General features: G+C 39.9%; 2 protein-coding genes across 3 annotated transcripts; both read left to right on the top strand.

The window, feature by feature from the left end:
- Positions 1-5,586: 5,586 nt before the first annotated feature.
- On the top strand, positions 5,587-24,227 carry LOC307140919 (uncharacterized protein). The gene is made up of 7 exons (XM_079840722.1): positions 5,587-5,720; positions 19,110-21,099; positions 21,177-21,340; positions 21,497-21,717; positions 22,913-23,042; positions 23,608-23,708; positions 23,805-24,227. Exons 2-7 carry the CDS (start codon positions 19,134-19,136, stop codon positions 23,941-23,943), a joined length of 2,721 nt encoding a protein of 906 aa, XP_079696848.1. The 5' UTR covers positions 5,587-5,720; positions 19,110-19,133; the 3' UTR covers positions 23,944-24,227.
- Positions 24,228-58,153: 33,926 nt separating this feature from the next.
- On the top strand, positions 58,154-66,443 carry LOC307122762 (serine/threonine-protein kinase/endoribonuclease IRE1-like). 2 transcript variants are annotated; one of them, XM_079810949.1, is made up of 7 exons: positions 58,154-58,273; positions 60,184-62,181; positions 62,295-62,458; positions 62,878-63,098; positions 63,282-63,411; positions 65,093-65,193; positions 65,286-66,443. In XM_079810949.1, the coding sequence occupies exons 2-7, from the start codon at positions 60,216-60,218 to the stop codon at positions 65,413-65,415; spliced, it is 2,712 nt and encodes a 903-aa protein (XP_079667075.1). In that variant the 5' UTR covers positions 58,154-58,273; positions 60,184-60,215; the 3' UTR covers positions 65,416-66,443. The 2 variants fall into 2 exon arrangements, with proteins under 2 accessions (XP_079667075.1, XP_079667076.1); XM_079810950.1 differs by having other exon boundaries at positions 58,180-58,273; positions 60,376-62,181.
- The last annotated feature ends 5,646 nt before the right edge of the window (positions 66,444-72,089 follow it).

Here is a 72,089-nt window from a genome sequence, read left to right as displayed (position 1 = left end):
GTCAGAGGAAGAGCGATCTGGCTGAAACCCCGAATGAACCGCCTGTAAAAATTGGCGAACCCCAGAAATCGCTGGACCGCTCTGCAACTATCTGGGGTAGGCCAATCAGCAACTGCTTTTACCTTGGTGGGGTCCATTCGGATTCCCTCGGGTGACAGAATAAATCCCAGGAACGGAACCGACCGTGCGTGAAACTCGCACTTTTCCACCTTGGCGAAAAGCCGATTCTCAAGTAGCCGCTGAAGCACTCGCCTGACGTGCTGGACATGGTCGCGCTCGTTTTGGGAGAAGATCAGGATGTCATCGAGGTAAACAAATACAAACCGGTCAACCATGTCTCGGAGCACGTCATTAACGAGTGCTTGGAAGACCGCCGGGGAGTTAGAGAGGCCAAAAGGCATAACCAAACACTCAAAGTGCCCCGTGTGGGTGTTAAAGGCGGTCTTCCACTCATCCCCCTCCCTAATCCGAATTAGGTGATAAGCATTGCGAAGATCCAACTTCGTAAAGATGGTCGCCCCCTGCAAGAGTTCGAAGGCTGATGACATCAACGGCAAAGGATAGCGATTCTTTACCGTGATGTCATTCAAGCCCCGATAATCAATACAGGGACGGAGCGACCCATCTTTCTTCCCCACGAAGAAGAATCCCGCCCCAGCCGGAGAGGAAGAGGGTCGGATGATGCCAGCTACCCGAGAATCATTAATGTACTTCTCCATGGCCTCCCTCTCAGGCCCGGAAAGAGAGTAAAGGCGCCCTCTAGGTGGAGAAGTACCAGGCAAAAGGTCTATCGCACAGTCGTACGGGCGGTGCGGAGGAAGAGATGAAGCTCGGGACTTACTAAACACCGCTCTCAAATCATGGTAAGCCTCCGGTACATTCGCCAGGTTCACCGGCTCCTCCTGTAACACAGAACAAGACGTAACAGGAGAAAAATGCAGAACCCAAACACTGAGATAAACAAAAAGGGCTCCATGCCAGAACAGAATTAAGGGCCCAGTCAATGTGCGGGTTATGTTTGACCAACCATGTGTGTCCCAGAACAAGTGGAGCGGAGGGAGAGTGAATGAGGAGAAAACGAATCTCCTCAGAATGATTACCCGAGATAGTAAGTTTAATAAATCTGGTGATGTGGGTAATTTTAGTGAGGTGAGTACCACAGAGAGTCCTGGCTGAAATGGGCTCTGCCAGTGGAACAGATGGAACACCTAATCGGGCAGCCAGCTCAGTGTCCAGGAAATCACCCTCCGCTCCAGAATCAATCAAAGCTGACACCTGGTGGACAGCCCTATTAATCTGTAAGGAAGCCTGAAGGACGGAACGACCACCAGAGGGAAACAATGTATTAGTCACGCTCACCGTGCGCCCCTCCTTAGGTGAGAAACGTCGTCCCTTAACCGGGCACGAGGCCGCCACATGCCCCGCCCCCCCACAGTAAAGACACAGGTTGTGTGTGAGTCGATGACGTCGTTCGGTAACCGTCAACCGGGCTCTCCCGATCTGCATAGGCTCCTCCTCAGGCAGAACGAGACGCTGAGAAGTGGCGTCACCCGGCGACCAGGTTGGAAAAAGGCTCGTGAGAAGCCACGCCCCTCCGATGCCGGGAACGGAGAGCTATCCGGTTGTCAACCCGAACGGCGAGGTCGATCAATCCGTCGAGATTGGGCGGCAGTTTGAGAGAATAGATCTCGTCCTTGATGTAATCCGCCAGCCCGTGAAGAAAATGATCCCACTGTGCTTTGGCATTCCATCCGCATGACGCGGCGAGAGTGCGGAACTCAATGGAGTAGTCAGAAACGGATCGACCCTCCTGTTGCAGCAATGATAAAGCCCGTGCCGCCTCCGTCCCAAGCGCGGAGCGATCGAACACCTTGCGGAGCTCCTTAGAAAACTCCTGAAACGAGCTGCAACATGCATGTTCATTGTCCCACATGGCCGTTCCCCACTCTCTCGCCCGTCCGATCAGCAGCGTGATGGTGAATGCCACTTTAGCTTGTTCCGTGGGAAAACAGGAGGGCTGGAGAGAAAAAGTCAGAGAACATTGAGACAAAAAGGAGCCGCATGAGTTGGGCTCACCGGAGTATGGAGCAGGTGGATTCAGGCGAGGTTCGGCTCGACGGGATACAGCTGCCTCAGGTTCTGCTGGAAGCTCTAACACAGGGGCTGCGGCTGGAATGATCTGAGCCTGATCAAGCCGCTCCGTCAGTTGAGTTAGCTGAAGCGACAGTTCCGTAAAAGCCTGACGAGAGGCAGCAATCTCCTCCTGTTGTTGACCCAGCAGTGTGCCTTGCTGCCTTAGGACTCTGAGAACGTCGACTTCCTCTGCTGCGTCCATGATGGTCAGTAGATTCTGTCACGGCGTGAAGGGAGGACACAAACACAGAGGATGCGTATAACAGTTTATAGGACAAACAGAAAGTCAAATAAACATCCGACGTGTGCAAGGATTCACACGTAACAAAATAAACTGTAGAACAGATTCCAGAGCCGTCCGTAAAGCGAACTGCAGACACAGGCTGTGGAAAACACCCCCGGTGCCAGCCCAAGCGGGACGCAGAAAAAAGAACGAGGAAGGCGGGCACACGGCCAGCCGAAAACCTCCTCGTCTAGGCGTCCTGAGCACAACAGCGGGAAACAGGTAAGACACGAGACACAGATACCACCGTACAGGACAACAACACAAATCTACTGACAACCACGGAACAACACAGCTGGGAATATAAGGGAGGAAGGGAATAAGCGACAGGTGAGGGAAAACAGCTCTTGATCAGAACACACCTGCGCTGAATCTCAGCGCTGATTGCCCTGGCCATGAGCTGCCGAAATTGACAGGACAAACACAGACAACAGGAAGGCCGATGACACACCCTGAAACCGTGACATTATGTGCACTGCTGGCAGCAAACAATGAACTCTTGCTTATACTCTTGTGTATTTGTTCTTCCTTGTCGTTTGTTCATCCACTTGCCACTTGCATTGCGTGCTTGTGTATTTTGGGAGTGGAGCATTGAAGGTAGGGGTGTGTGTTTATTTGGGTTGATTTCAAATATCAAGAGTGTTTCGCAGAAATTGCTTACGGCACCTTTAAGTACTAGTGACATAAATGTTGAATGTAGAACTTATTTTGAGAACAAGTGTGTTAAAATAAGTACCATACTGTTTTGATGGGATACAGAGATGGGATACAGAGCAAAAAACACAACCCCTAATAATTATTGCAGCCTACAAAAGTATGATATTCATCAATTAATATTCAATACCTTTAAAGGGTTAGTTCACCTAAAATTGAAAATTACTCATTAATTACTCACCCTCATGTCGTGATTCACCTTACCCTGGTTCACAAAAAGTATTCTCGTCGCTTCATAACATTAAGGTTGAACCACTGGAGTCACATGGACTATTTTAACAATGTCTTTAAGCTACACTATGTAACTTTTCCATCCACTAGAGGTCGCCTGTTCAAAACAAAGGCGTAGTTTGATGACGGCACGTTTGAGCGCAGAATCTTGGGACATGTGGTTTTCACCTCACAGCCGGTGGGAAACAGTCAGGATAGGACTCGGGCAGAAATCATGTTCATGGATGCGATTATTAACATTACTGTAGTCTGAAGCAGAGCAGGAGCGAGTGTTGTGGAGCTGAGCAAGGCCGCAGGAGCGATTGAAGAGCGGGACTGTTATTATGGCATAGTCGCTGGCGGGACTTTTATTATGACACGGTTGCCGGCGGCACTTCCTCTTCTCCAGTGCTGAGTGTGAGGTAACGCAGCTCTGTTTATCGTAATAGATATATCTGAGTGTGTTGAAAAGGAAGTTATGACGTTCGCTCGGCGGCTGCTATGACACTTGTTCACAATGCAGTGAGAGTAAAGTGTTTCACTGAATAAAACCGGAGACCGAGGGTGACGCAGATATGACGCAATCGACAGGCGACTCCCTCACACGCATAGCTCACACGTCCCGGCTCCTTGGTTAAAATAGCAATTTTCTCACGATTTACAAATAGTTGAAAACATTTGGGATATTCTAAGTACTCAACTGAACAAAATATATAACACTGGCCTAGTGGTTTCTGGATGTTTTACTGCAAAAATCCTACATAGTTCACCTTTACTACCTTTCTGGGCCTTGAAAGTTGCAATAACGTTGCAGTCTATCGGGGTCAGAAAGCTCTCAGATTTAATCAAAATATCTTAATTTGTGTTTTGAAAATGAACGAAGGTCTTACGGGTTTGGAACAACATGAGGGTGAGTAATTAATGACAGAAATTTTTTTTTGGGTGAACTAACCATTTAAGTCTAAAAACTCAAAGAACAATTCTTACTTGATAATGTCCTTACATCAGTTTCAGCTTAATCTGGTATGCAAAAATAAAATGTTATTCTTGTAAATCATTACTTGTTTTTATTCTGGTTTGTTGAATAGGTATACTATGTTTTGAATACTGTTGTAAATAAATGCTTATGAACACTGATTATCATTTGATTATTGATTCAAGTACATTTTAAATGTGTGCTGTTTTTAAAACTACATCACTCTTGGTTTCTGACAAAATGTAAAGTTTTGAAAGAATGAAGATGGTTAGCTTTCAGAAAGGCAGTGATGTTTCATCACTGATGAAGGTGATATTATATTTAAAAAAAAATTAAATTATGCCATAATAAACATTAGACAAATGGATTGAATTGGCTGTTGGCATTCATTTTCATTATGTTCAAAAGCTTGTTGTTGTTTTTTGTTTGTTTGTTTTTTTACCATACTGTAGCATCGACAGTGTATTATACAGGAAGCTGTTTTTTTTACATTGCAATATAAAGAATTCCTCCATAAAGTTTAACAAAATTTAATTATTTAAATTTTGTATTAACTTTAATGAATTCTTCAGCGATTCCATGTCTTTTAAGAATAAATTGGATCTAGGTATGCATTTTGCACATTTCTGTTTATGGATGTAATATTTACCATACAGGGATTTTTTTTATTATTATTGAAGAAGGAACAGGTAACAAACAAAGCATAACATAACATACAGTAGTGCACAACAATGTGTGGCATTAATTGGTAGCAAGGGATCTGAAAATTCTATCATAATATTTTAAACATGTTAATGACTTATTGCTTAACAATTTCAAAGAAGACATAAAAGAGTCAAATTCCAGTATAAACACCTTAAAGTTTGGGGATGAATTTACATACTTTTGTTTATGCATATAAAATTTTGCCAGCAATATAAATAGATTTACAATGTGTCCAAGATCTTTGTTAACATTGTTTTCATAATAAACAATAATATCCTTTAATGTAAAATAATAATTAATCTTCACTAAATTAAAGATAAAATCTGCCAAATCCCTCCAAAAACTTTGGATAATTGGATAAAGTGTCAACAGCTCTTTCTCACTTTTACAGGAACAAGTGATCAATATTAAAGTATCTTGAAATGAATGATTTAACAAGGTATAGATGGTATGCAACATTTTTATAAATGTGTTTCTTTAGTTTTATTATTAATACAATATTTAACAGGAAGCTGGTTAGACAACCCTTTCGTGGTGTGGTTGACGTATACAATGTGTAAAAACCAGGAAGATCTCTAGCGCTTTTTTGATCGGATATATCTGACGGATACCAGCCTACTATCAGTTATCAACGATTGATGCCAATACCGCTAGATCTGTCTCTTTTGAAGTTTTTTGCGATTTCTCGGAATAAAACAGGTAATTATAGTAACATGATATTTGAAAGCTGTAATTTTAACATTTCACATCTGTAGCCTATGATTGACGCAGGAGGCATTGTAGCCTACAAGGTATTGTACAAACAATAACTTTATAACAAAAGGTTAATTTATAATTTAAATGAGGATCTTTCGTTAGGCTAAGACCCGTCACCGAATGTATGTAGCCATTCTTCGAGATCGGTCCGCTCATGAAAACATGCAAACTGTGGGGGATGCATGAATAGCTACATAGGTAAAGTATGAGCTAGTCAAAATGTGTTACTAAAGTTTTTAATATATAGGCCACGGGCGTAATTTCCTATGGGGACAGGGGGGACATGTCCCCCCCACTTTTCAACCCCCCCCCCCCCCCCCCCCCCCCACACACACACACACACACACACACACACACACACACACACACACACACTTTCAAATTAGTTTGTCATTATTTTTTTTAACCGCGCGCCGTCATCGTCACGGAGGAGCAGGACCGAGCAGAACAGACATCCTGTCTGTCTGTGTTGATGCGCGCGTACGCGTACAGGCAGGGACGTCTCGTGCACACTCTAAATAGTGTAAGCGCACTGAAAGTTCTACTGAGCAGCCGGTATCGCAGATTCGCAGTCATGAAACGCCAGCAACAGATGACTTTAATGTCTTCATGGATGAAAAAAAAAGAAAGGAGATGTGAGTTGGTTGATTCAGTAAATTAGCTCAGGTCAGGGTAATCAAAATGTCTGTCTACTTATTTTTGTACAGTCTATGGTCTACACCTGTTGATGAGCTAACGTTAACATACTGTTGCTAGGTACTTCAGACCGTTAACGTTAGCTAGCTAACCTAAACATTTAATGTTGCCTAGAACATTCTGTGTCCACTTTAAACAGCAGCGTTTTCTGTCAGAAATGTATGACAAGCAGACTCTGCTGTTATAGGCTACTCAACTCATTATACTCAGATGCAGAAATAAAATAAGTCTTAATAATAAATGTTTTTCTAAACTTGAGCTATTGTTGTTCACTTACAATATTTGTTCATTTAAAATGGAAGTTAATTTGTAAAAATGGATTTACTTGTTCAAAGAAAAGGCTTAAAGGGTTAGTTCACCCAAAAATGAAAATTCTGTCATTAATTACTCACCCTCATGTCGTTGGACACCCGTAAGACCTCCGTTCATATTCGGAACACAAATGAAGATATTTTAGTTGAAAGCTGATGGCTGAGAAAGGCTTCACACAGGCCTCCATTGGCATTCAGTACATTGACACTTCCAAGATCCATGAAAGGCACTTAAAACGTCGTTACAAAGTCTATCTCACCACAGTGGCTCTACAATAATCATACAATGCGACGACAATAGTTTTTGTGCGCAAAAAAAAATCAAAATAACACCTTTATCCAACTTGTTCTTGTCTTCCGTGTGCGCCTCCACGACGCATGCGCGAGAATATGACGTAGCGCCGGTGTTCGGGAATCGATTAAATACACACTTAAGCCCCATTTTGAGCACTACGCCGAGACCTAAAGCACGATCAATGTAGAATCCAACAGCTTAGACACGCGCGTCTTCCTCTGCTCGTAAACAAATCGCTTCTGGGTCATATGTCCGAACGCCGGATCTGCGTCATATTCTCGCGCATGCGTCGTGGAGGCATACACGGAAGTCGAGAACAAGTTGGATAAAGGTGTTATTTTGATTTTTTTTTGCGCACAAAAACTATTGTCGTCGCATTGTATGATTATTGTAGAGCCACTGTGGTGAGATAGACTTTGTAACGACGTTTTAAGTGCCTTTCATGGATCTTGGAAGTGTCAATGTACTGAATGCCAATGGAGGCCTGTCTGAAGCCGTTCTCAGCCATCAGCTTTCAACTAAAATATCTTCATTTGTGTTCCGAATATGAACGGAGGTCTTACGGGTGTCCAACGACATGAGGGTGAGTAATTAATGACAGAATTTTCATTTTTGGGTGAACTAACCCTTTAATGTTGAGCTAGCCTGAGTTAGCCTATATTTTATATAGTGTTATGGTTATGTGGTGAGCCTGAGTATAGTTTTACACATCAGCCCAGTCTAGTCTGTAAAGTTATTGATATGCAGTCAGGGTTTTTTTTACACATTAATCTGAAAATTTACTGTGATTAAAGGTGGGGTTAGGTAAGTATGATCTAAAACACTTTTGTCCAAATTAGTTTAAACTGTCTTTATATGTCAATACATAATTAAAATTTAAGTACTCTGAAAAAGAGAGTATAAAAATCGAGTGACTCTAGACTTTTTAATCTGCAATAAACACCGCTCATTATTTTCGTTCGGGCCGAATCAAGTGATTGGCTTGGGCGCCTGTCACTCTCTCTCGCTACCATGGCTACCACCACTTTTGCTCAGGATCTGCCCACATGCGCGCACCCCACTGTTGCCAAGTCGGGCTACTTCAACACTGTTGCCGCGGGCTGTTTTTCATGTCCGCGGGTTGAAGCGACCCCAATTATGTGATGTTTTGCCCCGGGATTTGCGAATTTTAGCAGGCAGCCCTGCCAAAAAGACACATATTTTACCCCCCAAACGCGATTTTTACCGGAGAAACACGATTGGGCTTGTTTTGGGCTTGTTTTGAGGGCAGATTTTGTTGTGAAAACCTGGCAACCCTGGCGCACCCGTTTGAGTTCAAGAGGCTGTATTTCTGCTGGACAGGTAATCTTTCATTTTGATTATAAATTTTTTTGGTTTATGTTTTCATGAAGCATGTCTCACTAGCACACGTAGCTGCCTAATATAGCTAACATAACATTACTTAGCATAAAGTTACAATGTTATACACCTAGCGAGCCATTAGTAGAGATGATAAATACTCAATATGCTTAGCTCAAGTTGATCGCTGTCGTGTTGAATTTCGCAAAATGTAACTTTAGATAACAAAATGCATGTGTAAAAGCTAGTACACCGCATCCAGGAACTTTTTTTAGAACTAAGTTAGCTTTAGCTACTACCCTCTGTCTAAACTCTTTTACCATGTTCACCTGGAACTTTACCTGCACGTTTATTTCGGCCCTTGGTTTGTTTTTATATACTATACCAATGTTTTTTTCTTGTATCTGTGTGTGTCGTAGACACTGTGTTGTGTGTGTATTTTGAACTTTACCAGTATCGTTATTCTAGCTTGAGAGTGAGTACTAAAAGACATCTTATTTGTTTATATTCATAATGATAAAGTTAGATTATGATTCATATTTAATGCGTCAGCTGAGCTGTGCGTGGTCGGCGTGCCGCGTTCATGTGTTTTGGGGGCGTGGCTTTGGAAAGAGCCCAGAAGGGAGAAGGTGGAGTGAATGGAAATAATGAGCTGTCTTTAAAACAGTCGTGAGAGGTCTACAGACACTCAATTTTCATACTTTCTTTTTCAGAGTACTTACATTTTAATTATGTATTGATATATAAAGAAAGTTTAAACAAATTTGGAAAAAAAGTTTTTTAACCAAATCCTACCTACCCTACCTTTAATGCATATGACACGACAACATATTGACGGAATTTAAAGATTTTCCTCTAAACACAAAAACCATGACTAAAAAAACTTTGTAAAGATGAACACTGTCATCAATGTAAAGAAATAAGAAAATAACCCAGATTTCATTGAAACAATGTTGAGTCAGTGATGAGTCAACACTAATTCCAATGAATGAATGTTAGTTCCCATTCAGTCGGTCACTCTCGACGCCACGTCGGAGTACCGACGAATAGGAATCTCGCTCACGAGAGCCAATCTACTTCGAGTGTAACTAAACGAGCCAATGCACATTGGCATGCAATGATTGCACCAGGTGCACATGCCACGCTATGCGGGTATAAATGAGACACAGGTGATTGCATCAAATCAACCTTTTGCTTCGGAGCCGGGTGGTAGATGGTAACGCCAGATATCACTCACTACTTCGCAGTCCTGACTGAAGACGGAAGCCGCCTTTCGGAAGCGATCTCTTCAGTCGGTGTTGGTGTGACGGCACAACAGCGGTCGCGTGGTTTTCGGATCATCTCTCTGTGTTGTTTGTTAGAGCAATCACAAAGGCTGTTCTCACAGCTGGTTCGGTGCGCTAGGTGGAGAGCGCTGAAAAGCCGTTCTTACGGCTGGTAAGAGAGCGCCTTCGTGTGAGAGAGCGCGCACGTCAGGCTGCACCCACCCCCTGACTGTGTCGCCGCGACCCCGCCCCCTGCGTGCTTCAGCACCAAGGAGAGCGTCCTTCTGAAAGAGCAAACACAGATAGAGCTTGCGTCTTTTTCAAGATGACATTCTATCTGTGTGTTTCTGGATGCGGTGGTTACCTGTCACCAAGGGATGGTCACCAGCGCTGTATCTCGTGTTTGGGCGTTCAGCACGCTGAGGCAGCGCTGGTGGATGACTCATGTTCTCACTGCGGGAACATGACCATCTCGGAGTTGCGGTCTAGACTCCATCTCGCAAGGGGTGGAGTCCCCGTGCCTCTGCCTTGATCTAACCCTCCACAGAGGGTTACTTCAGGCAGTAGCACGGGTGATTTTAGGGTTACGGTGAGCGCGCTTCCCCCAGGGAACCAACCCCCGGGGAACCCTCATCCCTCTCGCGCTCCGCAGCCAGTAGAGCTGTCATTGGAACGTGGTGGGCCGTCCTCGAGATGTGCACCATTCGTATTCTTCGGGGCTCCCCCTGATGATCAGATGTCCATCGCTGCATCGGAGGGAGGGTCAGACTTCTCTAGAGATGACGTGTCGGCGCAGGGGGCTCCTTCGGGAAGATCCGCTGTGCCCGATACAGATCCAGAGATGATGGCCATGCTTTCCCGGGCCGCCGAGAAGATCAGGCTCGTGTGGAACCCTCCACCGTGTCCCGAACTTTCAAGGTTGGATGATTGGTTTCTCGGGGTGGCCCGTGCTGGTTCTCAGCGCCTCACCCCGGTTCCTTTCTTCCCGGAGGTGCACAAGGAGCTCACTAGGTCATGGACGGCACCTTTTACTGCCCGAAACCGGCCCAGTGGATCCTCCTCCCTCACCACCCTCGATGGCGGACCTGCAAAGGGTTACACGCAGGTTCCTCCCGTGGAACGGGCCATTGCTATGCAACTGTGCCCTAACTCCACATCCAGGGGGAACCCGTGTCTCCCCTCCCGAGCCTGTTGGTACTCGTCCGATCTGATCGGAAAGGCCTACCAGGCTTGTGGAGAGGCAGGCTCCGCCTTACACGCTATGGCGTTGTTGCAGGTTCATCAGGCCCAGGCACTGAAGAACCTGCACGAGGGTGGTCACGATCCCGCAGTTCTCCAAGAACTGAGAACCGCAACGGACCTCGCGCTTCGTGCGACGAAGGTTATGGCGCGGGCCGTGGGTCGTGCAATGTCCACTATGGTGCTCCAGGAACGCCATCTCTGGCTGTGTCTGGCAGACATGAGGGAGACCGACAAGATCAGGTTCCTTAACTCCCCCGTCTCCCAGACCGGCCTCTTCGGCGACGCGGTCCAGAACTTCGCCCAGCAGTTCTCGGCCGCACAGAAACAAACTGAGGCCATCAGTCACATCCTGCCACGGCGGTCAGCTGCTGTCTCCACCCCGCCGCCGGCAGCACCTCAGTCTGCTCGTCGCCGAGGGCGGCCGCCTGCGTCTGCCTCCGGTCCCGCGTCGCAGCAGCAGCCTCCACCCAAGCGACGTCGTGGAGCCGGGCGCAAGCAGGCCGAGAGAGGTGGCAAAGGCAGGGGCAAGGGCAAGGGCAAGCGGCCCTGAGACGGGCGACCCGGAGATGGGGAGGACTGCTCTTCTGGAGACGGTGACCGCACCGCTCCATCCCCCGGAGGAGGGCCGGGAGGAGAATCTTGTGTTCCGTTTTGTTTCTGTTCCGCCACTGGGCTCAGCCCCAGCGGTACCCACATTTTTAATAAAAGAGCAGTTTCCTCCATCTCTGGGCCGTACTGGCCCAACCGGACCTGGTTTCCAGAACTTATGCTCCTCGCGACAGCCCCTCCTTGGCCGATTCCTCTGAGGAAGGACCTTCTGACTCAGAGACGGGGCACCCTTTGGCACCCGCGTCCAGACCTGTGGAAGCTTCATGTCTGGCCCCTGGACGGGACATGGAGGTTCTAGGTAACTTACCCCAAGAGGTAGTTAACACCATCACTTCGGCACGAGCGCCGTCTACAAGACAGGCTTACGCCTTGAAGTGGAACCTGTTCGTCGCGTGGTGTTCTTCTCGCCGAGAAGACCCCCGAAGATGTTCGATCGCGTCTGTGCTTTCCTTCCTGCAACAGGGGTTGGAGCGTAGGCTGTCGCCCTCCACCCTCAAGGTTTATGTTGCTGCAATATCCGCCTATCACGTCCATGTAGAAGGTAAGACGGTTGGGAAGCACGACCTGGTCGTCAGGTTCCTTAGGGGGGCAAGACAGTTAAATCCTCCTCGCCTTCCCTCCATACCCTCTTGGGATCTTGCTCTGGTGCTCCGAGCACTTCAGAATGCCCCATTTGAGCCTTTGCAGTCAGCAGAGCTAAAGATTCTTTCTATGAAGACTTTGCTGTTGGCTGCATTGGCCTCCATCAAGAGGGTAGGGGACCTGCAGGCATTTTCGGTCGACGAATCGTGCCTAGAGTTCGGGCTGGGTGATACCCACGTGGTGTTGAGACCCCGTCCTGGCTATGTGCCCAAGGTTCCTACCACTCCCTTCAGGGACCAGGTGGTGAACCTGCAAGCGATGCCCCCGGAGGAGGCAGACCCAGCCCTAGCTTTGCTCTGTCCCGTCCGCGCTCTGCGGGTTTACGTGGATAGAACTCAAAGCTTCAGAACCTCAGATCAGCTCTTTGTCTGTCACGGAGGCCAGCAGAAGGGAAAGGCTGTCTCCAAGCAGAGGATGGCCCACTGGATAGTGGATGCCATCACCTTGGCTTACCAAGCACAAGGTGTGCCCTGTCCGCTCAGGGTGCGAGCACACTCTACCAGAAGTGTTGCATCCTCCTGGGCGCTGGCACGTGGCGCCTCGCTGTCAGACATCTGTAGAGCTGCGGGCTGGGCGACACCCAACACGTTCGCTAGATTCTATAGCCTACGTGTAGAGCCGGTCTCCTCCTGTGTTCTCACCTCAAACGGGTAGAAGCACTGAGAGGCCCCGTCTCTTGTCGGCTTGCTGCGCTACGGTGCTTATATTCTCCAGAAGCAAACTCTGTGAGTCCTCCACCGCCCTCGGTGCCGGACGTGGCGGAACGTCTGGCATCAGGCCCCTTGCCGCTGAATCCTTGAGAACCGGTATTGGGCTCGGGTTATATGAGTGACCCTACGGGGATCCCATATATCTTTCCACGGTCGCTCCTACGGGAAGCCCGTGTCTTTCCCTTGGGAGAGCCTTCCCGTCAATGGGACTGAGCCCCCTCTCTCTGTTGCGGGCTACGGCTCAGCATTGTACTCCACATAACTCCTTCGGGGTACGATGTGGGCTCCGCAGCGTCCCCTTCACTAGGGCACGCTTCCCAGTGTTATCCAATAAATCACTGAGCGGGTCTTGCGGAACGGCAGTGATGGACTTCCCAGTGTGAGCCCCGTCTCATCAGGTAAGAGAGCTCAGGTGGCTCACACAGGGCACTGGAAGGGGGCAAAGGCCATGGTGCTTTGGTAGGGATTCCTATTCGTCGGTACTCCGACGTGGCGTCGAGAGTGACCGACTGAATGGGAACGTCTCGGTTACGTATGTAACCCTCGTTCCCTGAAGGAGGGAACGGAGACGCCACGTCCCGTCGCCATGTCCTCTGTACCCTGCTGGGGTGCCTGTCTACCTACTCGGCTCCTCAGCAAAAGGCTGATTTGATGCAATCACCTGTGTCTCATTTATACCCGCACGGCGTGGCATGAGCACCTGGTGCAATCATTGCATGCCAATGTGCATTGGCTCGTTTAGTTACACTCGAAGTAGATTGGCTCTCGCGAGCGAGATTCCTATTCGTCGGTACTCCGACGTGGCGTCTCCGTTCCCTCCTTCAGGGAACGAGGGTTACAGACGTAACCGAGACGTTCTTCCTCAGTTCCGCACAGCAGAATAAAAGTCCTGCGCTGCCACAGCTGTGCGGATTCTTAATGTTTTTATTGCAACTACATTTCATATATTTTTCTCATCAAACAACCAGACTAACGAATGGCTCGACACAACCCGTACCGGGGCAGAGCCTAGGCAGGGTTTTCTTCTGTGTAGACCAGCGGCTTTAGACCAGCAAAGTGTCAGGGGGTCCGCGAAATAATTTGCTAGGCTATCCTACCGTATTTTCCTGACTGTAAAGTTATGTTTTTTATCACGAAACATGCTCTGATTTATTCCAAAGTGACTTATATAACGTATTGAACGTCAAATAATCGAAATGTTAACTTTTTAAAGCAGGCGCGTCTATTCGCTGTATTTTAGTTCATGTTTCTGGTGTGCGTCAGAGAGATGTTCATATGAGACCAAGACGCGCTAAAGCAGCGCATCCTGTTTTCTTTATTTTACAAAGGCATAACATTTTGTAGTAATTTTAAATGTACACAAATAAAATAAATATTTTACTGCTTCCAATGAGGAAAAAATGAAGTGATGGCGCCGGAGACTCGCGCGTTCACATAACAGTTCTGGCATTGCTGACTGGACATCGCAGCCTGTTCATTATCAAAATAAAACCAAACATATAAAAAGTTATTCTGCTTAGCCTTAATATTGTACAACAGACAAATTAATTTGTGCCAGTCAGTACTTGCTGTTATTCCAAACTCATACCTATCTCTGCATGTAAAGATACCGATTTAGCCTATGCGCGTATGAGACTGGACGAAGCCTTCTTTACATAAATAGGCCAAGTAAATAAACACATGTTACATTGCAAATATGGAAACTTTGGACCGAATGAAAGATGTCCGACGATACATGAACATTTTTTTTTGAAAGATACAGTCCAACGTCGATACAGTTTCTATTCAAATAATTTCATTTAGGCTTGGTATTTAAACTAAATGTTGTTTGTAATAAATGGCACAATATATAGGCTAGACTATTTTTATATAGGCTTCTATGTATATTTTTTTATTATATGGCTACTTATATTTTTCATTCTTGTTGTTTTCTTAATAACATTAATTTAAGGATTTGTCATACAGCGAGGGGAAGTAAAATACGCATAGCCATGTTAATAGTGTTTATTAGGCCTATGTTAATGTTGTATTTTATTTACCGGTATTTTAAACTAGGCTACTTCTGAATGTAGACTAATAATAAAATGCAGATTTTACTACAATGCAACGTTCGCGTGTTTCTCTCTCAACATGACCCGGCGTGTGAATTAGGCTACACTCGGTGCGACTTTTCTGGCAAATAGGCTACGGTCAATTATAAAATATGCTGTATTATTACAAAATGCATAGGATGCATTATAGGCTATACATTGTGTTAATTATCCTCACCCACATTAACTTTGTCACTGCCTAATTATATGGGGGTCATTGGACATTTATTTACTCAATATGAAATAAACTCAAAGTATAACTGCTGCGTATTTCCTGAACATGTCCCCGCCTGACTGGTGCGTTTATCTGCAGTTTATTACGTTTATTTAACCCATCAAAATTTATTGGAACTGTGTGAAATAGGGTACCTACAAAATTATGTTATGCTTATTACTTTCTTTTTTTCGGAACACACACAGACACAAAAAAATGTCCTGCTCGCATTTGCCCCTTTTTTTAAAAAGCAGATGCAAATATCTCGTAACATAATCCATATATGCAACTCGTGCCATAGGCTATATATTCCAAGCGCTCTGAAGGTAAACTGGGTTTGAGAAACAAACTGAAATGGCAAGATATTACCATTTGTAGCAGTAGCCTACACAAGCACCCTTTTGAAATATCAATTATAATCCATTTGAATAAAACAGGCATATATCATAAAATAAAAGAGTATGTCTTTTAATATCTGTTTTTCTCCGGTTGTATGGTTGCAACGCATTATTCTTTCCTTTTTGTATTAGTGTTTAAAATATTCATTTTTAATTATTTATTTAACCAAGGTAGGCTATGACAGCCGTCATATATCCTGCCAGCTGATGCAAAGAGGTGAATTTATATCTACACGAAAAAACCCTGCCTAGGCTCTGCCCCGGTACGGGTTGTGTTGAGCCATTCGTTAGCCTGGTTGTTTGATGAGAAAAATATATGAAATGTAGTTGCAATAAAAGCATTAAGAATCCGCACAGCTGTGGCAGCGCAGGACTTTTATTCTGCTGTGCGAACTGAGGAAGAACCGATGACGGAATAGTTTGATCTTCGGCTGACCAATCAGCAGAAAGGGGCGTATAATTCCCGCCCACGTGTAGAAATCGAATATTCAAACTGTTTATACATTTTTCTACCTCTGAATGAAAAACGAAAAATCAAGCAGAAATCTTGTTTTTCGTTTTTCTGAAAATAATGAAAAAAAGAAAAACGATTTGTTTTTTCGTTTTCTGTTTTTTAATTGAAAACGGATTTGGAATGGACGCAAGATACCCTGATTACTCACCCTCAAGTTGTTTCAAACCTGTATGAGTGTCTTTCTTCTGCTGAACACAAAAGAAGATATTTTAATGAATGTTGGTTACCAGACAGTTGACCGTAGCCATTGATTTATATAGTAGGAAAAAGTACTATGGATGTCAATGGCTGCCATTAACTGTCTGGTTACCAACATTCTTCACTCTTCTTCTTCAATCTTCTTTTGTGTTCAGCAGAAGAAAGACATTCATACAGGCTCGGAACAACTTGAGGGTGAGTAAATTATGACAATTTTCATTTTGGGGAGAACTATCCATTTAAAGCTGCAGATTCACCTTATGTAGACCTTAATCTCTTTAAATATCACAAAATAGCCATGTCAGTCGCTTTCTCAGTAAACACAATATGTGGAAACAGGCTAAACTGAATGGAGATCAGTTACATTCCCCAAATGTATTAGTGATTCAGGATACTGAGAAGTAGCTCATCAACTACAAATCACTGTTAGTTCAATGTCACTGTCTCCACCAGGGACGTCACTAGGATTGGAAGACAGGGGGGGCTTAGCCCCTAGGGTATTTGTAACTTGCGTTTGCAAAATCTTTGCACTCACATCTAGAGCTACACTTATGTCAACAACCAGTCAAGAAACCAAAATGTTAACAAGTAAAACGTGACAGACATATCCCAGAGCCGGACCAAGGCATAAGCGAACTAAGCGGCTGCTTAGGGCCCCCTTGGCCACCAGGGGCCCCCCAAGAGCACAATAAATTACCATCCTGCAATGTTATTTTATGATGATTTAAATCACGAAATGGCCTTAAACAATTACTAAATAAACAGCTAAATGTTAAGTTTTCTAATATATGAATGGATTGATTTAGCGCTGCACGAGCTCGTGGCGCCATCAGCTGGACACTATTCGCTTGTTAGCCAGGGTTCAAAGTAGCCTGGTTTTACCAGACTCTCGTACATTTGTACATAGAGTCTGGCCACTCTCCATTGACAAGCGTTTACTTCCTTGAAGGTGGGTACTCTGTTGAAGTTTAAAACTATTGGATCTGCCAAGAGTCACTCTAGATCTGCCTAAACAATCACTAACGTTTGGTCGTGACGTATGTCACGCGCCGTTCGCCTTTGATTCTCACATTAACTGAGCACACCACACCACCTCAGTGTCAGTGATAAAATGTCCTGCATTCGGATTGTTATTTATTCACGGTGGAGAGGAGAGTTTTGTGATCGGAACGCGCTGCTCTCGTGGTGCATATCACGTGCAATCATAACATGATTGTATGCTGTCAATAAAATGTCATATGCTTGGTATGATAAGAATAAATGCTGCCGTGAATAACAGCCCAATTCAAATGTTTACGTGCTTTTCTTCTTTTATTTTTTGAGCGGTGATGAAATATTTTGCTCTTGTAAACACTTCTTGTAAACCAGTATTTAAAGAAATACAAGTCTAGAAATGCAAATTACAGCTCACGCAACCGCAGGGTGCTCTGAAAGGGTCTATAAAGGATATAAACAGTGAGTTTTGAAGTGATATATTCTTGAAAACTCAGAGATGTGGATTCGGACAGCAATTACATTACCACACGACCTTGGTGTTTGTCAAAAGCAGTCGATAATTCAGCCTGGGGTTTTTTTTCGCGGGTGGTGGGAGACAGATGGCTTCAGCAACTCCTTCACCACTAACGGAGCGAGCTGAAAAATACTTTTCCCGGACCATAACATCAGCAGTACAGCAGTGATTGTTCTTGCTCCGTGTAACGGGAGTTCGTTTGTTCAGGGAAGAAGGAGGCGGGAACCGGCGAACGTTTAACAACTTTTAATCAAATAATAAACACAAAATGAAAGTAAAAGCGGCAGCCCCTCACGGACGACTGCCGCGCACAAACATAACAAAACACAACTTAAAATCCAGGCCTGGTCCTCTCTCGTCCTTCACCGGTGTCGCTCGTCCTTATATGCCTCCGTGCTCCCTCGTGAGAGGACTCGAGACCGGTGTGTCTCAATCACGCACACAGATCTCGCTCGCTCGTCCACCTCGCCACAGTCCGGTTTTAACTTCTGGACATTCGTCAGCGCTGCCACACACTCGCATCTTTCACTGTCGCCATTACTGAACTACAACTCAAACTAGCGCACGACATCAACGTCATCGCTCTCAGCCACTCCCTCTGTTCGCTGATTGGACCGGTAAAAAATTGTTCGGGGGAAAACCTAAGCATACACCGCAGTCCCAGACGTAGTACTGAAGGAAAATGAAAATTGAGCGGAAGTACGTAGGAGGGCGGAGCCAGGCTAGGTTCAAAGTCCAAGTGCGAGAAAATATGCTAAAACGTACTCGTCAGTTGCCCGGTAACCTTTTTATGAATGGATGGATCTTATAATGGATCTTGTCACGAGATGAATCCTTCAGGCAGTTATTTGCAGTAGCGCTCCGGTCTGCAACGCTCTGAAAGCCGCGGAGCATCATCTTGATAGCACAACGACTCTTTGTACTTCTGTCCAACTTCCGACTTTTTTGTAGCTGGACATATATCATTTGTTGCTGTGAAAAAATATGAATGAGGATATGGTTATTGATAAATCAAATTGTTATTGTTGTTCTTATTATCATTTAGGGGGGTTTAGGAACATTTTGGGGTAGCTTCAGCCCCCCTAAAATAGGCCTAACGACGTCCCTGGTCTCCACCCATGTGTGCTGTTGACTTTCATCACAATTTCAATGCTGACCCAACACACTTTAAACATTGAAATGTCAATCACAACCAAAATTATGGTTTGTATCAAAACTCAACATTGTATCAATGTCACCATGCTATCTGGGAAGTAACTACTCAGTGCCTTAATTTAATTTTTTTAACATCTTTCAACAGATTGTAAAGAGTATTTGAAGATCCATGGCATTCCAGATCCAAGTAGCAGTTCCAGTTCCAGTTCCAGTTCCAGCAGTACCTAGAAAAACAGACCCTATAATACAATGCATCATAGACAACAAGGCAGAGAGACTTCGGAAATTATTAAAAGGCAGAGATATTAATGGTTTGTACTCTTCTGAAGTCTGGAATGATGATGTTACACCATTGACAGCATCAGTTCTATGCAGAAATGAACAAATCTGCTCTTATCTACTTGAAGAGTCGGCTGATCCTAACAAACACTCAACAAATGGACAAACCCCTCTACATTATGCTGGTTTAACACCTGGAGTTCCATTGAGTATTGTGAAAAGATTACTTGCAGCAAAAGCTAACCCAAATGGACTTGAAATACAAATGTATACTCCACTGCAATATGCTGTTGTTAATGGCAGTGAAGACATTGTGAAAGCACTTATAGAGGCTGGAGCTTCACCCGGAAGGAACTATGGGGGGAATCCAGAGCTTGATAAACAGGTGGAGAGAATGATTTGTCGACTATCTTCACAGGGTGAAGTGTTTGAGAAAGTATATATATCTTTCTCTTTTTTTTGTGCAGTACAAACAAAAAATTTGAAAGAAGTTATTAAAATCTTTGAGGAACATTTCTTTCAAGAGGATCCTTTTGTTAATTTGATTTATTTTGAGCTCTACTTTGGTGTTGTTGGTCGTGGTGCAGAGCAGTACCGTGAGAGCGCCATCAAGTGGTTAAAAGATACAAAGAGTGCAGACAGATACATTGAGGGACTCATCAAGCGCTACCCAAAAATCCCTCGGGAACACTGGCCGATTGCACTGAACTGCTTAAAAATTGCTTTGTGTGTCAGTGAAAGCGTCTCTCCTCAGGTATTCAGTGAGCTTGTGCCAATTCTAACAAACAGTCTCCAGCAATCTGGAAATCCAAATGGTGAAACTGTCATTCTTTTAATACTCAAAATACTCAATGTCATGATGCAGAAGACGTCTGAACAGAAACTGAGATTGAACCATTCAGTTTATGAGAAGTTATGCAAAAGTCTAGTGCCTCTCACACATTCTGATTATTCACGTCTAATTGGAATGTGGACATATAGTTTTTTTGCCTACATAAATGACTTAAATCCTGAACTCGTGGCAGTGTATGGATTGTCTTCAGTCCCAGAGAGGATACTTACCACTGCAGAGATAGAAGATGAAGCCATAAACAAAAAGCTACAAAACCTGAACATATCACTCAAACATCCATCAGGTGCGAGGGATAGTTTACATGAGGAGACTGCTTCGAAGAGTAGGAAAAAGAAGAAGAAGAAGAAGAAGAAGAAGAAGAAAATCCAGCAAGAAGTGGGGTCACAAGAAGCTGAGCTGCAAGATAAAGAGGAACTGTATCCAGACACTGTAGTGAAATCCATTGAGGAATCAAACTCAAGCGTGCTGCCTTTCACACCGGCTGCTATGAACCCAAATATCTCAGAACGGTGGGTTCAGACCAGCCATCGTTGGCGGCCCAAGCTTGAGAAGCTAGCTAACATGGATATTAGCAATAATACGCTGAGAAAGTTTACTCTTGTACCTAGTGATGAATTTCGGATCGCTAAAGGAAGTGATGGAACAGAAGTTTTTCTAGGTTTGAGGGATGACGGCACAGAGGTGGCTGTGAAACGAATGAATCTGTCTTATTACGAAGTCCTCAGAAATGAGAAGGAATTTCTACTACTTCCACAACTTGATAGTCCCTCCATTGTGCGATATGTGGACTTTGCTAAAGATGAACATTTTGGATATCTTGCTCTTCAGCTTTGTGAGTACACATTGGAGGAATATATCCAAGAGCATTTACCAGATGATAGCACTGAGAGAAGTTTGGTTCTGAAGAAGCTGGTGAAGGAAGTTCTCTGCAGCTTAAAGGTTTTACACCATCCACAGACCAAAATACTCCATCGGGACATCAAACCCCAGAATGTTCTGATTGGTAGGAGCTAAACCTGAGTAATTAAAATGATTAAAAAAAATTCTCTCCCATCTATTGATAACTTCTGTTTGTTATAGACATAAATGGAAAAGCTAGATTGGCGGATTTTGGCATAAGTCGTCGACTGAACCTAAGCCAAACGACTTTACGAACAAGCATTGCTGGAACTAGATGCTGGAAGGCAAAGGAGACCATAGATGAGGAGGCCAACACTGGGTACAAGCGGAGCTCCAACATTCAGGTGGTCTCTCCTTTCCTTATAAGTTAAAAATATTGTAATTATATAATTCAAAAGATATTATTAGAAATGCAATTATTGTCTTACACACACAATTACAAATACAGTTAATTTAAATTGTGAAAATTCTAAACTTGTATCACTGTAACCTGTTTGAAGGTTGCTGGGATGTTAGTGTACTACATTCTCTCTAGAGGACACCATCCATTTGGTAAAGGTCCACATTGTGAAGTCAACATTCTAGAAGGAAAATTCTCACTGGAACATCTGGATGATGATGTAGCGAAGGATCTTGTTGAGTGGATGATCAATAAAACTCCAAACAACCGACCAACTGTGGAGCAAACCCTTGCACACCCCTTCTTCTGGACTGATGAAAGGTAGAATACTCCATTGATTTGGCAATGACATTGATCAGTCTAAACAAGACAGAGGTGTACAGCACTGCTTATAGTACTAAGGCAATATGATTTTATATTAAATGAAGAAGAAATTGCATCTACTGCAGTGGTGGAGGAAGTACTGAATCTCAGTACTTAAGTAAAAATACAAATACCCAGAGATATATTTACTTTAGGAAAAGTAGAAGTACAACAATGACAACCCTACTTAAAGGGTTAGTTCACCCAAAAATGAAAATTCTGTCATTAATTACTCACCCTCATGTTGTTGGACACCCGTAAGACCTCCGTTCATATTCGGAACACAAATGAAGATATTTTAGTTGAAAGCTGATGGCTGAGAAAGGCTTCAGACAGGCCTCCATTTGCATTCAGTACATTGACACTTCCAAGATCCATGAAAGGCACTTAAAACGTCGTTACAAAGTCCATTTCACCACAGTGGCTCTACAATAATTTTACGATGCGACGACAATAGTTTTTGTGCGCAAAAAAAAATCAAAATAACACCTTTATCCAACTTGTTCTCGACTTCCGTGTGTGCCTCCACGACGCATGCGCGAGAATATGACGCAGATCCGGCGTTCGGACATATGACCCAGAAGCGATTTGTTTACGAGCAGAGGAAGACGCGCGTGTCTAAGCTGTTGGATTCTACATTGATCGTGCTTTAGGTCTCGGCGTAGTGCTCAAAATGGGGCTTAAGTGTGTATTTCATGGATTCCCGAACGCCGGCGCTACGTCATATTCTCGTGCATGCGTCGTGGAGGCATACACGGAAGTCGAGAACAAGTTGTCAACAGCGCAACCAGCCATGAACCGTCAGTTCATTACAAGAGGACAAGCGTTAATGTCGAGCCCTGAAACTAATCAGAAAATTTTACGAAAATTTAATGGAACGTTGTAGCAATTTAGTAGAGTAGAAAGTATAATAATTGCTGCAAAATGTATCAAAGTAAAAATTATGCACTATTGATTCTACTTAAGTAAAGTACAGATAGGTGAAAAATGTACTTTAAGTCCCTGTAAAGTAAAAATTAAATGTTTTCTGAGTTTGTCACACCACACAGTAAGTAACAAAGTATATGTACTTTGTTACATTCCACCACTGATCTACTGTAGATACTTGTTTTAATAATCTGAAGAGATTTGACTGTTTTTGAAATCTTGTCAGGAGAGTGGAGTATTTGAAAAAAATGGGGAACCAGAAAGAGACCGAGAACTGTCGTGATGTTGATGAGGAGCTCATTCAAGCAATTGAAAAATACACTGAGGGGAAAAGCTTTTCTGAATGGAAAACTAAAGTGAGTCTAACTTCAGTGCAGAAATATTAAAACATATTTATACAAATATGTAAATATAAATATAAATGAAAATAGTAACATCTTAAAGGTGCAGTGTGTAGTATTTATGAGGATCTATTGACAGAAATGCAATATAATAACTATGCTTTCAGTGGTTTATAAAGACCTTACATAAAGAACTGGTGTGTGTTTATTACCTTAGAATGAGCCATTTCTATCTACATACACCACAGTTCCCCTTACAGTGAAGTCACCATTTTGCGCCGTAATGCTTCTACAGTAGCCCTACTGGAACAAACTGCTCTTCAGAGCGCTAGCTACTCTGGCTGTCTCAGACGACGATATCTTTGTCCTGTGGCAGCCAACTTAGCTTCTCAATGTGCTTCAAAAGGGAGGGGTGAGCGGTGGGTGATTGCAATTCACAACCTCACCGCTAGATGCCGCTAAAATTTACACAGTGCACCTTAAAGAATTTGATTTGTCTTCAGAATGTTCTTTTTTCCTGCTTTAATCTTAGTTTGAAAAATCATTTTACTTTTGTAAATAAATATATTTCTTTTATCAGCTGCCATCTGAGCTTGTCCAGAAACTGGATGGTAAGAAGAAAGGCTATCCTGAGAACACACTGGGCCTGCTGAGATTTATACGCAACCTACACGAGCATTAGTGAGTTACATCTAACTTGATGCACAGTATTTGTTCAATAATTTAGAAGTATTGTGTGTCAGACCATGTTTTTTGGTGTCTATTTTCTCTACATAGTCCAGAGGATGCAGAGAGCATCAACCTGATGGATTCATTCCCTGATCTCTTTGGGAGTGTGTTCAGGTTCGCAAAGGAGAGAGGATGGAACTCCAGGGCGAGTCTGAAAAAGTTCTTCAGCTTAGTTCCACAGATTTGATGTAATTTTTCAGTTGGTACATTGATTTTGCATCATGAATGTATTTCATGAATGAGTTTAAATAAAGACAGATGTAAGATGAGCTAAGATCCATTGTTGTTTGAGAAATGAGGCCCTGACAACTGAAAAACTGTTACAACTGACAGTTACAATATAAAAAATGTCTGTAGTCCATTTTTAAACTGGGTCATTTCAGTTCTTGCTTTTTCTTGTGTAACCATTATGGCAGAAATGTATGTGTGAATGAGTTTATTAATATAGATGTTAATAAAACTGAAGTAATGAAAAACTCTGACCTTCTCATTATATCATAAAAACCTGTGACTGTCACACAAAGCCAAGGAAGCAGGAGACAACAACAGGTCTAAATGCAGCTATTTAAATGGAAGAACTAAAAACACCCCTGTGGCCGTGACAAAACAGGAAATTTGTCTCAATTACAAATACTTTATTGAGGTAATATTCACTGGGGCAATATTTTGTCCTAATGCACCATTCTACCCAGAATGGTCGAGCGAATCTCAATGGCAATTGCTTGGATAGCACAGCAAACCCTAAAATTAAATGTATTTATTTTTTTGGAAAAGTTTGAATTTGATTATGAAAAAAAAAATTCAACAAGGCTGCATTTATCAGTTATCAGTCTGGCTTGTTGAGCATTTCTTACAGATCTTACAATTAAACAGTTCACACAAACCACCTCAAACTTTGTCCTTCTCTAATCATACTGTAAAATATAATCGTAATGTTGTTCTGTCCATTTTTTTTTCTTCATTTCATCTTTGGGTAACACTTTCGATAGTCCACTTTAGACATTCTACTAACTATAAGTAACTTTGCAACTACATGTCAACTACCAGTCATTAAAGTATTCGTTAACTACACAGATCAGGCATAACATTATGACCACTTACAGGTGAAGTGAATTACACTGATTATCTCTTCATCACGGCACCTGTTAGTGGGTGGGATATATTAGGCAGGAAGTGAACATTTTGTCCTCAAAGTGGATGAGTTAGAAGCAGGAAAAATGGGCAAGCATAAGGATTTGAGTGAGTTTGACAAGGACCAAATTGTGATGGCTAGACGACTGGGTCAGAGCATCTCCAAAACTGCAGCTCTTGTAGGGTGTTCCCGGTCTGCAGTGGTCAGTATTTAAAAAAGCATTACATCCTTTAAAAATAAAAAACTCAAGACCCTTAAAAGGTTCTAAAGACGTCTTTACAAAGTCCATCTCACTACAGTGGTTCTAAAATAACTTTATGAATCGGCGACAATAGTTTTTGTGCGCAAAAAACCCCCTAAATAACGACTTATATAGTGATGATGATTTCAAAACACGGCCTCATGAAGCTTTGAAGCGTTATGAATCAGTGAGCCGAATGATGATTCGGATCGCGTGTCAAACCGCCAAACTGCTGAAATTTGGCGATTCAAACCGCTGATTCGACTCACTGATTCATAACGCTTCGAAGCTTCATGAGGCCGTGTTTTGAAATCGTCATCACTATGTAAGTCGTTATTTAGGGTTTTTTTGCGCACAAAAACTATTGTCGCCGATTCATAAAGTTATTTTAGAACCACTGTAGTGAGATGGACTTTGTAACGACGTCTTTAGTACCTTTTACTAAAGGTACTAAAGCTTGCGCTGTTTTTGCGCTGTTTTTGCACACGCTGTTTTTGCATACTTTATCACAGCTGGGGCCCGTTTAAGAAAGGAGGTTAAGTGAAAACTCTGAGTATGTTAACCCTGAAATGAGGGAAACTCTGGGTTGTCTGTTTCAGAATGGGAGGTATGTCAAACCCGAGAAAGCAGGGTACAGTAAGTCAAGCCCGTTTCTAAAAGAGAGGTAACTTATACTCAGAGTCAGTTACCAGGGTAACTCTTTTCAGAGACATTATTGTCATGTAATACTTTTTGCACCGCTTAATACAGCGTGTGTTTGTACAAGAATAAAGTTCAACATATAAGCCTTAGTGATGGGTTAAGTTCGGATAATTTTACTGACTCGGATCTTTGAATCTCTTTCAGCAAAATGAACAAATTTTTTCTCAAGTCATTTCATTCATTTCAGCAGAATCTAATTAAAACGTTACATGCTACATTTTTTTTTTTTACATTTTTACACATGTAGTACTTTTGGAATAAAAAATAAACTATAAGCTAATGCAGCCATGGCCAAACTTTGAGAAATAAATTATTAATTAATTGCTTAAATTGCTTCAGTCTATGTATACAGTCTGTTAGTTCACCTCACCTCCCGATCCAAATCGTGCTTTCCTATGTCACTTCACATTTAAACACGTCTGTTCCCTGGAAAGTTTAGTTCACCTCTCAGGTATGAGCCGTTAGTTCCGTCATCATGTCTGATCTGGGCCGTGACAGCCTTATGTAATGCATGCGTCCGGAAACAGAATTGATTAGTTCACCAGTCTCGAGTCTTCGGGTTTGAGTCATTCGTTCATCAAGTCCCAGACCCATATGCAATATGCAGTCACCGGAAACAGAAAAGATTAGTTAATCTCCCGAGTCTTCTCGTTCAAGTCGTTCGTTCTTTTTTCACGTGACCGCTTTCCTGTTCAGTGTCTCACAACATATACAATATTACAGTCGTATTATTGTCTGCATGTTGTAATATATTTATTATTTTAAAATCATCAGAAGATATGTGCAATAAACACTTGTTATGCATATCCGTTCTGAACAACCCAATGTGTCCAGGCTTCATAGGAAAATCAATTAAACTAGCTAAAAAAACTGAACTAAACAAACATATAAAAACTACTCACTAGAATTGTGAATTAACCATAGACTGTAAAGGAATTAACTTATTTCTGTATCCAACACGGCTGTCATGTCACGTGACAAAAGAACGAGATTCGAGAGATGAACTGTTTCTGCATTCAGCCTATGGGGACTTGAACGAACGATTTGAACGAGAAGACTCGAGAGATGAACTAATTTTTTCTGTTTCCGGTGACTGCATAACCTTGCCTATGGGCTGGGACTTGATGAACAAATGACTCGAGACTGGTGAACTAATCAATTCTGTTTCCTGTACAGAGCATATAGGATGTTGCGCATGCACAGTCAACACAAAATGAATGAATCGCTCTCTGAGACAACCCGTTGTTCTTGAGTCATATTAAAGATTTACATTTATGCATTTACATTTATGCATTTAGCAGACGCTTTTATCCAAAGCGACTTACAACTTGGGGGTACAATAAGCGATTGGTCGTGAAGAGTCGAGTGAGCGCAACAAGTGCCTGAAATACTTAGTCCGTGTTTCTCAGTGTAGCACAGGCTAGAGTAGGGAGGGAAAGAGGAGGAGAGAGGAAAGGAAAGAATTTTTTTTTTTTTTTTTTTTTAAGAGGTTAAGTTCTCATGGAAGAGATGAGTTTTTAGTTGACTTTTGAATGTTGTCAACGAATCAGCATTTCGGATGGCGGTGGGCAGATCGTTCCACCAGCTGGGGACGTTGAATGAAAATGTTCTGGAAAGGGATTTTTTGCCTCTCTGTGATGGTACTACAAGCCTTCGCTCCTTGGCTGAACGAAGGCTTCTGGTGGGGGTGTGGAGTCGTAGAATCGAGTCAAAGTATGCAGAAGCTGAGCGCGTGGTGGCTCTGTATGCAAGCGTCAGCGCCTTAAACTTGATGCGAGCAGCGAGTGGTAGCCAGTGCAGAGAGATGAAGAGTGGTGTGACGTGGGTCCTTTTGGGTTCGTTGAAGACCAGACGTGCTGCTGCATTCTGGAACATTCGAAGTGTTTGGATTGCACAAGAGGGGAGTCCAGCCAGAAGCGCATTGCAGTAGTCAAGTCTAGAAATAACCAGGGCCTGGACAAGAAGCTGTGTTGTGTGCTCTGTTAGGAATGGTCTGATCTTTCTGATGTTGTAGAGCGCAAACCTGCACGAGCGAGCTGTCTTAGCAATGTGTTCTCTGAAGGACAACTGGTCATCAAATGTAACTCCAAGATTTCTGACTGACTTTGAAGGGGAAATCAGGGATGTACCTAAAGATTCGTTCAAAATGAACGAATCGTTCATGAACGACACTTCACTAATAAGCCTACACTATCAATGAAGTGGGGTCTATGTTTTTTATCAGTTTTATTTTGATTAACATGACAATATAACATTGCACCTACATGAAAGGAGGTTTTACTGTTATAAAAAACAGATTTGTGAGCATTAGTGGAACTGAAGGTTTTAGAATAAACACAAGACATGTGATCACTGTCATGCGGTGAATCTGGCAAATCGTGGAACAGCTGTGTCGTCATCAGAGTCCATGCAGTCTGGTGCAGCCGCTCTAGAGAAACTGCACCGGCTGTATTAGCTGACTGCTCTCGAATCGCTCTCGCGGGACTATGATGTCATGCGTCACTGTCATGTGGCGTTGGCGCTGTCTCAAGTTGGACAAAATTTATAACCGGCATGCACTGCTTCAAGTCAGCCGCCGATCGGTCTGTGCATCGCTGTATGAAGTCGAACATGCCTCTTCTAAACTCATGAAGGCCCACCCCTAAACCAAGCCCCCAGTGGATTAGAGCAAATCAGGTAAAGCGATTGAAAACGCCCCACTGATTGGGAAACACCCACTAGTGTTCTGCAGAGACACACACCTGCATGATCTTGTGCTCATCAACTACAAATCACTGTTAGTTCAATGTCACTGTCTCCACCCATGTGTGCTGTTGACTTTGTTATTTGGTGTACAATCTGCCTAGATCCCACACACCTTCTACCTATTTTTAGTTTATAACCTCAGGCTAGGTAAAGCAGGTCGAATCCTTAACTAGATCATAAATATATATTCATACTCACTTTCTAGAAGAACAGACCCCCTCCGTGTCTGGTTCAGATCAACTCGTTTAGAAAGCAGAGACGTGGCAAACGGTTTCTTTTTATAAATCAATTATAAGTAGATTTATTTTTCCAATAACAAAAAGTTTTACATACAGTCAAATAAAAGTTTACAAAAAGAAAAGTCCTAAGTAACAAAAACGGCAGTTCACAAGTGTCACCAGCAGATGTCAGGCTCGGATCATCAAGCAATGGAGAAGCAGCATAACGCTCTCAGCTTCTGGTGTTCATACAGAGATCAATACCTTATATACCATTTCATTATCACACCTCTTCATCACATATTCAATTACACAGGCACAGTTCATCCAATCCTAGATTTTGAACGATTGTCAACTCCCTCAATTCCTTCAACATTTTAGTATATAACGCTCTGTATTCTTTCATTCTTCTTCTTCTGGCTTGTTTCCTTAATCTCCTCCTTCGTCTCGTCTGCAAGACATCATCCTGGGTAAAACCTGTTTCTTCATTCAATACTTGGTTACATTTATAAATGACTTTTATACATATGACTTAGTGTTTTTCTTCATCTTTTTAATAAAGCAGATTGCCTAAAACATATCTCAGCGTGTTCATTTCAATTATTCAATCAAATACTTTTACAAAGTCTTTGTCTCCATGTCTTTACTATAAAATCAAATAAAACATTTTTCCCAAATCATGTGTCTGCATTCTTGCTATGAATCAAAGTAAAACATTTTTACAATATCATGTTGTCATGTTTTCCCATGCTTACAAAATCATTCATAAAAGTTGTATATAAAAAAACCTCCTTTAGGCTCCTCGGCCTTATCAACAGCTAATACATAAAAGTTGTAAAATAAAAACTTTTTATAAAAGTATCTTGGCCATATAAACAATTTCTTTATTTCACTTTGCTGCTTCTGTTCTACATATGGCTCTTATAAAGTCCAGTATAGAGGTTCTCTATAAAACCTCCACTACATTTTTTATATATTTCCAACATCACAAAACCATGCATAACATATCTGTGTGGTTAACATATGCCTCTTTACATTTGGCATCACCCTTGGTTACACATTGGGGGCAAGACCTCCATACATTAGGCCGTCTCCCTGTACATACATTGGGAATAAAAGAATCAATTTCATCATTATTCTAACATGCCCCTTATGCAAATTTTAGTCTTTTATTTCCAAATCAAGATAATTCACATAACACTTCCTTTTCTTATTCTGCCCTTCGTTTATCAGAAAGGTTGTGTCCACCTCATAATCTGGATCAATTTGTACTGTGTCTATTTTTTTCTCTATTCCTGCATCATTTAGTTTAGTTCTAGTCCATAATACAATTAAGGCTATCACAATGATAATTACCGCTCCCACCACAACGGGTCGCTGCGTACACGTCTGATTCCACCTTCGTTCTGTCCTGGGATTTCTTGACCTTGAAGGCCCACGTCGGTTCTCTGCCTCCATTCCTGTAATACATCAAGCTTCCCTTGGTGTTTTAATTCTCAAGTGCTTCACAAATTCACCAACTCTAGTCTTCCTTGCAAGTCTTGTGTAATAAGTATTGAAGAGATTTTTAATACTTCAATTGGGCTTATTTCCCCTTCTTAAAAATCCTTCAATATCCATTCCCCTTCACTGCAATTGCAGGGTTCAAAGTATTTCCATACTTACATTGCTTGATGACCGAGCCGTTCCTTACTGCCCACTCTTCAGTATGTTACTATTGCACTTGTATTTCTCTATTTTGGCTTTTCTGCCAGCCACAGTCTCTTTCATAGCGTCTATTTTACACTTTGGTTACATAGCTGTCTTTTAGCTATATCCTTTTGTTCTTTGATTCTAATAACCTTCACCTTCCATCCAGAAAGTTTACAGCTCACACACTGAAATTTCATCGTTACTCACCATCATTTAGTTAAAATGAGGTTATTTTCACACCTTTTTTGTGCTTTAATCTAGTCTCTTTTCTGAGCACTATCTCTTCCTCACTGATATCACAATCAGTACTAATCCTTGTGGAATTTAATTCCTCATCTTCACTCTCCTCAGAACTTGAATTGTTTTCTCTGTCAGTTCTTTTTCCTGTTACTCCAATCGGAGTTCTATTTTCAGAAACTAGGTTTCTTCGCTCACCTAGCTCAGTTTCTTCCCTAGCTTCATCCATATTTCTATTTATTGCTCCTTGCCTTTCAGGAGTATTACTTCTCTCATCAATTGTTTGTTCTTCTGACATTTTCTTCAGAAACTTTTTAATTGATTTCATATACTTTTGTTTAACAACTTTCTGGATGGAAGTCACAGCTAAAATCGCAATTTGCTCTTATTGTCGATTTTACTTCATCAAGCTCTCTCTATCCATATCAGCACTTAGTATATCTTTGATATTACACTCTAATATGGATCTGCTTTTCACTATGATTCCCATTCAACGATGTGCACTTCGTTGAACAGTTCACATAGTCTATACTAAATCTCTTGTACTAAAGATTTAGCCAATCTCTATTTTTTCAGCCTATTAATGTATTTATCGGAGCGCGCTTCTCTTATACGAGCTCTCAACGCTTTTCTATATTCCGACTCAATACTTATAGAGATTTTAGTAGTGTCGTGCATGCACTTAATAACCCTACCCAGGTTATAATAATAATTCTTCCCTGAATTATTTTTCGTCTACAGGATTCCTTCCTTTTTTAGACTTTCATCTCACTCTTTGAGATTTCAACACTACTGGTTTAACCTTTCATTAGGTTTAATATAATTCGTTTCTAAATTATATTTTCGTTTGACTTTATAAGTCCTTCTAGGATTTTTCCTTAATCCTATCTTTAGGCTTTTTAATAACCCTACCCAGGTTATAATAATAATTCTTCCCTGAATTATTTTTCGTCTACAGGATACCTTCCTTTTTAGACTTTTATCTCTTTCTTCGAGATTTCAAAACTACTGTTAGTTTTAACCTTTCATTAGGTTTAATATAATTCGTTTCTAAATTATGTTTTCGTTTGACTTTACAAGTCCTTCTAGGATTTTTCCTTAATCCTATTTTTAAGCTTTCTTTCTTTTGTACTTTCTATACAATAGTCACGTTTTTCGTCAGCACTTTTGTTTATTGATTTTGGCCAGAAATCAATAAGCAATCGTGCCCCGCTAGTTGGGCGCCATGTTATTTGGTGTACAATCTGCCTAGATCCCACACACCTTCTACCTATTTTTAGTTTATAACCTCAGGCTAGGTAAAGCAGGTCGAATCCTTAACTAGATCATAAATATATATTCATACTCACTTTCTAGAAGAACAGACCCCCTCCGTGTCTGGTTCAGATCAACTCGTTTAGAAAGCAGAGACGTGGCAAACGGTTTCTTTTTATAAATCAATTATAAGTAGATTTATTTTTCCAATAACAAAAAGTTTTACATACAGTCAAATAAAAGTTTACAAAAAGAAAAGTCCTAAGTAACAAAAACGGCAGTTCACAAGTGTCACCAGCAGATGTCAGGCTCGGATCATCAAGCAATGGAGAAGCAGCATAACGCTCTCAGCTTCTGGTGTTCATACAGAGATCAATACCTTATATACCATTTCATTATCACACCTCTTCATCACATATTCAATTACACAGGCACAGTTCATCCAATCCTAGATTTTGAACGATTGTCAACTCCCTCAATTCCTTCAACATTTTAGTATATAACGCTCTGTATTCTTTCATTCTTCTTCTTCTGGCTTGTTTCCTTAATCTCCTCCTTCGTCTCGTCTGCAAGACATCATCCTGGGTAAAACCTGTTTCTTCATTCAATACTTGGTTACATTTATAAATGACTTTTATACATATGACTTAGTGTTTTTCTTCATCTTTTTAATAAAGCAGATTGCCTAAAACATATCTCAGCGTGTTCATTTCAATTATTCAATCAAATACTTTTACAAAGTCTTTGTCTCCATGTCTTTACTATAAAATCAAATAAAACATTTTTCCCAAATCATGTGTCTGCATTCTTGCTATGAATCAAAGTAAAACATTTTTACAATATCATGTTGTCATGTTTTCCCATGCTTACAAAATCATTCATAAAAGTTGTATATAAAAAAACCTCCTTTAGGCTCCTCGGCCTTATCAACAGCTAATACATAAAAGTTGTAAAATAAAAACTTTTTATAAAAGTATCTTGGCCATATAAACAATTTCTTTATTTCACTTTGCTGCTTCTGTTCTACATATGGCTCTTATAAAGTCCAGTATAGAGGTTCTCTATAAAACCTCCACTACATTTTTTATATATTTCCAACATCACAAAACCATGCATAACATATCTGTGTGGTTAACATATGCCTCTTTACATTTGGCATCACCCTTGGTTACACATTGGGGGCAAGACCTCCATACATTAGGCCGTCTCCCTGTACATACATTGGGAATAAAAGAATCAATTTCATCATTATTCTAACAACTTTCATCACAATTTCAATGCCGATCCAACACACTTTAAACATTGAAATGTCAATCTCAACCAAAATGATGGTTTGGATCAAAACTCAACATTGTATCAATGTTACCATGCTGTCTGGGATATCACTGAAATTTCTGCTGCTGTTCCAGATGTGAATTAACCTGATGTCGTCATGCTCAATTCTAATCAGAATATGAGTCTGATACTGCTCCATTGGGCTGTGATTATGAGGCGTGTTTCAACCGAACCAGGAAAGACCTCAATTGGATAGACCTACAACCAATCAGAGCAACGGAGCGACCCATAGTTGTCAACAGAACTCAACTGTACACGCTGGAAGAAGCAGAAAAACAAGATGAGTGTTAACAATCTTTGCCGGTGTTGTAAAAAGAATGTAATGATACACTGAGTACTTACCAACACGATCATCATTTTTGAGAGAAATAGTAAAGGTGATTGCATATACGAACAAGTTCTCCATTTAAGATTAGAACTAATTCATCTTCCAGAATCTGGCAGTACGTTTTGGGAGTTCATTTTAGTCCGTCCGTTAGTTCATCCTGAAGTCCGTTTTGCAGAGATGGACTATGAACGTACTGCCAGATTCTGGAAGATGAATTCTTCAAACAGTGGTACTAGAGGATGTGGTGCTGGTCCTTCAAGAGTCACTCTCAACCTATCTGTCCATAAAGCCTATAAAAAAACCTTCTTCATGTATTTTACAACACTTCAGCTTGTGATTCTTATCTAGTGGGGGTCATTTTTTAGGATTCTTTACCTTACTGAAGTCTCTGAGATCCTGACACCTTGCACTTCTGGAGACTCCAGGTAGGTTGCAGCTCTGGAAAATGGTGGCGCTGGAGACTAAAGGGTTCCTGATGGTTTCACCCTTAATTCTTCACCTTAATTCTTAATTCTTTTGCGGTTAATAGGTGTCTTTTCTCCGCCACATGTTTTTGTCTGACCCTGCTGACCCAACGAGCATTTCACTGTCCAATGGTCACGCCTTAACTGCAATGTCTAGTATTGCATTAGTATTGCATCCTTCTCATGGGCATTTAATACTTTTTGACTTTTCAGTCTGAGTTAAATCTCTTTTTTGGCTCAATTTATCTGTAAAAGAAAACATGCCTAATAATTCTGCACACCTGAATATAAGGTGTTTTTCATTTCCAGCCTTCATGAACAATTATATATCACTTATACATTATTAAATACTAAATCAATAGTAGTTATTAGGATTACTGTGGTTTGGAATTGGTCAAATGTGCCTGGAAAAAAAATATGATCAGAAAATCAACGTGCCTAATCATTCTGCACTCCCTGTATATATCCTTATGCTCATCAAGCCTAAATTTATTTAATCAAAAATACAGAAAAAACAGTAGCCTATTATTGTGAAATATTATTACATTATGTTCTTTTTAACTTTTTATTAATCCAACAATCTTGAAAAAAGTATCACAGTTTCCATCATTGACATTAAATCCTCATATTAGAATGATTTCTGAATGATCATGTGACACTATGCTGAAAATCCAGCTGTGATCACAAAAATAAATAATATTTTAAATTATTTTAAAATAGAAAACCATTATTTTAATATATTTCACAATATTGCTGTTTTTTTATCAAATAAATGCAGGCTTGAAGAACATAAGAGACTTCATACTGCAGCACAATATTCAAAAATGTTAACGTTAATATAATAAAGTCCTTTCACGTAACCATTTCGCCAGCCTACACTTCACATAAAGGCCTGTAGGTGCCGGTGGCACATGGGTTTTGTTAACTTTGATAGTTTCATGAAATAGTAAACGGTGTATCAATATAGGCTACATAAATACAAGTGAATTTAACACTACTTACCATTAATGCGACTTTTGCTGCTGCTGTGGTTTTGTGCAGGGATTTGTTTGTTGTCAGTTAAAATCCATTTTGTCAGTGATGCAATTAATAAAATGAGACAAACCGCAGGAAATCGTTCCACAAACGTTAGTTCGTCTGTCCATGTCATTTTTAACCGATTTATGAATAAGAACAGAAAATTACCGCTCCACTTCACATCGCCCAATGGAATTTGAACTTGCTTTGCCAGATCACGATTGGTTGGTGTATTATACACTAACAAACGGGCATTGGTGATTGTGTAATACTTTAAAATATATAATATATAGATGTGTAATTAAATCAACACATTAGCTCTGATTATGGATGAAAAAAAAAAATTTGGTTTACTTTTTCCCCGTAAGGCCACACACTCTTCGAAAGGACCATATTTGGCTCGAGAGCCGTTTCCGAACAGTGGAAATTCAGCTGTCAATCAAAACGCACGCAACCCATAGCAACGCATTATAGCAACGCCTCAACAGAAATTGTCCGACTTTTGAGCCGTCCATTACTATTGCATACATTGTCATGTTATAATAATCACATTTATTTAGTTTTATTGACCACGATATTATCATTGATATTTGTCTGAGAGGGGCACTTTTGATTCATTTTGAAAAAGGGCAGGGGCTCGAGCACCCAAAGCCCCCCCCTCTGCACATGCCTGGCCTGCTCAGAGATTTAGCTGGAAGGCCAGAGAACAAGACATTACAATATTCTAACCTAGTTTTAATGAAGGCACATACAGTGGGTATAGAAAAGAATCACCCCCCTTTAAAATAATCACATTTGTTGCTTTGCAGGCTGAAATGAAAACGGACAAAAACTGTTTTTGTTGTATTCAGCTGTATTTACAACTTATAACATCCAAGTGAAAGATATAATACAAACTTGTCAGAATTAAAAAAAAAACAAAACAAACAGAATCACTAAGGCCATGTCCACACGAAGCCAGAACTTTCCCTATCCGATCTTTTTTTTCCCTCGTTTCAAGAAAGCCTGAAAACGGCTCAAAACGATGTAGTATACATGCCAGGCCAGTATGTGGCGCTGTAATTCTGCCACAGAAATACACTAAAAACGGAGAAGAAGAGTTGTGGCTAGAAGGGGTACGGCAACAGTCGGAGGTGAGGTAAAATCTCACAATAAAATAACAATAAATAAATTTGCTACTTACCAGATGTGTTTTATTAACGCATACACCTACCCCAACCCTAAACATACCCTTACAATAATGCAAATACAGTAATTAAACATAGCAGTATTGATGTGCGCATGCCCAGTGCCCGTAGTTGTATTCCTTCAAGTCTTCTCCGCGCAGGACGTGGTGTGATGACATCACCATTTCACAAAATATACGGATTGGCTGTATACACGAAACCGCAAGGGTGTCGTTTTCAGATTTATCCACTTTAGGACCCGGTTTCTCCCAAAACGCCGGATCCGTGTGGACGAAACGCCAATACGATAAAAAATGTATATGTATACAGTGATACGCGTCTCCGTGTGGACGGTCCCTAAGTTGGAAAAAGAATCACCCCCTTCTAAAAATGACATATAAACTCAATCAGGTGTAGTTAATCACCTTCTCAATAGCACACAAAGCCAATTGACTTTCAACTGTGATCAGCTGTGGTCATTTTGATTAACTCAGCATGAAACAAGCTTTTCCTGAAGCATTTCAGTCCTTGGTAGTGCAACTGAAGAAAACAATCAACTATGGATGGCAAGGCATTGTCTAAAGATCTCCGGGATAAAGTTAGGAGATGGATACAAAACAATTTCAAAGGCTTTATCCGTGCCTAGAAGCACAGTGAAATCTATTATTAAGAAGTGGAAGGTATTTGGTACATCACAGACCGTCCCTGGATCAGGACGTCGCTCCAAACTGGATGAAAGAGCCAGGAGGAAACTGGTCAGAGAGGCTACCAAGAGGCCTACAGCAACTCTGAAGCAGTTGCAGGAATTCATGACAAAAAAATTGGTCATTGTGTGCATGTGACAACAATATCACAAATTCTCCACAAATGTGGCCTGTATGGGAGGGTTGCAAGAAAAAAGCCACTCCTCAAGAAAGGCCACATGCAGTCACGACTGAGCTTTGCCTTGAAGATTCTGAGGCCACATGGAAAAAAGTGTAATGGTCAGATGAGACTAAATTTGAATTATTTGGCCTCAACGCCAAACGATATGTTGGGCAAAATACTGTCAAATTCTTGAAGAAAATGCTGCTGCCCTCTGCCAGAAAGTTGTCACTGGGAAGAAGATTTACCTTCCAACATGACAATGACCCAAAGCACACAGCAAAACTGACCACACAGTGGTTGAAGGAGAAAAAGGTGAATGTCCTTGCATGGCCTAGTCAGAGCCCGGACTTAAACCCCATTGAAAACCTGTGGAATGACTTGAAGACAGCAGTCCGCAAACGGTCACCATCAAATTTAACTGAACTTGAGCAGTTCTGCAAAGAAGAGTGGTCAAATATTGCAACGTCTAGATGTGCAAAGTTATTAGAGACATATCCCAACAGACTAAAGGCTGTAATTAAAGCAAAAGGTGGTTCAACAAATACTGAAACAAGGGGGTGATCCTTTTTCCATCTCAGTGATTCTTTTTTTTAATTTTTTTCTGACATGTTGGTGTTATATCTTTCACTTGGATGTTATAAGTTGCACTGAGTAATTACAGCTGAATAAAACAAAAACTGTATCTGTCTTCATTTCAGGCTGCAAAGCAACAAAATGTGATTATTTTAAAGGGGGGTGATTCTTTTCTATACCCACTGCAAATGCTGGGAAGGCCCTGCTTTTTTTGTTGTTGTACTATATTAGAATTGTTATACACTATATATAACAATTCATCATTCCTGCGGAATCAGAGGACATTTCTGCTTAAAGTAGAGATATCATAAGGAAGCATGGCGTTAGTTTTCATAGTTATGCTGATGATACTCAGCTCTATATTTCTTTGTGCCCCGACTAAACTTACCAATTCACAAAATTAATGGAATGCATAGCTGATATAAAACATTGGATGACTGATAATTTCCTACTACTTAATTCTGAAAATTCTGAAATTCTAAGATTCTAATTATTGGACCAAAAACCTCTGCACGTAATAACCTAGAATACTGTCTAACACTTGATGGCTGCTCTGTCAAGTTTTCGTCATCAGTTAGGACCCTGAGTGTGCTCTTTGATACCATTCTTTCATTTGAAAGCCACGTTTCTAGCATCTGCAAAACTGCAAAAAAAATTCTAGCATCTGAAAGCCACATTTCTAGCATCTGTAAAATCTTCCACCTTAAAAATATATCTAAAGAATAAGCTATTCTTACTAGAACCAGGAAGTATGACCATATTAGCCTGGTTCTAATTAGCTCCCCAGCACTTGAGCGAGCTCTTAACACATTATAGTCCTTCACGTCTATTGCGATCTGCGATATTGCAAAATTCTGGCCGGTTGATAATACCTAGTCCTAGAATATCAAAATCAACTGCTGGCGGTAGAACCTTTTCCTATTTAGCACCTAAACTCTGGAACAGTCTTCCATTGTTCGGGAAGCAGACACACTCTGTCAGTTTAAATCTAGACTAAAAACACATCTCTTTAACCTGGTATACACATAGAACATTATCAATTTCTATCATTCAAATCATGTAAAATGATTGTTAGGCTGCATAAATTAGGTCAGCCGGAACCGGGAACACTTCCCATAACACCTGATGTAGCCTACTCGTTACATCATAAGAAGAATGGCCTCTATGCTAACATACTCTGTTTATCCCAAGGTTTACCATAGTCAGCCAGATCTGAGCCGTATCCAGATCAGATGGTGGACCTGTGCCTGGACACGACCACAACGCAGCCAGCCCTGAAGTTTCAGCAGAGACTGTGTCAACTATACTCTCCCCTGCAAAAGCCTCATCGACACAACAAAGTTTTTTTTTTCACATCTAAAAGTTTTTTCCTCTGTACAGATGAAAACGTTATTAAAAGGATTCCTGTGGAAACGACTAAAAACCCTGTATTATGCATGCCAGACAAGTAATTTGGCAATGTCACTTTGTAAAAAAAGACAGCGCACATACATACTCAAACGCGTATGCCTATAGACTAAACATGTAATTCGCATGTGCATGTCGTCACTGTTTTCTGTTTTCAGTCGAAAACGATGTTGTGTAAGCGGCCCCTAAGTTAATAACTAATGATTTTTACAACGGAAATGAATCAATCAAAAACTTAAGATGGACTAGAGCTGCTGTATACAGCCAAAACAATCTTTGTTGCATTATTTTCCTGTTATCACTGTAAAGCTGCTTTGAAACAATCTGTATTGTAAAAATCGTTATGTAAATGAAGGTGACTTGACTTGAAAGTATGGTGCATGGTCTGCGGAAAAGAGCTGAAATTGTCACCTGTATCTACCTAAATCACTCTACATAACAATATACACCGATCAGGCATAACATTAACAGTATGTTCCTAATATTGTGTTGGTCCCCCTTTTGCTGCCAAAACTGCCCTGACCCATCAAGGCATGGACCCCTGAAGGTGTGCTGTGGTATCTGGCACCAAGATGTTAGCAGCAAATCCTTTAAGTCTTGTAAGTTGCAAGGTGGGGCTTCCATCGATCGGACTTGTTTGTTCAGCAGATGCTCTGTTGGATTGAGATCTGGGGAATTTGGAGGCCAAGTCAACACCTCAAACTCGTTGTGCTCCTCAAACCATTCCTGAACCATTTTTGTTTTATGGCAGGGCGCATTATCCTGCTGAAAGAGGCCACAGCCACCAGGGGATACCATTTCCATGAAAGGGTCAACATGGTCTGCAACAATGCTTAGGGTGGTACGTGTCAAAGTAACATACACATGGATGGCAGGACCCAAGTTTACCCAGCAGAACTTTGCCCAAAGCATCACACTGCCTCTGCCCGGTTGCCTTCTTCCCATAGTGCATCCTAGTGCCATGTGTTTCCCAGGTAAGCGACGCACACGCACCTGACCAACCATGTAATGTAAAAGAAAATGTGATTCATCAGACCAGGCGACCTTCTTCCATTGCTCCGTCCGTGGTCCAGTTCTTATGCTCACGTGTCCACTGTGTTGGTGCTTTTGGTGGTGGACAGGGGTCAGCATGGGCACCCTGACTGGTCTGCGGCTATGCAGCCCCATACACAACAAACTGCGATGCACTGTGTATTCTGACACCTTTCTATCAGAACCAGCATTAACTTGTTGAGGAATTTGAGCTACAGTAGCTCGTCTGTTTGATCGGACCACACGGGCCAGCCTTTGCTCCCCATGTGCATCAATGAGCCTTGGCCGGGAACACCCCACAAGAGCTGCAGTTTTGGAGATGCTCTGACCCAGTTGTCTAGCCATCACAATTTGGCCCTTTTCAAACTCGCTCAAATCCTTACTCTTGCCTATTTTTCCTGCTTCTAACACATCAACTTTGAGGACAAAATGTATGCAACAGCTGATAACATGCATGATGTGGCTGAAAAAACATTGAACATCAGAGCTGGCATGCAGATCGACAAGTGCAGGTGACAAATGCTTATCTTTAGAGACATTAATACATATTTTTTACCTTATTTTTCACAATTTATTGAAATCATATTTCTCTTTTAGTCAATGAAATAAGTTGGAATGTTAAGTAATTAGTCTGTTTAAAAGTTTCACCTTCATCACATTATTTATTAGGATCTGTTTAGAGTGAAGCAAATCAAAACTTAAATTTCAGTTGTGTGGTCATTAGGCAGAAACGTGGGTTTATGTGGTTGGGTGTACTGATCTAGTGTGTATGCACATGTGTTTTAGTCTGTTTTAAATGCAATTACAAAGCAATTAATTGGTTTTGTTTAACTCTGAAATAATTTTCGAGTTGTGTTGTGGTATTATCTCTAGCCTTGGCTACTGTATATAGACCTCCAGGGCCCTATGCTGATTTCCTAAAAGAGTTTGCAGACTTTCTCTCAGATCTATTGGTCAACGTCGATAAAGCATTAATTGTTGGAGATTTTAACATACACGTAGATAACACAAATGATGCGTTAGGGGCTGCGTTTACAGATCTATTAAATTCCTTTGGGGTCAAGCAAAACGTCACTGGTCCCACTCATCGTCTTAATCACACACTAGATTTAATTATATCACATGGAACCAACCCAACCGATATAGATATTATACCGCAAAGTGATGATGTCACTGACCATTACATGGTAACTTGCATACTGCGTACTGCTGAAATCTGTCATGTTGCGCCACGTTATCGACCAGGCAGAACAATCCTTCCAACCACTATAGATAGATTCTCAAATACCTTACCTGATCTGTCTCAGCTGCTAAGTGAACCCAAACAAACAGATGAACTAGAGAAAATGACTAGCAGTATGAGCACCATTTTCTCTAGTACATTAGAAATTGTTGCACCAATTAGATTAAAAAAGGTTAGAGAGAAAACTAAAGCACCATGGTACAACAGTGCTACACATGTTATCAAGAGAGAAACTCGTAACTTAGAGCGTAAATGGAAACAAACTAAAGCCGCGTTTCCACCGCAGGAACTTTACCCCGGAACTAGGAACTTTGGGGGGGAACTCGGTGTGTTTCGACCGCAGGAACCAGGGTCTAAATGAAGTTCCGGGTAAATATTTCCCCCTCCAAACGGCCCTGCTTGCGAGGTGGGACTTTTCAAAAGTTCGCGAACTTTCGGGGGTGGGACTTGGGCGCTGAACATGCTGATTGGTTGAGCTCTCGCAGCTATTTTTTTTTTTCCACCGCCATATTTACAAGTCTTTTGCGAGGTGGGTTCCGTGGGTTTTGCGTTCAGTAAATATTTTTTTTGCAACAATGGAGTTCAACAAAAAATTCGACCGATGGACCGACGACGAGGCTCAGGCTTTATTGAGCATATATGCGGAGGAGGACATCCAGCGGGAACTGGAAACGGCGACCCGTAATGAAAAGGTATACCTAAAGATATCGGCTCGGTTCCAGTCACACTGGAAAACAGTGCAGAGAGAAGTTGAAGAAATTAAGACAAGATTACAAGAAATTAAAGGATCATAACAACCGGAGCGGTTCCGACCGGCGTATCAACAAGTGGTATGACCGCCTGGACGCGTTGCTGGGACACAGACCGTCCTGTTCTAGGGCAGCGGTAACGAAAGACTCGGCTAGTGCGTTGTTGGAAACCATCCAGGAATCCGAAGGTAAAGGTAAGGTAAATATATCATCTTGGTATCATCTATTAAACTCGTTGCAGTGTTTAAACACGTTGCAGTAACTTTTTTCAACGTGCTTTTCCAGACGTAACGAGTGGCCCTGATGAATCGCAGGCAACGGAGACCAGCGTGTTTTCCCCCGCGGTCACCAGTACGTTATAAAGCTGACAAAAATGTGTAAATATTTAAAAACTGATGTGTAATCCTTAATGGTTTTGTTGTTTTTAATTGTAAACTTAAATTGCCCATGATAAAAATTGCACACTGGGCATTGTTCAAGCTGGGCAAACAATTGTTCATTATTTGTAGTGAAAACACTTTAAATAATTAATTGATGGTTTCTATTGTTTCATGGTTGCCTTGTGTATTAATTTCCATGTGTTTCTGTGCAATTTTTCTACTTAGAGAAAAGGAAAAGGGACTGTGACTTTTTTGATGCACTGAGGGACATGGAGGATGCTAACCGGGCCGTCCTGCAGCATGGACAAGAACAGCGAGACCAATATATTCAGCTGTTACTGGAGAGCCAGGCCGAGGAGAGATGAGGAGGCAAGAGCTGGCATTCCACCAGTCAGAAGCGGAAGAAAGCTGACGGCAACAGAGGGACTTTCAGACCGGGTTTCTGTCTGTTCTTGGACAGTTTGTCCAGTCGTTCAAGAAGTAGCCACAATGACCAGCCGCTTCAATGAAGCATTTGCTCTACCACACTTGTACTTTATATATTGTACGTGTTGGCACAGCTCTTGGACAGGTTACTGAAAAATACACTTTTTTTTATATTGTTGTTTTCAAATTTTATATTTTCATTTTATTGTTCTAGTAATTTATTTGTCTTTGCACACTTTTATTTTAATTTTGTAAGAACTAATCTGTCTAAAATAAAGTAAAATGTGTAAAATGTCACTGTGTCTTTAATTTCCACATTCTAACTATATAACCACATTCTAATTGTATTCATATAGTGTAGGAAGCAAATAAAAGGGCTGCTGCTCGCAAGTCTTTCTGAATATGCACATAAACATATCTAGAAAACCCAAATATTCTATTTTTAAATGTATAACTATGTGAATGTAGTATAATAACTTATAACCACAACTTAAGTGAAGCCATAAGTGTGGTCCTGCTTCATTTCAAATTTGAGGAAGAAGTCTCTAAAATTATGCATTTAATGAAGCATATTGTAATACTAGTCATGTGAAAATTTTTTTTTGTGAATGTTAAGAGATGTTATTGTGATAAAAAAATTAATTACTTGCAGTCTAGTACCTAATCTTTCAACTGCTTAATTCAGTCTATTGTTTTCATTCAATTAACTTTTCACACATCTGTTATGACTGAAACCTCATTATCCTTTTATAGAGTTTTGTTTTGGAATTGAGCTATTACAACACATTCAGATTTTGGATTGCCCATCATCCCATTTTGCATTAAAATGGTCAAACCAGGTGAAAGTGCACATTTAAATAAACAGTGTTGGTAATGTGTGTACATAATCAGCAAAAGCAGCGCTGCTTGCATCACCTCCACTTGTAATTGTTGCAGACAGTATCGCGCAAAAGTTATTACTGTCCGTCAGTAACTGTGAGAAGCAGTCACGCGCATTCCCACGTCACCGGACTAATTTGCCTAATCTCCCCGGTACTTTAGACCGCGGTGGAAACGCAGATTGTAGCAGGTCTGGGGGAGAAAAAGTTCCTGGGAAAAAAGTTCCTGGTACAAATAGTTCCGGGTAATTTCGGTGGAAACGCGGCTTAATTTAGAGGTCTTTAGAATCGCGTGGAAAGATAGTATGTCACGTTATAAAAAGGCCCTAAAAGCAGCCAGGGCTGAGTATCTCCGCAAACTAATAGAAAATAACCAAAATAATCCAAGGTTTTTATTTAACACCGTGGCTAGACTAACAAATAAACAAGCATCGCCTGAGCAGAATATTCCGTTACAGTTTAGTAGTAATGATTTTATGAATTTCTTCACTGAGAAAATAGAAAGCATCAGAAACAAAATTGTAAATGTACAATCTTTAATGATGTCTTATGATTCAACTGCAATTATCGCCCCTCAAGAACTACTACACCGCTTTACAACTATAGGACAGGAAGAGCTAAATAAACTTATCATTGCATCTAAACCAACAACATGTTTATTAGATCCAATACCCACTAAACTACTGAAAGAGTTGTTACCTGTAGTGGAAGAGCATCTTCTTAATATTATTAACTCGTCTTTATCTTTAGGTCATGTTCCAAGAATATTCAAGTTGGCAGTCATAAAACCTCTCATTAAGAAGACACAATTAGATCATAATAACCTAGCAAATTACAGACCAATTTCAAATCTTCCATTTATGTCTAAAATACTAGAAAAAGTTGTGTCCGCTCAATTGTGCTCTTTCTTGCAAGAAAATGATATCTATGAAAAATTTCAATCAGGATTCAGGCCGCATAACAGCACAGAAACTGCACTCGTTAAAATCACAAATGATTTACTTCTAGCTTCTGACCAAGGCTGTATCTCAATACTAGTTCTGCTCGATCTTAGTGCTGCGTTCGATACTATAGATCATAAAATACTCCTAGATCGACTTCAAAATTACACTGGTGTTCAGGGACAGGCATTAAACTGGTTTAGATCGTATTTATCAGACCGCTGCCATTTTGTCTGTCTAAATGGGGAAAAATCAAAGATAACGTCAGTAGACTATGGGGTGCCGCAAGGATCCGTGCTAGGCCCTCTGCTATTCTCAATATATATGCTGCCACTTGGTAATATTATAAGAAAACATGGAATTCATTTCCACTGTTATGCTGATGACATTCAATTATATATTTCACCACGACCAGATGAAAACGCTAAATTATCTAAACTGACAGCGTGTGTTGAAGATATTAAATACTGGATGACGTGTAATTTTCTGCTATTAAATTCAGATAAAACGGAGGTATTACTTATTGGTCCGAAAACTGCCCACAAAACCTCTCACAATACAACTTTAACTTAGAAGGATGTCCTGTCACTTTATCCGATACAGTAAAAGACCTGGGTGTTATATTAGACCGCAACTTGTCTTTCGAAAATCATATTTCATATGTTACAAGAACAGCATTTTTCCACCTTAGAAAAATTGCTAAGCTACGTAACATGCTATCTATTTCTGATGCAGAAAAGTTAGTTCATGCATTCATGACCTCGAGACTAGATTACTGTAATGCTTTATTAGCTGGTTGTCCTGCATCATCAATTAACAAGCTACAGTTAGTCCAAAACGCAGCTGCTAGAGTTCTTACTAGGTCAAGAAAATATGATCATATAACACCAATTTTATCATCTCTACACTGGTTACCTATTAAGTTCCGTATCAACTACAAAGTATTGCTACTGACCTATAAAGCCCTAAATGGTTTAGCTCCAGTGTATTTAACGGATCTTCTATCGCCCTACAATCCATCGCGCTCTTTAAGATCACTAAACTCGAGGCTTCTGGTCATTCCTAGGATATCTAAGTCCACTAAAGGAGGGAGGGCATTCTCACATTTAGCTCCTAAACTCTGGAATAGTGTTCCTGATATTGTTCGAGGTTCAGACTCGCTGTCCCAGTTTAAAAATAGATTAAAGACGCATCTCTTTAGCCAAGCATTCACATTATAAATACGTTTTATACTACAGTTAAATCGGATCAAAAGCATTAAAATTCTGAACATCAGCTATGCTAATTATTTCCCATCTGCTTTTCTGTTGTTATCTTGGGACACTAGTCCCGAGGTAACTAGTTCGTCAGCTCCAGTTTGTATCCAGCCTCTCATGGAGACTTCAGATGCCCCAACACCTGTGAAGAGACGACTCGACGCCTGTGAAGAGACGACTCGACGCCTGTGAAGAGACGACTCAACGCCAGCGTTGTTATGGCCTAAATTAATACATGATTGATTAACTTATTCTAACATTTTTCTTTAACATTCTCTTTCTAACATTTTTCAATGTACATTTATGAAATGCACTTTCTGTAAAGCTGCTTTGAAACAATGTGTATTGTGAAAAGCGCTATACAAATAAATTTGAATTGAATTGAATTGAAATGAGCGGAGGGGGCTTGGTTCAACGAGGTCTACGACGCACGAGCTGCTGCCAGAGAGACGGATGGACCTGAGTTCACTTCACATCAGTTCTCAGCATGTCTCAGTTTAGTGAACTGTTGTAGTTACTAGAATATACTTCAGGTTAATAGTTTATTTCTAGTCGGAGGGGCTGTCACTCATGTCAGAAAGTTAGTAACTTTAGTAAATTATGGATCAGCGCTGACTCGAGACACAAACTGTTTAGAACGATTCAGTCCAATTTGGTGAACTGGTTCGGTTCACTAAAAAGAACTGATTCAAAAGAATGATTCGTTCGCGAACCGGACATCACGGAGACGGAGCGATTGCTAATAAAGTTATTTATAGTAACTACTGAGTTATGAGAGCGCTGTCTGTCAGCGCAAGTTTATTGTGTTTGTATCTGAGAGTTCTGAATAAACACGAGTCCCAGGCACGCCGAGTCCGTCTTCATCATTATTCTACCAACTTTGTAACACATGCAATGTACCATTACAGCGAGATGAATGAGTTAGTAAGTGTTGATTATAGCATTATTTGTAGATATGTTCCAATCATATGAAAAGCGTCAGTGACGCGCATTGAGTAACTTACACAGCGCAAACAAAGACACAACAGCAGTAATCGAATGTAATCCAGTTTATTGTGGGGAAAGCTGGCTAGCCTAGCCGGATATCCTCACGCTTACCCTCCTTCTGCTTAATCTCACGCCGCATTTGGTGCCTCCGCTGTAGGCCAGATGCAGTACTGGGGGTCGGGGATGTTGAAGGCCGACCGGTCAGTGCAGCCCGAGCCTCGCCGTTTATCTCTAAAGAGATGTGAGTCTGCCGATGTTGAGCAGAAACTCATGACTGTATGCACATTGTAGAACAGATAGACGCGACGAGGACGTACAAAAACACTGACTCACAAGATAGAAAACACTGTCGGGAGAGAGAGAAGCCGCTGCGTGTGCACGAATAATAAATAATTAGCTACACATAAGAAATCACTGATCACAGATCAGAAGGAACTGAAAAAAGACTTCTGTTTTCATTTGTACATCCAAACACTGAGAAACTGCCAGCATTCACTCGTTCATAAGCAATGATCTCTCGAGCGCTTGCATGGGCGTGCCAGATTCTCTGGGCGGAGGAAAGGGAGGAAACCGTTCCTGTGTGGACGTCATAACAGGAGACTTCAGGATTGGCTCGTCTGGCCTGTCATTTTCTCACAGGCAGAGAAGGACAGCCAGAACTCGGTTTTACACCGATCAACATATCTATCCACTTGGGGACAATATGCAGGCTAGGGGAACTCATATTAATGTTGAAATACCTCATAAAATGAAAATTTCATGCCATGGGACCTTTAAGAAATGTACTTTTTCTATGGTTAAATAAATGTTCAGTGATATCTTCCAAAGATTTTTAAATTTTGGCGCAATATTTTCTCTAAATAATGTTGATATGGCAACTAGTAAATACACTAAGTTTCGTAATCCTGGCATGTGTGGAAAGTTTTAAACCATGTGTGTTACAACTAACCCCGCGTTAGGTTGTGCCCGCGCTCCCCTACTGTTGTTGTAATGTTAGCTAGCAACATGACAATTTCGAATATTATTGTTTGTCAGGAGCTGGTGTGCTGCTGGCAAATAACAACAAACATGCTTCTTGTATGTATTCTTGTGTACTGTGTGTTCATTTTTTTGTTCTTGTCATTCGTAATCTTCAGCTTCAGCTGATAAAGAGACATCCACTCTTGCATGTTCTTTCATTTTAGGGACGGAGCAATGAAGGGAGGGGTGTTTTTTTGGGTCGATTTCAAATATCAACAGTGTTTCTCAGAAATCGCTTACACCTTTAAGTAGGAGTGACATGACTTTTTTCCTTGATGAATTCAGCTATTAATATTTAATACCTTTAAGGCTTAGGCTATACAAACTCAATAAATAACAACTCTTACTTGATCACATAGGCTAATGTCTCCATCAGTTTTATCTTGATCTGATATGCAGATATAGAATTTTGTTTTATTCTCATTTGTTGAATGTAAGGCAAATGTTTTTGAATAGGCTACTAATGTAAATAAATGCTTATGAACATTGAATATCAGTTGATTATTAATTCATAACAAATAAAACTACTGTAAAACTTCATCACTCTTGGTTGCTGACAGAACGTAAAGCTGCTGTTTTGAACCAATGAATGGTTAGATTTCAGATGATGTTTCACCACTGATGAGGTATGATATTATCAAAGTGACATTGAATTATTATAAATATTACTGGGTCAAGAGACAAATGGATTGAATTGGCTTAGGCATTCATTTTTGATTAGGCCTATGCTATGTTCAAAAACTTTATTTATTTTTTACCATCTGCTTCATTAGGTGTAAATACTGGACAAAGACAGGAGGCTACAGAATTACAAAGCACACAATTAGTACAGTGGCAGTGCTGAGCAATCTTTCATCACTTAATTTTAGGATGTTATTTAGGCTAATTCATATTGAACTGTGCACACTGTAGCATAGACTGTGAATTTTAGAATTTTAGCAAGTTACCAAGTTATTGCCAAGTTACCAAACACAATTCATTGGTTCCCACACAACCCTTTCTTTCTTTGGGGTGGACGACGCATAACTGTGCGTTCACACCGCCGCCGGCGAGAGCGTCAAAGTGACCGGAAGTCATTCATTCTCAATGGGAGCCCGGCGGGCGATATTTTTTTTCCCAGGATGGTAGGGGAAGGTACCGCCTTTTTCGTCTATGATTGGCTAGAAGGGCTCTCCTCCGATTGGTTATATATCTCACGTTCATGGCAGGCTGTCAGCTAGTCTGTTTTGATCATCGTTAAACGAAGTCAATCCAACATAGCCTACTAAGAAAAGCGCTATATGTGCGTGTCTTCAGATCTATATTTCAAGTTCACAATTTCATAGCCTGTTTAGATTAGTCTTAGCTGTTTCCTAACCCTAACCCTAACCTCTCAATACCTGCGCCAAAACCATTTATTACTGGAGCTGTTCTCCCTGTCCGTTGATTTATACCTAATCCTAACCTCAAAATGATCCGGTATGATGTTCTCCAAGTTCTGGGACAAGACCCACCCACTTTTTACGATCAATGATATTGGACCCACTCTCTTTTATCGTCTCTAACATTCAGCACATGTCTGTTTACCTAACCCCTAATCGATAAACACATATTAGACGCTTTATTTCCACTTTTCTAATATTTTCTTAATTTGTATTGAAAATAAATGCCTTTCCGATTTGATATGTGATGGGAAAACGGAGAAGATTGATTTCGGCGAAAGCCGGACTCGAACCGCGGGTCGATTTGTGTCAAAACTAGATGCCGTACGTCTTACCCCTACACTACTGTCACTCTCAATGATATGAAGATTTGCGTAATTTTGTCTTTCCGACCTATACGTTTACCAAGTAAAGCGGTATATTTGTACTTAATGTAATTGGCATCTACTCCAGTAAAAAATTTCTGAGGACCCACCCACATTTTTTTTGGCTTCTGACGCCCATGCACACACACACACACACACACACACACACACACACACACACACACACACACACACACACACACACACACACACACACACACACACACACACACACACACACACACACACACACACACACACACACACACACACACACACACACACACACACACACACACACACACACACACACACACACACACACACACACACAATAATTACTAGTAATGTTTAACATACAGTTAATGTTGATGCACTAATATTGTGTAATCCTTACCTTGAAATGGCTAACAAATGTTATTTGTTTTGGAAAGAGATTGTTTCTATAGAAGATGGGACGAATCAGTACATTAGCATGACACAGTGGCCCTTAACCACCACATTTCTGTGTGGCTTTAAAGTTACTGTACAGTCAATTTACCCATAGTGTTTGCCTCAACTAGATACACCATGTGAACTTGGAATATAAATCTGATGGCACGCACACGACAGCCTGGCCTGCCATGAACGTGAGATGGGGGTTCTCCCAAGATGGCGGAACGAGTGGTTGGTCTGTTAAGCTAAGGAATGTTCGAAACCTTGTCACACGCAGTTTATAATATTTACATGATGTAGTTGCATGGTTTTTGTAACCGGATGTATATAGTTGTCATTTGAAGCTACATTTCAAACGTTTTGTTGTTTTATTCGTTAAGAACTTAATCTCAGAACCTATCAGACTCGGATATGGAGAAAAACTTGGCATGTGAGTGTAACGTTACTGAGGAAGAAATGGAGATAGTTACCATCAAAGATAAGAGAGTGATTCAAGACACACACTCTTACACCTGCAGAGCTTACAAGGAAGGTAATGGGGCCTGTGATTCAAGCCCTAATACACCGGACAAAAAACTTTCCAAGAAAGCGCGCAAAGAACAGATACAAGCAAATGCTGAACCATCGTTGGCTGAGTTACAAAACAACGTCATTCGTGTTATCACTGCCAAAATAAACGAAAGAGCAGACCAAACGGATGAAGCTGTTAAACACAACACTATGCAAATCGAGGGGCTTAAAAAATCGCTGGACTTCTGTCATCAGGAAGTGGTAGATCTCAAAAAAGAAAACGCTACAATGAAGATGACAGTGGAACAAATGCAAAAGAAAGTGAGTGAGTTGGAACAAAAAGTGAATGACACGGATCGATATAGCCGTCGGTACAATCTTCGTGTGTATGGAGTAGCTGAAGAGCGTGAGGAAAACGTTAAAGTTAAGGTGAAGGAGATTTGCTGTGCAGTAATTCCAGGCAGTGATGGTGAAACAGTCGCGACAGCAGTGGATGTGGCTCATCGCATCGGCAGAATACTGGATAACGGAGGAAAGAACAAGTTTCCACGGCCAGTGATCGTCAGATTTACGTCTAGATGTGCAAGAGATGCTCTCTGGAAAGGCGCCAAGAACAACGAGTTTCTAAAAAGTAGAGGTTTTCAAGTGAAGGAAGATCTGACCGCTGAGGACAGGGCAGCACGTGCTCGTCTGTGGCCAATAGTAGAGAAGGCTAGGAAAAATGGGGAGAAGGCTTACCTGGTAGGTAACAAAGCATTTGTGAATGGAAAAGAAATGAAGGGATGAACATTTCTCCACCAATAATCAGAGACTTCAGATACTGACTGTTTATTTTTTAGGTATTGTCTCTAGATGATTTACTGTTACTGAAGTCAAAAGAAGAATGTTCTGAGTTATAATTGATGAATGCAATAATAGATCAAAGTGTGTGACATGTTATGTTGTTATTAAGTGCACTTGGGATACGTTAATCTTTACTGTTATTGTTAATGTCAATTTCAATTTGTTCCATTAATGCCAGAGGTATAAGAAACCAACTAAAAAGAAAATCTTTATTTCTTTATTGTCAAAGCAAAGGTGCAGACTTTTATTTTATTCAGGAGTCTCATGCTTGTGAAGCAGATGTGACTTTTTGGAGAAGTCAGTGGGGGAATGATGTTTGGTTCTCATTTGGTACTAACAGATCAGCAGGAGTAGTTATATTAAAAGGTAAATTCAAAGGACACATTATCAGTAAGCAAACAGATACTGAAGGAAGATGGATAATTCTGCATATTAGTATTGACCTTTCTCAATATATTATAGTAAATGTTTATGCCACAAATAATAAGCAGAAGAATAATAATTTGTTTTTAACAATTGAGAGTAAAATTAACCAATTGTGTTCTAAATTTCCCGGTGCCATGATTATTTGGGGTGGAGACTTCAATACTGTTATGGATGAAGAAATAGACAGATGGCCCCCTAAAAAAAATGTAAAAACGTGTGAATTAAAAAACTTATGTGCAAGAATGGGTCTTTTAGATATATGGAGACATACTTACCCATACCAAAAAATGTATACTTGGAGCAATAATGATTTGACTAAACATTCTCGTATTGACTTTTGGTTAATTTCTGCAAATAGTGCAGATGATGTTGAATTAGTGAAAATTGAGACTTCAGTTTTAACTGATCATAAGGCTATTCTGATTAAAATCAACAAAGATGCGGTAAGTTCAGGTGGTCCTAAAACAAATTATTGGAAATTAAATAAAACCTTGTTAGAGAATGAATGGTTTAAAAATAAAGCTATTGAAATTATAGCAAAATATTGGAAACAGGCATGTATCCTCAATAAATTTGGTCATAATTGGGAATTAATGAAATTTGAAATAAGAACCCTAGCTATTGGCATAGGAAAAAGAAATGCTAAAGTAAAAAAAGAGAAGGAAAATATATTAATTGAAGAAATAATAAAATTATCTAGTAAACAAATTTTAACCACTGAAGAACTTAAACAATTGACCTCCTTGCAGTTACAATTAGACACAATTTATATGGACAAAGCTAGAGGTGCCTTTATAAGGAGTAGACAGAAGTGGATGGAACAAGGTGAGAAAAATACCAAATATTTTTTTAATTTAGAAAATCGTAATAGGGAATTATCATCTATACGTAAACTCATGATTAATAATAGAATTTGTGAAAACAATAAAGATATTGCTGAATATGTTACCCAGTTCTATAAAAATCTATACACTTCTGAACCTTATAATGATAGAGAAACAGATCTTTTTTTGAATACAATTTCTGACACAACCAAGAAAATAGATGAAGAATTTAAATTATTTTGTGACAAAGAGATTGGTTTAGAAGAAATTCAAAATTGTATTGTAAGATTGAAGGATAATAAGTCTCCAGGGAATGATGGGCTTATTAGTGAATTCTATAAGATGTTTAATGTTCAGTTATCTCCTTTTTTAGCAGCTATGTTTAAGGAATCCATTACATGCGGTGAATTACCTGCAACTCTCAAACAAGGTCTTATCACAATTATTCCTAAGCCTAATAAGGATAAACTGTACATTGACAACTGGAGACCGATTACCCTTCTGAATAATGATGCTAAACTTTTTGCTCTAGTTTTTGCAAGAAGATTAAAGAAAGGTCTGGAAGAGATCATTGAGGAAGAACAATCAGGGTTTATGACTGGGAGACATATCAGTAATAATATCAGATTAATTTTAGATATGATTGATTATAATTGTTACATACCGACAGATTCTTTTATTTTATTCATAGACTTTTACAAAGCATTCGATACTGTAAGTCATGAGTTTTTGTTTAAATGTATTAAACATTTTGGTTTTGGGGATTATTTCCAAAAAGCTGTTAGGACTATTTACAATGGGTGCAATAGTTCAGTCAAATTATTAATGGGTACAAGTGGGAGATTTGAGATTCATCGAGGTATACAGCAAGGTAGCCCTTTGTCTCCATTCTTGTTTTTATTAGTCACACAAATCATGGCCTTGCATATTAAAAAAGCAGAGTTTGAAGGTATAAGAGCATTTGAAAGATTATTTAAATTGTGTCAATTGGCTGATGATACCACTATTTTTCTTAAAAACGATTTAGAAATAATAAAAGCAGTTAATTGCATTAATGAGTTTTCCTCAGTATCAGGTCTTAAAATGAACATAAATAAATCAGTGCTGTTTCCACTTAAAGCATGTAATTTAACAGAATTACATGGTATTCCTATTAAACATACAATTACATATTTAGGTGTTATTATCCATAAAGATGAGAATGAACGCGCTGTGCTCAATTTTGAACCTATAATTAACAAAACTAAAACAAGATTTAACATCTGGCTTCAAAGGGATTTATCCCTGAATGGTAGGGTCTTACTATCCAAAGCAGAAGGGATATCAAGGTCTGTTTATGTGTCTTTAGCTCTAGATATGCCATCTAATGTACACAAAGAATTGGACAAAACGTTATTTAATTTTGTATGGAGGAATAAACACCATTATTTGAGAAAGGAAATCTTATGTAAACCAAAGCGTAAAGGTGGATTATCTGTGCTTAGTTTTGAAACATTAAACAATACTTTCAAGCTTAAGTGGTTAATTAAATTTATAAAAGAAAAGAATAGTATGTGGTATACATTTCCAAAACACGTGTTTAATATGTTAGGTGGCATAGATCTTCTGTTGAGATGTGATTTTAAAATTGATAAACTGCCTGTGAAGTTAGCTAGATTTCACAAACAAGCTTTATTGGCCTGGATGCTGGCGTTTAAGCACAATTTTTCCCCAAATAAATATATTATTTGGAATAATAGATGCATTCAATATAAAAATAGATCTCTCTTCTATAGTACTTGGTATGAAAACAACATTGTGTTAATTAAACAACTTTTAAATTCAAATGGTATTTTATTATCTTATAGTGAATTTTTGGATAAATTTGGGCTTCCAGTTACACCAAAAGAGTATGCTGTTGTCTTTGATGCCATACCTCAACAAGTTGTACAATTTGTAAGAGCGTGTGGAAGTGATTCTTCTGAGGAAGTATATGTTAAAGACAGCATGTTTTTAGGAGACATTGACATTCTGAAACATAGTTGTACTAATAAACATATTAGGGATATTATAACAGGTGAAACAACTACTCATAAAAGTGTATTGTGGAACAGTGTATTTAAAGATATAAACTGGAATAAAGCTTGGAGTATTTGTGAAGCATACTGCTTAAAGGGGCTATATGCAACTTTTTCCCCAAAATAAACGTAACAATAGCCTTTTTATTTTACCATTTATGACTCAAACATCTCCTGATGAGCATACTGACACCTTGTCCGCTCACAGTGGGTGCACCTATAAGCCTGTCTCCTATTTTTCCTATTTTCTGGCGGGTCGTCTTTTCCCGCGCTGTCTGCGGATGTGACGTCACCACCGCTGCGAGAGCGAGCAGAAAATGAGAGCAGTTCTGTTTTTTGGCCACAAGTGTCAGTCGCGAGTTTAAATTTCAGAAAAACGCATATAGCCCCTTTAAATAATAAAGTAAAAGAAGTTACATTTAAAATTTTACATGGCATATATCCAGCTAAAAGTGTGTTAGAGAGGTTTAATTTAGATATTGATTATTCATGTGATTTCTGTTCAATAGAAAAAGAATCTATTATTCATTTATTTTGTGATTGTATATACACAAAGATTTTTTGGGTGGATATGGAAAATTACATTAGGAGGAAAACAAATGTTGTATTTAAATTAAATAATTTTGATATATGTATGTATTATTCCAATGAATGTAATAATAATAATAATTTCACCTTTATTGTACAACTTTTTATTATTTTGGGAAAATTTCATATACACAAGAAGAAATGGTCAGGATCCAAGCCACATTTTAATCATTTTCTTCAGGAGACTAAGGACTATTGCACCAGTCTGGAGAACATAGTGAATAAAAAAGCAAGAAAGACTTGTTATATTCTTAATGAATATCCTCTTTTTGATTAATTTATCAAAGGTTTGTACACTCTGGCATTTTTTGTTTCTTGTTCTTTTTTATTTTTTTTATTTTATTTTATATATGTTTTAATATGTAATCCTTGTTGTCTATTACAAGTTTACTCTGGCAAATAAAAAAAAAAATTAAAAAAAAAAAAAAAAATGAACGTGAGATGACGTTTCACGGCCAAATCAAATAACCAATCGGAGGAGAGCCCTTCTAGCCAATCATAGACGAAAAAGGCGGTACCTTCCCCTACCATCCTGGGAAAAAAAATATCGCGCCCGGCGGCGAGCACCGGCGAGAGCGGCGCGGCGCGTCTTGAACGATTTGGGCGTCGAGGAGAGTTGGAATCAAGTCAACTTTATGGTAATGAGCTATGACGCGGTTCGGCGGCAACCAATCGGAATGTAGAAGTGCTCCGCTTGAGAGGATTCCAGAGAACGCAGTGCTGTAAACTTTGGTTCCGACCACATTAGTTCCCAAGCAAAATAGAGGAGAGGTTGATCACTGCTGGTGCGGCGGGTTTGATAAGAAGATGCGCAACATTATTTATACACCACACAAATGGCTTTTAATTGGTTTATTTCGTTAGCAAACATGTAACTATAACAAACCTGTCAAGTTTTGCATTTGAAAATAAGGGAAATTTTTCGGCCCCGCAAGCAGTCCCACCACCCCAACCAAGCTCCATATCCCTTACATTTTAAGACAGGTGTTATAGCCCAAATGAAAACACAAAAGGGTATATATGATGAGCATTTATTTAAAAGGCTTATTTGCATATTTTCTGTTAATTTAACATTGCTTGTCTTTCCGTTTTATTTTCATTCCACACATTCTTTTCATTTCATATTGCTTTTCTTTTACAGTTTTTCTTTTAATTTCACATAACTTTTCTTTACTCTTTTAGTGAGCTATTGAACAAATTTGTTGCAGACTTTGCATTCTTTAAGACTGTTTTGGAAGGAGTGTATTTGTGGGCTGGGCCAGAGTGGTTTATTTTACATGAGAGTAGACCACAATCAGTTCTGTTGTCTAATGTCATCCTATTCTCTGTAACAATCTTTCGTACCATGCTAAATACCCTTTCTGAACTTGCATTGCTATGGGCAGGGCTCGACATGAACGCTTGTCCGGGACAAGTGGATTTTTTGAAGGGGCAAGTGAAAAATAATTTTACTTGCCCAACGGACAAGTATCCTGAGTAAAATGTCAAAACAAAAAATAACTAGGGAATCAACAAAGTGCAATAATGATTCTGCATTCAGTTAGTGTAAGTGGCGATCGATAGTGGATAATAATATAAAACGAACTGACGTTAACAAGGTTGTGCTGTTGAGGCTCGCAGCCTCTCGAGGAGAAAATCGAAAACAAATGAGCACCACTCACACACAGAAACTCAGTTAACATACACGGTTAAAATGGTGTAGTTATTATATTTATAACATATGATACAGTTAAGCAACATCACACTAACAAGAGTGTTGTTTTCCTGAATACCATCACGACTGGAAATGACACTGATTTCATACGCCAGTTCCATAAACAATTAATTAACATTAAGTCACTTACATTTTATAATTAAATTCGCTGTCCCATTGATCACGGTGTTTACACGAGGTTTTTTTTTTTTTTTTTTTTTTGGCAGGAGTGCCTTAATCCGTCTCTATCGTTACGTCCATCATCCGTCTCTGTTTTGTTTTTTTTCCCGCGTTGTCACCATAGACCATACCATAGTCCATAGTCACTCGTCCACCATAGTCACTCGTCATCTGACCTCACACACTAACCTCGCGACAACTGACACCTATACTATAGGCTACTGCAGATGACAGTTATCGCGAGGCTAGTTACAGAGCTCAGATCGGAAATGTTTTTGTTTTTTTACTCCGGTATTATTGTTTTTAATAACGCAGTTTAAAATACGGGAGATTTACAGAAAAATACTAATACGGGAGGACGGCGGGAAAGAAGGGTAAAATACGGGACTTTCCCGGCCAAAACGGGATACTTGACAGGTATGAACTATAATTGTTAAGTTCTTTCCATCGATCTGCTTTTTTTAACTTTCACATTTAAATGATTTCATGAGGTTATATTATACGGTTATACCCTACCTGTGGTCAGTCAGCACAAACGCCGATCAACATGAGTGTTTGCTTTGCAGCCCCTTTAAATGCAGTTTAAAAAAAGACCAAGCATTCGATCTACGTCAGAGCGGCAGCGCGTCCACGAATCTTTCAGTCTCTGCAGATAGGAGTACTAGCTCAGTGGGCGGATCATTTTCATTGCATGATTTATAAACGCACATCAGTTTGAAAACACCCACACATTTAGAAACGCCCAGTTTTGTTCCGCAGAGACTCCAACGAGGAAGATCGTATACGCCCTTATCTTTTTAACGGATAGGCTACGTAGGCTAGTCTACCATCATTAGTCCTTCGTCTCTTCTGAATAGAACGTTTTTTGCGATTTCTATAACACAGGTAATTATAACCATTTGACATAATAAAATCTGTTTTTTATATCTAACTTACCGGACTTCTGTTTTGTTGAGTGTTAACACCAGTCTTTTAGCAGTTTTTCATTTAAACGTTTAACAAACATCACGCAAGCCCGATATAGGCTATTAAATGTCACATTTAGCACATTTTATGTTAAACAACTCCAGTTGCTGCTCTTTCTAAATGAGCGACGTCATGATGTGCCTCACAGCAAGTGTTTAGACTGCAGGTGAAAGTTCATTTAAGGTTACACAACTTCTCTTTCTCTTTTAACTCTGTGATACGCATTTGACCATGGGCTAAAAACAATACAAATTACTAGTTTAGACACTTAGGATTTATATGAGGATCTATTGTTAAGTGAGCTATCACTGAAAGTAGGTCTTTATTCATTCTGTTCTCCGAGATAGCGTTCCATTCCCCAGTTTCATTTTCTTGAAAACAAAAGCGTGTTAAACAAATTTATTTATTTTGTTTGTACACATTTTGCATTAGGCCTACATTTTGTCTCTTTGTACTCCTGTATTTTTATTATTATTACTTAGGGTTCAGAGTAGCCTATTTATTTGCCCCCAAATTAATTTCACACGTCTGATACAAATATGTTGTCTTTCTTTATTAATACAGTGTATAGGGCCCAGCTACTTCTTTCATTGTTTACGCCAAAATAATTTAAGTGAAATGTAACAACATTCAATATATCTAAGCTGGGGCATGTTTACATGTGAGGGGCACGTTTTCGCATCAAATCAAAAAATTATCTAAGACAAACTAAAATATTTAGTCAATAGAAGACAATTATTATTTTTTCAAATAAAATAGTATATTTTTGGGGAGGAATTTTGGAGTATGACAATGAACACTGCAAAACACATCTATAGCCTAGCATGTGTCAAAACAATGCAGTTAAATAGAAGAAGAAACACATTCAGACGTTGAGAAAAACACAGAGCTGAACACAACACTCCCCTCCCACCACACATATATCCCAGAACTGGAGACAAATAGACGAGCCAGTAGGCCTACGAATGCTGTACATTTCTTGAAATAATAATTTCTTAATATTGAGGTTCTTCCTCTCAGTCTTTATTCATTTGTTCATTTATCCATTTTTCTCAAGGCTGCTATTTAGCGAAGCATTAAAGAACCATCTAAACTGTTAAATAACAGATATAAGATTCAAATAATATCAGATTTGTCTAAAAAAAAATTATAGTGCCCCGCTCCCCTCTAACTGAACACTGAAAAATGAAAAGACCAAAAGAAAAACAGTTTAAAAACTGGTTATTGAAAACCATTTGTGTCAGGTTTAAGGAGTTAAGACACAAATTTAAATTACTTTTTATCTTAACGCAACAAAAACAAAACGCATATCTGATCACTTGTGGCTTTAAAATTGGATGTATTGCCAGCATAATATTTTATAGGCTATGATGATATGATGCCAATCATAAAGCAGACTTTAAAGGCCTGGGCAAACAAAATTACCATGCTATTGAATGCGGCTGGCTCCATTAAATAAAACAAACTATTTCACACGGATCATATCATTAATGAATTACAATCCCCCCCTTTTTTTTTTCTCCAAACAAAAATTGCAATCGTATTGCAGAGTTATTGGTTAAACAGGTGAACAAAATGACATAGTAAAGGGATAATTATATGGAGATAGATTTTAACAGAAAGGATGACAAAAAATATTTACAGTTTATTAATTTTTGGCCAACAATGGTCTTACATTTTTGTACATAACTTTTACATTGCCATCTTGTGACTTTTGTGGTTCTAGTTCTTAAACTACTTCTGTAAAAGAAAACATCTAGAGTTGAAGAAGCATTAATGTCTGATTAAATGTCCATATAATGGTCATGTTGTTTAACATCTCTCCACAGATTATTAAAAAAAAAAAAACATTTTAATATCCATGGCATTCCAGATCCAATTACCATTTCCAGTTCAATTTCAAGTTCCAGCAGTACCTAGAAAAACTAACCCCATAATAAAATGCATCATAGACAACACGTTGACGAGACTTTGCAAATTATTAAAAAGCAAAGATATTAATGGTTTGTACTCTTCTGAAGTCTGGAAGGATGATGTTACACCATTAACAGCAGCAGTTCTATGCAGAAATGAAGAAATCTGCTCATATCTACTTGAAAAGTCGGCTGATCCTAACAAACACTCAACAAATGGACAAACACCTCTACATTATGCTGCTTTAACAACTGGAGTTCCATTTAATATTGTGGAAAGATTACTTGCAGCAAAGGCTAACCCAAATGGACAAGGATTACAAAACTGTTCTCCACTGCAATATGCTGTTGATCGTGGCCGTGAAGACATTGTGAAAGTACTTATAGAGGCTGGAGCTTCACCAGGAAGGAACTATGGGAAGATTTCAGAGCTTGATAAAAAGGTGGAGAGAATGATTTGTCGACTATATTCACAGGGTGAAGTGACTGAGACAGTACATATATCTTTCTCTTTTCATTGCGCTGTACAAACGAAACACCAGACAGAAGTTTTCAAAATCTATAAGGAACATTTCTTTCAAGAGGATCCTTTTGATCTTTTGATGTATTTTGAGCTCTACTTTGGTGTCATTGGTCCAAGTGCAGAGCAGTACCGTCAGACCGCCATCAAGTGGTTAAAAGACACAAAGAGTGCAGACAGATACATTGAGGGACTCATCGAGCGCTTTCCAAGAATCCCTCAGGAACACTGGCCAATTGCACTGAACTGCTTAAATGTTGCTTTATGTGTCAGTGAAAGCGTCTCTCCTCAGGTATTCAGTGAGCTTGTGCCAATTCTAACAAACAGTCTTCAGCACTTTGGAAATGCACAAGGAGAAAGAGTCAATCATATGATAATAAAGATACTCAATCTCATGATGCAGAAGACGTCTGAGCAGAAACTGAATATTAACAATTCTGTCTATGAGAAGTTATGCAATAGTCTATTGCCTCTCACACGTCCTGATTATTCAAGTCTAATTAGACTTTGGACTTATGGACTGTTTGCCACAATAAATGACTTTGCTCCTGAACTGGTTGCATTGTGTGGATTGTCTCCAGTCCCAGAGATGATACTTATCACTGCAGAGATAGAGATGGATGGAGTCATGAAAAAAAAACTGCAGAAGTTTGATAAATCACTAAGACGTCCAGCAGGTTCAATTGCAGTGAATAGTTTATGTGAGGAAACCGCTGCTCTATCAACAAGCAGGAAGAAGAAGAAGAAGAAGAACAACAACAACAAAATCCCGCAAGAAGTGGGATCACAAAAAGCTGAGCTGCAAGATAAAGAGGAACCGTATCCTGTAGTGAACTCCATTGAGGAATCAAACTCAAGCATGCAGCCGTTCACATCGCCTGCTGTGAACCCAAGAAGGTGGCATCAAACCAGCCGTCGTTGGAGGCCCAAGCTTGAGAAGCTAGCTAACATGGATGCTAACAAGACATATAAGCGGGGAAGTCTTACTCTTGTTTTCAACCCTGAATTTCTGATTGCTAAAGGAAATGATGGAACACAAGTTTTTCTTGGTTTGAGGGATGACGGCACAGAGGTGGCTGTGAAACGAATGATTAAAGTGAATTACCAAGTCCTCAGAAATGAGGAGGAATTTCTACGACTTCCACAACTTGATAGTCCCTCCATTGTGCGATATGAGGACTTTGCTGAAGATGAAAATTTTGGATACCTTGCTCTTCAGCTTTGTGAGTACACACTGGAGGAACATATCCAAGAGCATTTACCAGATGATAGCACTGAGAGAAGTTCGGTTCTGAAGAAGCTGGTGAAGGAAGTTCTCTGCAGCTTACAGGTTTTACACCATCCACAGACCAAAATACTCCATCGGGACATCAAACCCCAGAATGTTCTGATTGGTAGGAATTAAACCTAAAATAAAAGTTTAAGAAAGTAATTAAAATCTGATCAGTAAAAGTATCTGATGTTTTTTTCTCCCATTAATTTGAAACTTTGAAACCATTTGTTATAGACATAAATGGAAAAGCTAGATTGGCGGATTTTGGCATAAGTCGTCGACTGAACCTAAGCCAAACGACTTTACGAACAAGCATTGCTGGAACTAGATGCTGGAAGGCAACGGAGACCATAGATGAGGAGGCCAACACTGGGTACAAGAGGAGCTCCGACATTCAGGTGGTCTCTCCTTTCCTTACAAGTCAACAAAACTGTAATTACTAGATTAATAATATAATAAAGGTAAAACATACATGTCAACTAATGACAGTATTAGTAGAGTATTAGTAGAATGTTAGGTTGGGATTAGTAGCATAAGTTGACATGTACTTGCAAAGTTACTTATAGTCAGTAAAATGTCTATTGGGGAGCATCAAAATAAAGTGTTAGCAGATATTAAGCAGACAGTCTAATAATACTCTACTAATTAGTTGACGTGTGTAACATTACTTATAGTCAACAGAATGTCTAAAGGTGACATTCAAAATAAAGTGTAACCTGTAATTACAAAATATTAGAAAATCAATTATTGACAAAAAAATTATTTAAATTGTATTTGGTGAAAATTCTAAACTTGTATCACTGTAACCTGTTTGAAGGTTGCTGGGATGTTGGTGTACTACATTCTCTCTAGAGGACACCATCCATTTGGTAAAGGTCCACATTGTGAAGTCAACATTCTAGAAGGAAAATACTCACTGGAACATCTGGATGATGATGTAGCGAAGGATCTCGTCGAGTGGATGATCAATAAAACTCCAAACAACCGACCAACTGTGGAGCAAACCCTTGCACACCCCTTCTTCTGGACTGATGAAAGGTAGAATACTCCATTGATTTGGCAATGATATTTATCAGTTTAAACAAGACAGAGAGGTTCAGCACTGCTTATAGAACAAGCTTATTATGATTTTATATTAAATGAGAGGGAAAATTACACTGTATACCGTAGATACTCTTTTTATCATCTGAAGAGACTGTACTGTTTTTGAAATCCTGTCAGGAGAGTGGAGTATTTGAAAGAAATGGGGAACCAGAAAGAGGCCGGGAACTGTCATAATGTTGATGAGGAGCTCCTTCATGCTATTGAAAAATACACTGAGGGGAAAAGCTTTTCTGAATGGAAAACTAAAGTGAGTGTAACTTAGGTACAGACATATTCATACATATTTATATAAACATAAACATTTTAAAAAATATTCAATGAAATTAAAAATTGTAAAAATGTCAATAAACTGATTTCATGTCTACAATATTTTCTTTGTTTTATATTTAGGGGCCAAGCACCTATTGTAATTGTTGGCGTTCCTATTATTATTATTCTTCTTCGACCATGGGACTCTATGGCAGCCCACAGAACCGCTTGCGGGAAAGTTATGAAATTTGGCACACAGATAGAGGACTCTGAAATGTCACCATAGCAAATTTATCTGAAGGGTCTCCAACTCAACCCCTCTAGCACCACCAACTGTACAAAGTTGCACTCATATTTATACTAATAACATTTGAACCATAAGAGCTAGTAACAAAAGTTTTTTTTTCATCTGATTCCGTGGCGATTCTATTGAACCCTATGACGTAATTTTCTGTAGTGTCAACTTTCCTGCCAAAAAACCTACTTTTTCAAACTCCTCCTAGACGGTTTATCAGAATTTCGTGAAAATTTAACCAGATCATCTTCAGACAATGGCAACAAAAAGTTATGTAATTCAAGTCGATTCATCAAACTGTTTTCAAATAACGCGTGAACAAATTTTACGTATCGATTGCGAAAATAGACATAAGGCAACAATTTATCTTATTCTGACCAAACTTGGCACACATAATCACAAGCATGACCTGAGGCTACATGCTGCGTTTCGTCGCAGTGCCACCTACTGGTGCGGATATACAAAAATGGGTATTTTTGCTTATAACTTCTGAACGGTTTGCCCAAAAACAATAATAAAAAACAAAAAAAAACAAACAAAAAAAACGAAAATAATAAAATTGGTCTCGTTAGATTCAGGGCAGCATGCCGAGTCCAATGATATCCAATTTTCCCATGTCGGCCATTTTGGGCGTCAACCATTTTGTATTTTGTAGTAAAATGCTTTATTTTACGAACGCATGAATGCATCGTTACGAAACTTGGTATGGGTCATTGGCACGATGCCATGAAAGAGCCTGATAAGTTTCAAGCTAGCACCACCTAGTGGTGAAAAAAACTCACATGCTTATTTTCACGCAAGTCATCTCCTTAGATTGCAATACCAAACTAGGTTACACCTTATGGTTAGTGCAACATTGCGATTTAGCGCTTAAACAATTTTCGCAAATATCTTTGAAACCGTTAGTCCAATTGAGACGAAACCACCATAGGAAAATCGAAATACTAGCAGGTTGCAGTTACGAGTCAAATGTCAAATTTGTGATTGTAAGTGGCAAAAAAAAAATGCAATCAAAGTCAAGTGTGGGTTATTTTTTATATGCTAATAAATACAAATGATATAACTCCTAAACAAAATTAGATATTTTCACCAAATTTGACACGCTTGTGTATGGGGGCAACAAAAAAAGTGGTGGGACTACACCACTTGGTGACGCTATAATTAAACAAAACATGAAATTCACTCAATGTATTTATGTGGGTTTTCAACCTGAAAAAATTAGCTCCAAATGTCTTTACCCATTTTCGAAGTTGGTCTGCTGCTAGCTTCCCTGTTTGTTTCTGTTGTGCTTGGCCCCGATAATTGCTGCTTGCAGCTATATTTTTCCTTATTTTCCTTGGTTTGAAAAATGTTTTTACTTTTGTAAATATATTTCTTTTGCAAGTTTTCGTCTGAGCTTGTCCAGGAAATGGAAATGAAAAGGAAACCCTATCCTGAGAACACACTGGGTCTGCTGCGTTTTATACGCAACCTACATGAGCATCAGTGAGTTACATGTAACATTACGCAGTTTTTATTCAATAATTTATTGCTATTGTGTGTCAGGCCATGTCTTTTGTCTTTTTTTCTCTACATAGTGAAGGGAAATTCTACCTGATGAATTTATTCCCTGATCTCCTTGTGAGTGCATTCAGATTTACAATGGAGCGAGGATGGAACTCCAGGGAAAATCTGAAAAAGTTCTTCAGCTCAGTTCCAGAGATTTGATGTTATTTTTGGTTACAGTATGTACATTGAAACTCATTCATTAAATACACTCATGATGCAAAATCAATGTAAGCACAGGTAGCCTATAACATTTTTCACATGCTCCCTGTTTGTCATGTGCTTCCCTTGTCCTCATGTATCTTGCCATGGGCACGTTCAAGCTCAAACCTGAGCACAACATTTTGCTACGGTTTCCAGGTTGAACGACATGTTTCCTGGAAACGGTGTGCAATCGTGTCTTACGGGGTTTGAGATACGTTTTCTCTTGTTTGGTGGGTGTGTCAAAAATGTCAGCTCATTCAGAAGCAAAATGTATTTAAACCACGCAGTATTAAAGAGACAGTTCACACAATGGGTTCAAGTAAAGTCAATTACAAATGTGTCCGCTGCAGCTCGGTATACTAAACAATTGAAGATATTAGAAGACATGTTTGTCTTTTCATCCTGAAATGCGAAGCAAATGTTGCATCACAATAATTAGGAACCACAGTTTCCACAAATCCCTTCACTCAATTGGGATGTTCTCTTTTATTATGGACTCAAGGGCAGTGACTGTAACATTGAGCGTATTTTGCAGTATTTAACACGTATTTATGCCAATTTCATCAGGCTCCGAAAATTCTTCAAAAAGAACACAAAGAATAGCCTTCTCAGTTGCCATAGTTGCAACTCTTGCATCATCAGAACAGGGTGTTCAACGCACCACTGTTTCCGTTTAAAAAAACGCTTTGCAACGTTTTGTCGGGGCTGAACGCAGCCCATGTGCGCTCCCCTTGTAAATGTGTCATGTTCTGACACATTGTTGTTTTTGGTCGTATATCACAGTCTCATTGTGTTCATTACTTTCAGGTGTGTCTTGTTAGGTCACTAGTCTGTGTATAGCCCTCATATTTCCATTGTATCTTGTCTTACTTTGTTCATGTAACTTCTGTTGGGGAGTTGTTTTCGTGTTACTAAACATGTCTAGTCAAGTCTGTTTTGCTCACTTTGGATTGTATTAAATAAACTGCACTTGGGTTCAGCTGCAACTCGCCTCAGTGGACTATTATTACACAACAGGCCCGTTTCAGAAAGGAAACAATTCACGTGGCAGAATTGCAGTGGAGCAAATTTATTTATGATTCATAAACAGGGTATCTGCAGGTTTCACCAAGTCAAATATAAGACTTTTTAAGACCATTATGAATTAAATGTAAGACCTATATCATGAAATAAAAAAAAACGTACAAAAGAAATGCAGAATCGCAAAGCAAATTAATTTATTCAAATTGAACAAAGTATTAATAAACTTGCACTTCCTCATAGCACAATCCCACCAGGATTTCACTATATAATTAGGGATGGCTGACGCGAAACAGACGTTTCGGGGCTTTGCCGAGATCCCGAAGCGCAGATGTTTCGAAACACTGCTCCGAACAGTGACTCAAAACACCCATGTCACGTGACTATGGCTAAATGAAGCTCTGAAGTAGAGGGCTGCATTGGGATTGAGTCCCGCCGGGTCCCGCAGGACCCAACGTAAATCTCGCGGGAGCGGGCGGTTTGAATTTTGCTGCGGGCGGGAATGGGCGGCTAAAAAAAACACAGCGGGAATCGGCGGGATAGGGAGGTTGCCTAACGACATGATGGAGAAGATGTCAATAGATGATGTAGAAAAGAACCTCAAACGAGGTATTTAGAGCACAAAAGCTAAGCAAGGAAAGTCTGACATTTGGAGAAGTTTCTCAATTGTTTTGGTAGGCAAAGTCATGCGGTATAACTTTATATGTATCCACATATTGCGCAGCTGGCAAATACATATAGATACTTGATCATACCTCACCAAAAACGCTCAGCAGTCCCTGCAGGTCAAGTTGACTGTTTGGTGTTTTTGACAAACAATACATAGAAGTTTAGTGAGTGGAAATGGATTGTTTCTAAATGTACGTTTGCTATTTTGTGTTCACATTACGTTCTGTTGAAGCATGTTTTCTCAGGTTTCCTTTCAGTCGGTCACGTTCGACGGAATTGGGATCTGTTTTTTGTTTCTCAATCTGGTTTTCTGTTTTGCAAAGCAGTCTATTTTTATGTGCAAAGGTTTTGATAAAAACTAAATTATTTGAATGTATTTGTCTTTTCTTTTTTTTTTACATGCAGGCCAGGGAAACGAAACAAACAACCCCATGAATCTCTTTAATAATATCAATACAAATACGTGTTTTTTTCCCCCTGCGGGACGGGAGAAGACACAAAATCAATGCATCTCTATTATTGCGGGTGCGGGCGGGAGTGGACATGCATATTGCGGGAGCGGGCGGGAGTGTAACACATACGTTGCGGGAGCGGGCGGTAATGGTCAGAAATTCGGCGGGTGCGGGCGGGAGCGGGATGAAGAAAACAGTCCCGCGCAGGGCTCTACTCTGAAGTGTTTCATCAGGTGGTGGCGCCTGCCGAAACTGCGTTGATTAAAGGGGGCGGGAACAAACCACACAGTCACACATCTTTATGAAACTAATTCCCCACAGTTTAAAAGTGAAGTAAATCCATCTTCACCTCGTGGTTTTTTGTGAGAGGAGAGTGATTTTGTGATAGCAGTGATTTTGTGATAGCAGTGAGATTTATAGTGCGCTTTGGTTAGTTATATTTAGGCTAGATTTAAATTAGATATATTGACTGATAGGTATAGACAGTGACATATAGTTAGGATAGAAATAGTGACACATTCATATAGGCTAAGTTAGATAGTGACAGATAGATAGCACAGCATAAGTTATATATATATATAATTATATAGATATAGATTCATAGGTGATATATAGATATATATATTAATAGAATATATAAAAATGGAGGCTCCGCAAGAGATGCCGTACATCCGTGGTGTAGGAGCATTTCCATTTGGAAGCACCAAATAAAGTGAGATGTGTGTATTGTGATAGGCAGCTAGCCTTCTGCAACAATACATCATCCATGTATTTACGTCATCCAAAAATATTTGTGCATGCCAGCAACAAGTGTCCCTTGTGAGAGGATTTTTTCAAAGGCTGGAGAAATATGTAAAAAAAGAAGTCGTGTGAGTCCTTCAACAGCAGAGCAATTCATATTTTTGAATAACATTTTTTTGTGACAAACGTGACACATTGTGGCTTTATTTATTTTATTAATGTTAATTTTGTATAACAAACAAAATATATATAGTTCTTTACAATGACGAGGCTACAGGTTACAAAACCAAGATCATGTAGTTGTCAGACAGATGTTAAAAGCAATTTTTTTTTACATGGATCATTGTCAAGGTATTTCAGATCAACACATGCAAATGACCACTAGGTGTCGCCGTAGAGACGGGTGTCAGATTGATTCGAAGCTTCGAAACAATATGGCACATTTGCTTCAACTGCTTCACGAAGCCTCGGTCTGCCCATCACTACAAAACTCACCATCAGCGGTTACACATACACAATAACAGACAAGGACGTATGGCAAACATGAGGGCTTAAATACACTGATGCTGCGTCCCAATTCGCATACTATCCGTACTAAATAGTATTCGAAAAAAGAATTAGTATGTCCCAAATCTTAGTATGTTGAAAAAAGTATTCCAAAGATTCCCGGATGGTCTACTATTTCCGGTCAGAATCCGAAGTGCAGATCGATGCGCACTCTACGGCTGATATTGCCCACAACCCATTGCGAGATGGACGAGGATTCGATTAGAACTACAAACGCGGATAAAAAGTGTTTAAAAAAACTACAAACATGACGCGAGTCTGACGGTTAAGTGGAGAGGATTAGATAAAGTGGTTTGAGTGAGCACTTATCAGTATTTAACCTGACGAAAATATATTTATTCAATATTATCCACATTATATTTCTCCTTCAGCAGCATTGAGAACTTTTGTAATGATACGTTTGGCCATTAACTTTGCAAACACATGAGAGGAGTCTCTGCATTAAAGACCCACGAAAGGCAGATCAACGAGCGACTACATTTCTCTCCGATACGGTAGGAAATTAAATTGAAAGTGGGGGATTTGAACTGTGACGATGATTGACAGGGCAGTTTAAACGGTGACGGGATGCACGTAACAGAGTCCGTTAAAGATGACGAAGTAGTATGTCCCAAAGCTTGCATACTCTTCTGCTACACACTCAAAAGTATGTACTTTTTCTTCACAAAAAGAGTACATACTTTTAGGACGTAGTATAAGTAGGCGAATTGGGACGCAGCCTGAGTCTAATGACAAGACAAGGGACACCTGTGAACAGTGAGTAACCAATGAACCAATGACAGAACACAACAAGATCACATGAGGGCATGGGAAATCACATGACAAGACCAGGAAAACGGACAGAACATGACAAACTCAAACGTGACAGTAAACATGACATTGAACATGATAAACTAAAAACATGAAACGTGAACATGAACTGTAACTAATCCTAAGGAAAGTGTAAATTTGGCCCCTCCTAGTGGATCGTTAATTTTGCATCTAAAGGGCTGAATTAGTGGTTTTGTTGAGACGCACGCAAGGAAGTAAGGAGGAAGATCACATGTCGCTCTGAAATCGTATAAATAAGAGGATATTTAAGCACCTAGCTGGAACGGGAACAAGGTATTATGTGTTTGATTTGTTTCATGTTTATGTCAGTAATATGTGTGTGTTAATCTATTCATCTGTGAAGAAGTGTTTAACTGTATTGTTATCCCTCGTGTTTCAACTAGTGATGGGCAGACCGAGGCTTCGTGAAGCACTGAAGCAGTTGAAGCAAATGTGTCATATTGTTTCGAAGCTTCGAATCAATCTGACACCCGTCTCTACGGCGACACCTAGTGGTCATTTCCATGTGTTGATCTGAAATACCTTGACAATGATCCATGTAAAAAAAATTGTTTTTAACATCTGTCTGACAAGTACATGATCTTGGTTTTGTAACCTGTAGCCTCGTCATTGTAAAGAACTATATATATTTTGTTTGTTACACAAAATTAACATTAATAAAATAAATAAAGCCACAATGTGTCACATTTGTCACAAAACATTTGTATTCAAAAATATGAATTGCTCTGCTGTTGAAGTACTCAGCTGACTTCTTTTTTTACATATAATTTCTCCAGCCGTTGAAAAAATCCTCTCACAAGGGACACTTGTTGCTGGCATGCACAAATATTTTTGGATGATGTAAATACATGGATGATGTATTGTTGCAGAAGGCTAGCTGCCTATCACAATACACACATCTCACTTTATTTGGTGCTTCCAAATGGAAGTGCTCCCACACCACAGATGTACAGCATCTCTTGCGTGCAGCCTCCGTTTTTATATATTCTATCAATATATCTATCTATATATCACCTATGAATCTATATAATTCTATATATCTAACTTATGCTGTGCTATCTATCTGTCACTATCTAACTTAGCCTATATGAATGTGTCACTATATCTACACTCTAAAAAAAAAGGCTCGTAATCATAGGGGAACCTTTTTTAGTGCTATATAGCACCAATTTTGGTGCTTCAGTGGTTCTTCAGCGGTTCTTCAGAGGTGCTATATAGCACCTTAGTCAAAGAACCGGTGAAGAACCTCTGAAGAACCGCTGAAGAACCTCTGAAGAACCGCTGAAGAACCACTGAAGCACCAAAATTGGTGCTATATAGCACTAAAAAAGGTTCCCCTATGATTACGAGCCAAGAACCATTTTTGGTGCAATATAGAACCTTTTTTTTTTAGAGTGTATACTATATGTCACTGTCTATACCTATCAGTCAATATATCTAATTTAAATCTAGCCTAAATATAACTAACCAAAGCGCACTATAAATCTCACTGCTATCACAAAATCACTGCTATCACAAAATTACTCTCCTCTCACAAAAACCCACGAGGTGAAGATGGATTTACTTCACTTTTAAACTGTGGTGAATTAGGTTTACAGATGTGTGACTGTGTGGCTTGTTCCCGCCCCCTTTAATCAACGCAGTTTCGCAAGGCGCCACCACCTGATGAAACACTTCAGAGCTTCATTTAGCCATAGTCACGTGACATGGGTGTTTCGAATCACAGTTCGGAGCAGTGTTTCTATGGCGTTCCGATGGGTTCTTTAATATGACTTTGCAACATGCACTCGTCTCAACGAACGTCTCACTCAACGTCTTAACTTTTTTTTTTATTCTGCTATTTATTCCATTCAATTTAAGACGCAGACGAGGCGTAGACGTGACGTAGACGTCACGCAGACGTCACGCAAATCACGTGTGGCAGTGAAGTGTCCACTCAGACGTTACACGTCATTCACGTGTAGCAGTGAAGTTATAATTTAATTTTTTCGCTAACACGTAGTATAACACGCTACTCAACACGGCTCAGTGCAGTGTGTCAGCGATTGCACAATTTGCTTTCTCTTCACTCATTCCTCTCAATGAACGTGACGTCTGCGTCTGTGATTTTATTTGAGTGTGTAAATGCGTGCGTGAATTCTTGTTTAATCCCACAAAGATAATACGTGGGGAAACGTTTTTGATAGCCTTTATAGGCCTATATATATATATATATAAGTTGTCTAAGTTGTAGGCTATATATCAGTCATGTTATCAGTCTAAGTTGTATAAACTATAAAGTTGTATTAATATAAAGTTAAGTCCTTTTTTACAGTCATTTTATGGTTTAGGATGTTTCCATAAACACTGATA

This window comes from Gobio gobio (assembly GCF_949357685.1).
Source record: "Gobio gobio genome assembly, chromosome: 2".
NCBI lineage: Eukaryota > Metazoa > Chordata > Actinopteri > Cypriniformes > Gobionidae > Gobio > Gobio gobio.
The sequence above is the reverse complement of the archived record's forward strand: the minus strand, read 5'-3'. Positions and strand labels throughout refer to the sequence as shown.

Excerpts from the sequence above, each read along its gene's own strand:
- LOC307140919 (XM_079840722.1), top strand. The coding sequence starts at position 19,134 with ATGGCATTCCAGATCCAAGTAGCAGTTCCAGTTCCAGTTCCAGTTCCA. Across the intron at positions 21,341-21,496 it reads AGCGGAGCTCCAACATTCAG|GTTGCTGGGATGTTAGTGTA; the intron begins GTGGTCTCTCCT and ends ACCTGTTTGAAG. Across the intron at positions 21,718-22,912 it reads TTCTTCTGGACTGATGAAAG|GAGAGTGGAGTATTTGAAAA; the intron begins GTAGAATACTCC and ends AAATCTTGTCAG.
- LOC307122762 (XM_079810949.1), top strand. The coding sequence starts at position 60,216 with ATGGCATTCCAGATCCAATTACCATTTCCAGTTCAATTTCAAGTTCCA. Across the intron at positions 62,459-62,877 it reads AGAGGAGCTCCGACATTCAG|GTTGCTGGGATGTTGGTGTA; the intron begins GTGGTCTCTCCT and ends ACCTGTTTGAAG. Across the intron at positions 65,194-65,285 it reads CGCAACCTACATGAGCATCA|TGAAGGGAAATTCTACCTGA; the intron begins GTGAGTTACATG and ends TTCTCTACATAG.